Genomic DNA, 70,633 nt, shown 5'->3' on the forward strand with positions numbered 1-70,633 from the left:
ACACATTTGTATGTTGCACCACCTCGGTACTTCCTGGCTTACAGTGTACAGACTTGTAAACAAACACTCCGCCTCTTATTATATGTGAACTAAAGAGTACAAGGTTTACACAACAGCCCCCACCTGCTGTTTTATTGTATTTGTACCTGTACTATCCGCTGTCAGCTGTTTATCTCTCTTTGTGAGCTTGATTAAATAGCGTTAGCTCACGTTACCTAGCGTTAGCTCTGCGGCTAATTTGAGCTCACCCTGAACTAAATCAATGACTAGGTTCTAAAGCATTCAAGTAGTTTTCACTGCACATAGAAGTAGCCAAACAGCGGGAGCATTTTGGGAGCATATTACCAAAACCCAGGCAATTTCGAGCCCTTAAGGAATCAAATAGAATCTGCCATGGCTACATGCTAACGTTATTGCGCAACTGTAGGAAAAACCTGGCAGCGATAAGGGAATTGAAAGTCACGGGAGCCACACGGTTCCAGGCATCGGCCAATTAGGAACCGGTTCCCAACCCTAGTGCCATCTAGAGGACAGGTGGGGGGGGGGGGGGAAACATGCACCTAGAATCACCAGAAAGGCTTTCGAAATAGTGAAATGCCATGTTGACCTCAATATTTTCAAAACAAATTATATGAAAAGGTTATGAAATTAACAAGAATGTGATCAAATATGTAATAAACCCGGAGCTCAACGCATACATTTGATCAGTAGAAATCCGTTTGTTTCCCTCCAATACCAAGATGGCGGCGGTCTTGTGACGTCAGAGTGTCTTCGAGAATTGGTCTTTACGAGCAACGCGTGCGCTCACGTGACTTCCCGAGCTCTGTGATAATAACGCTGCCTTTGAACAGACGCAGACATAACATGGCGAAACTCAGCAAAGAGACCAAGCAGCGGCTGCAGCAGGTGTTCCAGTGTGGACAGTTTGTCATCCGATGGGGCTCCGTCCCCACAGTGCTTTACCTGGGTCAGTATGTTTGCTAGTTGCGCGCCGCTAACTAAGCCTCACCTCGGCTAACGTTAGCTTAGCGCACCAGTGGCACCACCACCCTAGGGCGCGGATCCACCTGCCTCATATTTATGACCGCACGCGTCTTTTTTCAATGTATCCCAATGGGGAGAGAGTGTATGCGGCCGCATGCGCCGCCTATAGGAAATGTGCTGCAGTCGGGTTCTTTTTTCAGCTTTTTTGTGCGGCCGAAAGTTGAAACTTTCTGAACTTTCAGAGCGATGCGCTGAGCTCATTTTCAGACAACCAATCACAGCCATTCATATCTACCACTCTGTTTGTAACCACTGGAGCTGCCTGCCTGTCTTGGCTGTCTCCCACAGTAGACGGGCCATTGAGATTCGCGACAAAACACAAATACACTAATAATAATAACTACACGAATACACTACTAAAAAGCTAATAAAAAGCAAAGGGCGAACTGTGGTGTCAGGCAATAACTATATAATTAATATACAATAAAGTTATTAAAATATGCTATAATATGTGCAAAACCGTGGCAGGAAAAAACGATAAAAGGATGGCTGTAGATTTCTTTCTGTCATCTACAAGATGCGCTTCAGGCCAGCACTGCCGGCGCACTGCCAGTGTTTTTGTGAGATTGGTGGACGCGGGCCCTAAGGCTTGCACTTGAATATGAGAGACAGTTCAGGGTCAGGGCAATGTCTAATAAACATGGCTGTGAGCTCACAAGATGGATCATCAATTGTCTTACTCTGTCTCTTTAGACAGTCCTCCGTCACATCCATAGCCCTGTTCAGTCTGAGCCAATAATCAAAAGGTTGCTCACCAGAGAATGGGATGGTGGAATAAAAGTCAGCTAAAGGCATGGTGGAGAAAGCAGTGTCACTAAAGTGCTGTTTTAGCATATCAAAAATAGGACCTGGGCCACTAGACAGATCAAAAGAGGGGTTACTGCATATGCTTACTCTCACCACCTCCCGTGCCCTCCCCATGAGCCTACTCATGACCTCCTCAGCCTGCTCTGCCACTGAGATCCCCCTTTTTTGCAAGTATGTCCTGACTACTGACTCCCATTCATACACTGTGCATGTATCAGAACCATCTCCTCTAAAGCACACTGGCTCCCTAATCTCAGACTTCACCACCATGTTTACCAGAGAAGGGACCATCCCACTAGAGTTTAATGTACTCGCTGCAACATTGTACCCGATCCCACTGTTCCCCTTTGACTCTAGGCATGCGGCAATACTCTCCCCTATGGAGATCCCAATCTGCTTCGCTATGCCTGCTACCATCTCCACTGAAGAATCCCCAATATTTGTGTCAGGTACTTCTGATTTAACTGCACTCAATTGTGGCAGAACAGTGTAACTGTCATTGGCATCCGATAACTTTCCAAGATCAGGCATAGGTGTAGATGTGAGAGGTGAATGCTGAAAACTGGTGCTAGCCCTCCCAACTGATGGAATCGGAGTGTACATCATTGCACCCCTCCTTCTCTCCTCCAGCACTTGATTCACCATCCCCTGCCGCTTCAAGGCCTCCAGCTCCCTCTGAAAAAACTCTGTCTCAACAAAGTCCTGGAATGGCATCCTGGGATTGGTGAGTCCTTCTGCTGCATAGGTCTGGAAGACTTTAGTGGAGCAGTAGAAGTATCTCACCGCTCCAGTCTGATAAAAAAAGTGGATGGTGGAGCCATCTCTGAGGAACCGGGACTTTGGCTGACCACAGGCGAGGCAGTTGCGTCTGTCCTCTTGGGGAGCCGCTGTTGTTGTTGCTGCTGCTGCTTCTCCAGCATCTCACTGAATGAATGAAAACTTTATTTAACAGATTGCAGAATGGGTACAATACAGTACGGCTCAATACACACACTTGTTAAGGGGATGCAGACCAGAGAAAGATGTTTGTCTTGTTTACATCAGGGTCCCCCATTTTCAATTCATAGTGACATTTATGACACACACATACATGACATCATGACATTTATGACATAGCGACATACATGACATACAGGTATATAGTACTGTTACATTTGTGACATATACGATATGCAAATATACAGTACTGTTACCCATAGATCCTAACATGGATTATATACATATGACGGTGAGGAGACTGTACATTAGGAGGGGGTGGGTTGGTGGGAGAAAAAATATATACCTCACAATCTTCTTCACTGCAGCCTGGTGTGGCTGGAGCTGGTGGATTCACCAGGGCAGGCGGCAAAGTGGTGACAGGGACACTGACCGCTTGACTGCCTGCACAAACATAAACAAATTAAATAAAAAGATTTTAAAAATCAATTGTTATTGAGAGAAAGTAAACTGGTGAAAAATAGACAACAAGTGTTGTCAAGAGTCAAGAGTCACTTTATTGTCCCATCAGCTGGGAAATTTGTCTTGGGCTTACACCCACTACAGCCACAGACACATACATACAGACATGACACAACACAACTGACTCCAAACAATACACAATATAAAAGATACAGTAAAGTACCTGCACAGCAGGATGTCTGGCAACACCACATTAGAATAGTATACACAAATAATATAATATTAATATTATAGTATACACGATAATATAACAACCAAACATCCGTTATTCGATAGTTGCCCTTTATCTGGCACTATTTTAAAGTTTAACTGAGATCGGAATAAAGGAGTTTTTAAACATATTTAGTCTAGAGCGTGGAACTCTAAACCTCCTCCCAGAGGACAGTAGCTCATACTGTCTGTGTTGGTGTTGTTGTTACTGTGAAAAAATAAATGGAAAATGCATACACTGTAATGCCGCAACAATTACCAATGTGTTTTTACACAAATGGCTTAATAAAGGAATCTGAATCTGAATACTCGGCATGTAAGACATGGGAGGGGTCCGAGACTATTCTATTGGCTTGCCTTAGAGTAGCCTGTTCAAACATAGACTGCAGGGATGGGTGACCTTTCACCCCTATGATCTTCCATGCGGTCTGCATCAGACGGACCAGTTTGGACTTTAATTGTACAGACAGGTTACCAAACCAAGCTGTAATACCATATCTGATGAGACAGATTGGTAGAAAAGTAACATACATTTTTGATCTACACCATGCACTCTAAGGCGACGTAGTCGTTGTTGTAGTCTGCTACACAGGCTATCTACATGGGTGTTCCAGGTTAGTGTGTTATCGACAAAAATCCCAAGATATTTATATGAAGAGACCTGTGAGATGAACTGTGTGTGGATGACCACAGGCCTGTGGTCCCCAACACCTCTGGGGTCAAACACCATCTCCTCAGTCTTCTTAACATTTAAAACCAGACAGTTATTGTCGCACCAGTTTACAAACCTCTGGATTTCCAAATAATAGTCAGCTAGGTCACTGTCATTCTTAATTAGAGCTAAAATGGCAGGATAGATGCTTCTGCACTCGTTTGTATATAAGGTAAAAAGCACAGGTGAACTTACTATACCCTGGGGAGCTCCAGTGCTCAGGGTTCTAGATTCTGAAAGAGTGCCGTTAACACTGACCCGCTGTGTACGGTTAGTTAAAAAGGAATGATACCATCTTATAATGAGAGGGTGGACATTAAGCCCATTCAGCTTCTCAATTAAAAGGTGCTAAAATCTACAAATAAAAGTCGGACATAAGAGGTAGGATCCTCTAAGTGCTTAGATATAAAATGAACCAAGACTGAGGCCGCATCATCAGTACCTGGGGGTCGCGGCCTGAAAAGTTTGGGAACCCCTGAGTTAGACAACAAGTGATGTGTGGGGGAGATGTCAACTACTAACTAACAGTTATTTGTAGACATATGTCTGACTTCAGTATAATTAGAATGACCTGTGTCCATAAAAGAGCCAACATCACTTTGCAGGCGAGTTTGTGCTGCTTCCGGGGAAAAAGGCAGGGGAGAGCTCACTGATGTCACAGCTCTCCTGGAAAACACACCAAATTGCTATTAGTGATTAGCTGGTAAACAGCTGGACAACACTGTTAAGACAACAGGAATGTGTAAAAATCAAGTTGAATGAAGATTACCTGTGAGGTGTCTCCCTTTCTATCATCTGATGTGTGGTGGGCATGGGGGAAGTGAAACACCACAGGAGGGATAGACCGTGGCTGGACGGAGGGCTGCTCTGCTTTTACAGCAACAGGAAGAGGAGGAGGAGGGGTTGACTTTAGGGACTTGTGTTGGTCCCAGTCCGGTGGAACTGGACCACAGCCTGGTTCAAGGTACTGCAGTCCAAACCTCTCCCCTGTGTCCCTGACAGAGAGGTGGAGCGCTGGGTATTTGATTAGCCATCACCATCTCCTCCGTCAGTGCTGCAGACTTGTCTTGCAAGGAGGGATTGTCTTTGATCCTCCTTGCCTCCTCAGAAGGGGTCCTGCTGTAGATGGCCCGGTGGACCCTTCCTGAAAGAGACATCCATCCTTCCAGGGAAGAAGTTGAACTTCTTCATTATTTCCTGTACAAAGCAAAACACTATATGACATATCTTTATATTACACAGACAAGCTGCAGCGTTCTGGAACACCATCCCATCACACATCCGCAGTACTAATACACGCAGGTCCTTCACACACACTCTAAGCATGGCCATTAGCAAGTCACGTCTCAGTCCAGCTGCCCAACCCCTGTACACTTGCCCACTAGCCTGACTGTCCTGATTATGTATATGTGTGCCTGCCTGCATATACAGTGCTTATACTGTACATGTATGGGCTTTGATTTGTCCCTGTACACTGTTTTCTTTTTTTTTATTTATTTTTTATAGATGCATGAATGCCTAGTACTGAGTACAGAATATGTTTTAAATTGTTTTTATATTAGCTTTAATGTCCTTCTATTTTTCTGTTTGTTTCTGGCTTAAACATCTAGCCCAGGGACTACAACTGAAAACTAGCAACCCTGCTAATGTTGGCATATTTACAGTTTTTAATTTGTATTAATTTATAAATGTATAACTGTTGATTGATATGCACTGTCCCTGATCAAATAAACGGAGTAAAAAATAAAAGCATAGCAGATAGTGAGATAGATAGATAGGACACAATGTATTAATGTAACAGCTAATCAAATGTAAACGTTGCAAACTCCCATCTTAACTTTATTATATGATAGATCTGCTGTGCAGAAACAAAACACGACAGTTTAACCTATTGGTAAACAAACGTATTGTTGAAAATATACACTATGACTGCTGTTGTGACATTGTTTGGGATCTTATACTGTAGTTTACATTTTAAAAAGAAAAGGAACTCAGTCACTCGGTAAATCAATTCAATTGGAGTCTCTTTAAACAGCGGCAACACAAACCCAATAACCTATTGGTAAACAAACGTATTGTTGAAAATATACACTATGACTGCTGTTGTGACAGTGTTTAGGATCTTATTTAGTAGTTTAAACTCACCTTCAAACGTTAGTTTGCTGCTATTCGAAATTTTATTTGAAATTTGATGAGTTGATGAGTTGATGAGCTGATGAGTTGAGTTGATGAGTTGATGTGATGAGTTGAGTTGATGAGTTGATGAGTTGAGTTGATGAGTTGATGAGTTGAGTTGATGAGTTGATGAGTTGAGTTGATGAGTTGAGTTGAGTTGATGAGTTGATGAGTTGAGTTGATGAGTTGAGTTGATACATGCTAAGAGTACACGATTTAAGAACAGCTTTTTCCCCCAAGCAGTTAGACTGTTAAACACTCATTGACTGTCCCCTCACGTGCACCATGCACTTACCACTGCACTTGATAATCTCTGATCACCACCCATTATGCACTTTATTATTTAAAATATTCTGTTATGTACAGTGTTATGTGTTATGTGTTCAAGTATGTATTATGTACTACGGTCTGTGGGAGCTCCCCAGAAATGTCGTTGTATACTGTGCAATGACAATTAAAAGTCTATTCTATTCTATTCTATTGATGAGTTGAGTTGATAAGTTGATGAGTTGAGTTGATGAGTTGATGAGTTGAGTTGATGAGTTGATGAGTTGAGTTGATGAGTTGAGTTGATGAGTTGATGAGTTGAGTTGATGAGTTGATGAGTTGAGTTGATGAGTTGATGAGTTGATGAGTTGAGTTGATGAGTTGATGAGTTGATGAGTTGAGTTGATGAGTTGAGTTGATGAGTTGATGAGTTGAGTTGATGAGTTGATGAGTTGATGAGTTGAGTTGATGAGTTGATGAGTTGATGAGTTGATGAGTTGATGAGTTGAGTTGATGAGTTGAGTTGATGAGTTGAGTTGAGTTGATGAGTTGAGTTGATGAGTTGATGAGTTGATGAGCTGATGAGTTGAGTTGATGATGAACTTTTTCCAAATCGCTTCCTGCATCAAAAACGTCGGGAAAGGGTCGAACGGTGCAACTTTTTCCAAATCGCTTAAATAAATAAAATTAGTTGAGTTGAGTTGATGAGTTGATGAGTTGAGTTGATGAGTTGAGTTGATGAATTGAGTTGATGAGTTGAATTGATGACTCATTGAATTGAATCAGTTGATGAGTTGAGTTGATGAGTTGATGAGTTGAGTTGAGTTGATGAGTTGATGAGTTGAGTTGATGAGTTGAGTTGATGAGTTGAGTTGATGAGTTGAGTTGAGTTGAGTTGATGAGTTGATGAGTTGAGTTGATGAGTTGAGTTGATGAATTGAGTTGATGAGTTGAGTTGATGTGTTCAAGTATGTATTATGTACTACGGTCTGTGGGAGCTCCCCTGAAATTTCGTTGTATACTGTGCAATGACAATTAAAAGTCTATTCTATTCTATTCTATTCTATTGATGAGTTGATGAGTTGAGTTGATGAGTTGAGTTGAGTTGAGTTGATGAGTTGATGAGTTGAGTTGATGAGTTGAGTTAATGAGTTGAGTTTATTTTATTTATTTTATTTATTTTATTTATTTTATTTATTTTATTTATTTTATTTATTTTATTTATTTTATTTATTTTATTTATTTTATTTATTTTATTTATTTTATTTATTTTATTTATTTTATTTATTTTATTTATTTTATTTATTTTATTTATTTTATTTATTTTATTTATTTTATTTATTTTATTTATTTTATTTATTTTATTTATTTTATTTATTTTATTTATTTTATTTATTTTATTTTATTTATTTTATTTATTTTATTTATTTTATTTATTTTATTTATTTTATTTATTTTATTTATTTTATTTATTTTATTTATTTTATTTATTTTATTTATTTTATTTATTTTATTTATTTTATTTATTTTATTTATTTTATTTATTTTATTTATTTTATTTATTTTATTTAAGCGATTCCACTTTAAGCAATTCCACTTTTTCCACTTTTCCCACCTTTTTTCACCTATTTGGAAAGTGGAAAAAAGTGGATAAAAGTGGAAAAAAAGTGGGAAAAGGTGGGCAAAAAAGTGGAAAAAAACTGGATAAACCTGGAAAAAAGTGGAAAAAGTGAAAAAACGGAAAAAAATCAAAAGGTGGAAAAAGTTGATGAGTTGAGTTGATGAGTTGAGTTGATGAGTTGAGTTGATGAGTTGAGTTGATGAGTTGATGAGTTGAGTTGATGAGTTGAGTTGATGAGTTGAGTTGATGAGTTGAGTTGATGAGTTGAGTTGATGAGTTGATGAGTTGAGTTGATGAGTTGAGTTGATGAGTTGAGTTGATGAGTTGATGAGTTGAGTTGATGAGTTGAGTTGATGAGTTGAGTTGATGCGTTGAGTTGATGAGTTGAGTTGATGAGTTGAGTTAATGAGTTGAGTTGATGAGTTGAGTTGATGAGTTGAGTTGATGAGTTGATGAGTTGAGTTGATGAGTTGAGTTGATGAGTTGAGTTGATGAGTTGATGAGTTGAGTTGATGAGTTGAGTTGATGAGTTGAGTTGATGAGTTGAGTTGATGAGTTGATGAGTTGAGTTGATGAGTTGATGAGTTGAGTTGATGAGTTGATGAGTTGAGTTGATGAGTTGATGAGTTGAGTTGATGAGTTGAGTTGATGAGTTGAGTTGATGAGTTGATGAGTTGAGTTGATGAGTTGAGTTGATGAGTTGAGTTGATGAGTTGATGAGTTGAGTTGATGAGTTGAGTTGATGAGTTGAGTTGATGAGTTGATGAGTTGAGTTGATGAGTTGAGTTGATGAGTTGAGTTGATGAGTTGATGAGTTGAGTTAATGAGTTGAGTTGATGAGTTGATGAGTTGAGTTGATGAGTTGAGTTGATGAGTTGAGTTGATGAGTTGATGAGTTGAGTTGATGAGTTGAGTTGATGAGTTGATGAGTTGAGTTGATGAGTTGATGAGTTGAGTTGATGAGTTGATGAGTTGAGTTGATGAGTTGATGAGTTGATGAGTTGATGAGTTGAGTTGATGAGTTGATGAGTTGCGTTGATGAGTTGAGTTGATGAGTTGATGAGTTGAGTTGATGAGTTGATGAGTTGAGTTGAGTTGATGAGTTGATGAGTTGAGTTGATGAGTTGAGTTGATGAGTTGAGTTGATGAGTTGAGTTGATGAGTTGATGAGTTGAGTTGATGAGTTGAGTTGATGAGTTGAGTTGATGAGTTGATGAGTTGAGTTGATGAGTTGAGTTGATGAGTTGAGTTGATGAGTTGATGAGTTGAGTTGATGAGGTGAGTTGATGAGTTGAGTTGATGAGTTGAGTTAATGAGTTGAGTTGATGAGTTGAGTTGATGAGTTGAGTTGATGAGTTGATGAGTTGAGTTGATGAGTTGAGTTGATGAGTTGAGTTGATGAGTTGATGAGTTGAGTTGATGAGTTGAGTTGATGAGTTGAGTTGATGAGTTGAGTTGATGAGTTGATGAGTTGAGTTGATGAGTTGATGAGTTGATGAGTTGAGTTGATGAGTTGAGTTGATGAGTTGAGTTGATGAGTTGATGAGTTGAGTTGATGAGTTGAGTTGATGAGTTGAGTAGATGAGTTGATGAGTTGAGTTGATGAGTTGAGTTGATGAGTTGATGAGTTGAGTTGATGAGTTGAGTTGATGAGTTGATGAGTTGAGTTGATGAGTTGAGTTGATGAGTTGATGAGTTGAGTTAATGAGTTGAGTTGATGAGTTGAGTTGATGAGTTGAGTTGATGAGTTGAGTTGATGAGTTGAGTTTATTTTATTTATTTTATTTATTTTATTTATTTTATTTATTTTATTTATTTTATTTATTTTATTTATTTTATTTATTTTATTTATTTTATTTATTTTATTTATTTTATTTATTTTATTTATTTTATTTATTTTATTTATTTTATTTATTTTATTTATTTTATTTATTTTATTTATTTTATTTATTTTATTTATTTTATTTATTTTATTTATTTTATTTATTTTATTTATTTTATTTATTTTATTTATTTTATTTATTTTATTTATTTTATTTATTTTATTTAAGCGATTCCACTTTAAGCAATTCCACTTTTTCCACTTTTCCCACCTTTTTTCACCTATTTGGAAAGTGGAAAAAGTGGATAAAAGTGGAAAAAAAGTGGGAAAAGGTGGGCAAAAAAGTGGAAAAAAAACTGGATAAACCTGGAAAAAAGTGGAAAAAGTGAAAAAACGGAAAAAAATCAAAAGGTGGAAAAAGTTGATGAGTTGAGTTGATGAGTTGAGTTGATGAGTTGAGTTGATGAGTTGATGAGTTGAGTTGATGAGTTGATGAGTTGAGTTGATGAGTTGAGTTGATGAGTTGAGTTGATGAGTTGAGTTGATGAGTTGAGTTGATGAGTTGATGAGTTGAGTTGATGAGTTGAGTTGATGAGTTGAGTTGATGAGTTGATGAGTTGAGTTGATGAGTTGAGTTGATGAGTTGAGTTGATGCGTTGAGTTGATGAGTTGAGTTGATGAGTTGAGTTAATGAGTTGAGTTGATGAGTTGAGTTGATGAGTTGAGTTGATGAGTTGATGAGTTGAGTTGATGAGTTGAGTTGATGAGTTGAGTTGATGAGTTGATGAGTTGAGTTGATGAGTTGAGTTGATGAGTTGAGTTGATGAGTTGAGTTGATGAGTTGATGAGTTGAGTTGATGAGTTGATGAGTTGAGTTGATGAGTTGATGAGTTGAGTTGATGAGTTGATGAGTTGAGTTGATGAGTTGAGTTGATGAGTTGAGTTGATGAGTTGATGAGTTGAGTTGATGAGTTGAGTTGATGAGTTGAGTTGATGAGTTGATGAGTTGAGTTGATGAGTTGAGTTGATGAGTTGAGTTGATGAGTTGATGAGTTGAGTTGATGAGTTGAGTTGATGAGTTGAGTTGATGAGTTGATGAGTTGAGTTGATGAGTTGAGTTGATGAGTTGATGAGTTGAGTTGATGAGTTGAGTTGATGAGTTGATGAGTTGAGTTGATGAGTTGAGTTGATGAGTTGATGAGTTGAGTTGATGAGTTGATGAGTTGAGTTGATGAGTTGATGAGTTGAGTTGATGAGTTGATGAGTTGATGAGTTGATGAGTTGAGTTGATGAGTTGATGAGTTGCGTTGATGAGTTGAGTTGATGAGTTGATGAGTTGAGTTGATGAGTTGATGAGTTGAGTTGAGTTGATGAGTTGATGAGTTGAGTTGATGAGTTGAGTTGATGAGTTGAGTTGATGAGTTGAGTTGATGAGTTGATGAGTTGAGTTGATGAGTTGAGTTGATGAGTTGAGTTGATGAGTTGATGAGTTGAGTTGATGAGTTGAGTTGATGAGTTGAGTTGATGAGTTGATGAGTTGAGTTGATGAGGTGAGTTGATGAGTTGAGTTGATGAGTTGAGTTAATGAGTTGAGTTGATGAGTTGAGTTGATGAGTTGAGTTGATGAGTTGATGAGTTGAGTTGATGAGTTGAGTTGATGAGTTGAGTTGATGAGTTGATGAGTTGAGTTGATGAGTTGAGTTGATGAGTTGAGTTGATGAGTTGAGTTGATGAGTTGATGAGTTGAGTTGATGAGTTGATGAGTTGATGAGTTGAGTTGATGAGTTGAGTTGATGAGTTGAGTTGATGAGTTGATGAGTTGAGTTGATGAGTTGAGTTGATGAGTTGAGTAGATGAGTTGATGAGTTGAGTTGATGAGTTGAGTTGATGAGTTGATGAGTTGAGTTGATGAGTTGAGTTGATGAGTTGATGAGTTGAGTTGATGAGTTGAGTTGATGAGTTGATGAGTTGAGTTAATGAGTTGAGTTGATGAGTTGAGTTGATGAGTTGAGTTGATGAGTTGAGTTGATGAGTTGAGTTGATGAGTTGATGAGTTGAGTTGATGAGTTGAGTTGATGAGTTGAGTTTATTTTATTTATTTTATTTATTTTATTTATTTTATTTATTTTATTTATTTTATTTATTTTATTTATTTTATTTATTTTATTTATTATTTATTTTATTTATTTTATTTATTTTATTTATTTTATTTATTTTATTTTATTTATTTATTTTATTTATTTTATTTATTTTATTTATTTTATTTATTTTATTTATTTTATTTATTTTATTTATTTTATTTATTTTATTTATTTTATTTATTTTATTTATTTTATTTATAAATAAATATTTTGAGTTGATGAGTTGAGTTGATGAGTTGATGAGTTGAGTTGATGAGTTGAGTTGATGAGTTGAGTTGATGAGTTGATGAGTTGAGTTGATGAGTTGAGTTGATGAGTTGAGTTGATGAGTTGAGTTGATGAGTTGATGAGTTGAGTTGATGAGTTGAGTTGATGAGTTGATGAGTTGAGTTGATGAGTTGAGTTGATGAGTTGAGTTGATGAGTTGATGAGTTGAGTTGATGAGTTGAGTTGATGAGTTGAGTTAATGAGTTGAGTTGATGAGTTGAGTTGATGAGTTGAGTTGATGAGTTGATGAGTTGAGTTGATGAGTTGATGAGTTGATGAGTTGATGAGTTGAGTTGATGAGTTGAGTTGATGAGTTGAGTTGATGAGTTGATGAGTTGAGTTGATGAGTTGAGTTGATGAGTTGAGTTGATGAGTTGATGAGTTGAGTTGATGAGTTGAGTTGATGAGTTGAGTTGATGCGTTGAGTTGATGAGTTGAGTTGATGAGTTGAGTTAATGAGTTGAGTTGATGAGTTGAGTTGATGAGTTGAGTTGATGAGTTGATGAGTTGAGTTGATGAGTTGAGTTGATGAGTTGAGTTGATGAGTTGATGAGTTGAGTTGATGAGTTGAGTTGATGAGTTGAGTTGATGAGTTGATGAGTTGAGTTGATGAGTTGATGAGTTGAGTTGATGAGTTGATGAGTTGAGTTGATGAGTTGATGAGTTGAGTTGATGAGTTGAGTTGATGAGTTGAGTTGATGAGTTGAGTTGATGAGTTGAGTTGATGAGTTGATGAGTTGAGTTGATGAGTTGAGTTGATGAGTTGAGTTGATGAGTTGATGAGTTGAGTTGATGAGTTGAGTTGATGAGTTGAGTTGATGAGTTGAGTTGATGAGTTGATGAGTTGAGTTGATGAGTTGAGTTGATGAGTTGAGTTGATGAGTTGATGAGTTGAGTTGATGAGTTGAGTTGATGAGTTGATGAGTTGATGAGTTGAGTTGATGAGTTGAGTTGATGAGTTGAGTTGATGAGTTGATGAGTTGAGTTGATGAGTTGATGAGTTGAGTTGATGAGTTGATGAGTTGAGTTGATGAGTTGATGAGTTGCGTTGATGAGTTGAGTTGATGAGTTGATGAGTTGAGTTGATGAGTTGATGAGTTGAGTTGAGTTGATGAGTTGATGAGTTGAGTTGATGAGTTGAGTTGATGAGTTGAGTTGATGAGTTGATGAGTTGAGTTGATGAGTTGAGTTGATGAGTTGATGAGTTGAGTTGATGAGTTGAGTTGATGAGTTGAGTTGATGAGTTGATGAGTTGAGTTGATGAGTTGAGTTGATGAGTTGAGTTAATGAGTTGAGTTGATGAGTTGAGTTGATGAGTTGAGTTGATGAGTTGATGAGTTGAGTTGATGAGTTGAGTTGATGAGTTGAGTTGATGCGTTGAGTTGATGAGTTGAGTTGATGAGTTGAGTTAATGAGTTGAGTTGATGAGTTGAGTTGATGAGTTGAGTTGATGAGTTGATGAGTTGAGTTGATGAGTTGAGTTGATGAGTTGAGTTGATGAGTTGATGAGTTGAGTTGATGAGTTGAGTTGATGAGTTGAGTTGATGAGTTGATGAGTTGAGTTGATGAGTTGATGAGTTGAGTTGATGAGTTGATGAGTTGAGTTGATGAGTTGATGAGTTGAGTTGAGTTGATGAGTTGAGTTGATGAGTTGAGTTGATGAGTTGATGAGTTGAGTTGATGAGTTGAGTTGATGAGTTGAGTTGATGAGTTGATGAGTTGAGTTGATGAGTTGAGTTGATGAGTTGAGTTGATGAGTTGAGTTGATGAGTTGATGAGTTGAGTTGATGAGTTGAGTTGATGAGTTGAGTTGATGAGTTGATGAGTTGAGTTGATGAGTTGAGTTGATGAGTTGATGAGTTGATGAGTTGAGTTGATGAGTTGAGTTGATGAGTTGAGTTGATGAGTTGATGAGTTGAGTTGATGAGTTGATGAGTTGAGTTGATGAGTTGATGAGTTGAGTTGATGAGTTGATGAGTTGCGTTGATGAGTTGAGTTGATGAGTTGATGAGTTGAGTTGATGAGTTGATGAGTTGAGTTGAGTTGATGAGTTGATGAGTTGAGTTGATGAGTTGAGTTGATGAGTTGAGTTGATGAGTTGATGAGTTGAGTTGATGAGTTGAGTTGATGAGTTGATGAGTTGAGTTGATGAGTTGAGTTGATGAGTTGAGTTGATGAGTTGATGAGTTGAGTTGATGAGTTGAGTTGATGAGTTGAGTTAATGAGTTGAGTTGATGAGTTGAGTTGATGAGTTGAGTTGATGAGTTGATGAGTTGAGTTGATGAGTTGAGTTCATGAGTTGAGTTGATGAGTTGATGAGTTGAGTTGATGAGTTGAGTTGATGAGTTGAGTTGATGAGTTGAGTTGATGAGTTGAGTTGATGAGTTGAGTTGATGAGTTGATGAGTTGAGTTGATGAGTTGAGTTGATGAGTTGATGAGTTGAGTTGATGAGTTGATGAGTTGAGTTGATGAGTTGAGTTGATGAGTTGAGTTGATGAGTTGATGAGTTGAGTTGATGAGTTGAGTTGATGAGTTGAGTTGATGAGTTGATGAGTTGAGTTGATGAGTTGAGTTGATGAGTTGAGTTGATGAGTTGATGAGTTGAGTTGATGAGTTGAGTTGATGAGTTGAGTTGATGAGTTGATGAGTTGAGTTGATGAGTTGAGTTGATGAGTTGAGTTGATGAGTTGAGTTGATGAGTTGATGAGTTGAGTTGATGAGTTGATGAGTTGAGTTGATGAGTTGATGAGTTGAGTTGATGAGTTGATGAGTTGCGTTGATGAGTTGAGTTGATGAGTTGATGAGTTGAGTTGATGAGTTGATGAGTTGAGTTGAGTTGATGAGTTGATGAGTTGAGTTGATGAGTTGAGTTGATGAGTTGAGTTGATGAGTTGAGTTGATGAGTTGAGTTGATGAGTTGAGTTGATGAGTTGATGAGTTGAGTTGATGAGTTGAGTTGATGAGTTGAGTTGATGAGTTGAGTTAATGAGTTGAGTTGATGAGTTGAGTTGATGAGTTGAGTTGATGAGTTGATGAGTTGAGTTGATGAGTTGATGAGTTGAGTTGATGAGTTGATGAGTTGAGTTGATGAGTTGATGAGTTGCGTTGATGAGTTGAGTTGATGAGTTGATGAGTTGAGTTGATGAGTTGATGAGTTGAGTTGAGTTGATGAGTTGATGAGTTGAGTTGATGAGTTGAGTTGATGAGTTGGGTTGATGAGTTGAGTTGATGAGTTGATGAGTTGAGTTGATGAGTTGCGTTGATGAGTTGAGTTGATGAGTTGAGTTGATGAGTTGATGAGTTGAGTTGATGAGTTGAGTTGATGAGTTGAGTTGATGAGTTGAGTTAATGAGTTGAGTTGATGAGTTGAGTTGATGAGTTGAGTTGATGAGTTGATGAGTTGAGTTGATGAGTTGAGTTGATGAGTTGAGTTGATGAGTTGAGTTGATGAGTTGATGAGTTGAGTTGATGAGTTGATGAGTTGAGTTGATGAGTTGATGAGTTGAGTTGATGAGTTGATGAGTTGAGTTGATGAGTTGAGTTGATGAGTTGAGTTGATGAGTTGATGAGTTGAGTTGATGAGTTGAGTTGATGAGTTGAGTAGATGAGTTGATGAGTTGAGTTGATGAGTTGAGTTGATGAGTTGATGAGTTGAGTTGATGAGTTGAGTTGATGAGTTGATGAGTTGAGTTGATGAGTTGAGTTGATGAGTTGAGTTGATGAGTTGATGAGTTGAGTTGATGAGTTGAGTTGATGAGTTGAGTTGATGAGTTGAGTTGATGAGTTGATGAGTTGAGTTGATGAGTTGAGTTGATGAGTTGATGAGTTGAGTTGATGAGTTGAGTTGATGAGTTGAGTTGATGAGTTGATGAGTTGAGTTGATGAGTTGAGTTGATGAGTTGATGAGTTGAGTTGATGAGTTGATGAGTTGAGTTGATGAGTTGATGAGTTGATGAGTTGAGTTGATGAGTTGATGAGTTGCGTTGATGAGTTGAGTTGATGAGTTGATGAGTTGAGTTGATGAGTTGATGAGTTGAGTTGAGTTGATGAGTTGATGAGTTGAGTTGATGAGTTGAGTTGATGAGTTGAGTTGATGAGTTGAGTTGATGAGTTGATGAGTTGAGTTGATGAGTTGAGTTGATGAGTTGAGTTGATGAGTTGATGAGTTGAGTTGATGAGTTGAGTTGATGAGTTGAGTTGATGAGTTGATGAGTTGAGTTGATGAGGTGAGTTGATGAGTTGAGTTGATGAGTTGAGTTAATGAGTTGAGTTGATGAGTTGAGTTGATGAGTTGAGTTGATGAGTTGATGAGTTGAGTTGATGAGTTGAGTTGATGAGTTGAGTTGATGAGTTGATGAGTTGAGTTGATGAGTTGAGTTGATGAGTTGAGTTGATGAGTTGAGTTGATGAGTTGAGTTGATGAGTTGATGAGTTGAGTTGATGAGTTGATGAGTTGATGAGTTGAGTTGATGAGTTGAGTTGATGAGTTGAGTTGATGAGTTGATGAGTTGAGTTGATGAGTTGAGTTGATGAGTTGAGTAGATGAGTTGATGAGTTGAGTTGATGAGTTGAGTTGATGAGTTGATGAGTTGAGTTGATGAGTTGAGTTGATGAGTTGATGAGTTGAGTTGATGAGTTGAGTTGATGAGTTGATGAGTTGAGTTAATGAGTTGAGTTGATGAGTTGAGTTGATGAGTTGAGTTGATGAGTTGAGTTGATGAGTTGAGTTGATGAGTTGATGAGTTGAGTTGATGAGTTGAGTTGATGAGTTGAGTTTATTTTATTTATTTTATTTATTTTATTTATTTTATTTATTTTATTTATTTTATTTATTTTATTTATTTTATTTATTTTATTTATTTTATTTATTTTATTTATTTTATTTATTTTATTTATTTTATTTATTTTATTTATTTTATTTATTTTATTTATTTTATTTATTTATTTTATTTATTTTATTTATTTTATTTATTTTATTTATTTTATTTATTTTATTTATTTTATTTATTTTATTTATTTTATTTATTTTATTTATTTTATTTATTTTATTTATAAATAAATATTTTGAGTTGATGAGTTGAGTTGATGAGTTGATGAGTTGAGTTGATGAGTTGAGTTGATGAGTTGAGTTGATGAGTTGATGAGTTGAGTTGATGAGTTGAGTTGATGAGTTGAGTTGATGAGTTGAGTTGATGAGTTGATGAATGAGTTGAGTTGATGAGTTGATGAGTTGAGTTGATGAGTTGAGTTGATGAGTTGAGTTGATGAGTTGATGAGTTGAGTTGATGAGTTGAGTTGATGAGTTGAGTTAATGAGTTGAGTTGATGAGTTGAGTTGATGAGTTGAGTTGATGAGTTGATGAGTTGAGTTGATGAGTTGATGAGTTGATGAGTTGATGAGTTGATGAGTTGAGTTGATGAGTTGAGTTGATGAGTTGAGTTGATGAGTTGATGAGTTGAGTTGATGAGTTGAGTTGATGAGTTGAGTTGATGAGTTGATGAGTTGAGTTGATGAGTTGAGTTGATGAGTTGAGTTGATGCGTTGAGTTGATGAGTTGAGTTGATGAGTTGAGTTAATGAGTTGAGTTGATGAGTTGAGTTGATGAGTTGAGTTGATGAGTTGATGAGTTGAGTTGATGAGTTGAGTTGATGAGTTGAGTTGATGAGTTGATGAGTTGAGTTGATGAGTTGAGTTGATGAGTTGAGTTGATGAGTTGATGAGTTGAGTTGATGAGTTGATGAGTTGAGTTGATGAGTTGATGAGTTGAGTTGATGAGTTGATGAGTTGAGTTGATGAGTTGAGTTGATGAGTTGAGTTGATGAGTTGAGTTGATGAGTTGATGAGTTGAGTTGATGAGTTGAGTTGATGAGTTGAGTTGATGAGTTGATGAGTTGAGTTGATGAGTTGAGTTGATGAGTTGAGTTGATGAGTTGAGTTGATGAGTTGATGAGTTGAGTTGATGAGTTGAGTTGATGAGTTGAGTTGATGAGTTGATGAGTTGAGTTGATGAGTTGAGTTGATGAGTTGATGAGTTGATGAGTTGAGTTGATGAGTTGAGTTGATGAGTTGAGTTGATGAGTTGATGAGTTGAGTTGATGAGTTGATGAGTTGAGTTGATGAGTTGATGAGTTGAGTTGATGAGTTGATGAGTTGCGTTGATGAGTTGAGTTGATGAGTTGATGAGTTGAGTTGATGAGTTGATGAGTTGAGTTGATGAGTTGATGAGTTGAGTTGATGAGTTGAGTTGATGAGTTGAGTTGATGAGTTGATGAGTTGAGTTGATGAGTTGAGTTGATGAGTTGATGAGTTGAGTTGATGAGTTGAGTTGATGAGTTGAGTTGATGAGTTGATGAGTTGAGTTGATGAGTTGAGTTGATGAGTTGAGTTAATGAGTTGAGTTGATGAGTTGAGTTGATGAGTTGAGTTGATGAGTTGATGAGTTGAGTTGATGAGTTGAGTTCATGAGTTGAGTTGATGAGTTGATGAGTTGAGTTGATGAGTTGAGTTGATGAGTTGAGTTGATGAGTTGAGTTGATGAGTTGAGTTGATGAGTTGAGTTGATGAGTTGATGAGTTGAGTTGATGAGTTGAGTTGATGAGTTGATGAGTTGAGTTGATGAGTTGATGAGTTGAGTTGATGAGTTGAGTTGATGAGTTGAGTTGATGAGTTGATGAGTTGAGTTGATGAGTTGAGTTGATGAGTTGAGTTGATGAGTTGATGAGTTGAGTTGATGAGTTGAGTTGATGAGTTGAGTTGATGAGTTGATGAGTTGAGTTGATGAGTTGAGTTGATGAGTTGAGTTGATGAGTTGATGAGTTGAGTTGATGAGTTGAGTTGATGAGTTGAGTTGATGAGTTGATGAGTTGATGAGTTGAGTTGATGAGTTGAGTTGATGAGTTGAGTTGATGAGTTGATGAGTTGAGTTGATGAGTTGATGAGTTGAGTTGATGAGTTGATGAGTTGAGTTGATGAGTTGATGAGTTGCGTTGATGAGTTGAGTTGATGAGTTGATGAGTTGAGTTGATGAGTTGATGAGTTGAGTTGAGTTGATGAGTTGATGAGTTGAGTTGATGAGTTGAGTTGATGAGTTGAGTTGATGAGTTGATGAGTTGAGTTGATGAGTTGAGTTGATGAGTTGAGTTGATGAGTTGAGTTGATGAGTTGATGAGTTGAGTTGATGAGTTGAGTTGATGAGTTGAGTTAATGAGTTGAGTTGATGAGTTGAGTTGATGAGTTGAGTTGATGAGTTGATGAGTTGAGTTGATGAGTTGATGAGTTGAGTTGATGAGTTGATGAGTTGAGTTGATGAGTTGATGAGTTGCGTTGATGAGTTGAGTTGATGAGTTGATGAGTTGAGTTGATGAGTTGATGAGTTGAGTTGAGTTGATGAGTTGATGAGTTGAGTTGATGAGTTGAGTTGATGAGTTGAGTTGATGAGTTGAGTTGATGAGTTGATGAGTTGAGTTGATGAGTTGCGTTGATGAGTTGAGTTGATGAGTTGAGTTGATGAGTTGATGAGTTGAGTTGATGAGTTGAGTTGATGAGTTGAGTTGATGAGTTGAGTTAATGAGTTGAGTTGATGAGTTGAGTTGATGAGTTGAGTTGATGAGTTGATGAGTTGAGTTGATGAGTTGATGAGTTGCGTTGATGAGTTGAGTTGATGAGTTGATGAGTTGAGTTGATGAGTTGATGAGTTGAGTTGATGAGTTGATGAGTTGAGTTGATGAGTTGAGTTGATGAGTTGAGTTGATGAGTTGAGTTGATGAGTTGAGTTGATGAGTTGAGTTGATGAGTTGAGTAGATGAGTTGATGAGTTGAGTTGATGAGTTGAGTTGATGAGTTGATGAGTTGAGTTGATGAGTTGAGTTGATGAGTTGATGAGTTGAGTTGATGAGTTGAGTTGATGAGTTGAGTTGATGAGTTGATGAGTTGAGTTGATGAGTTGAGTCGATGAGTTGAGTTGTTGAGTTGATGAGTTGATGAGTTGATGAGTTGAGTTGATGAGTTGAGTTGATGAGTTGAGTTGATGAGTTGAGTTGATGAGTTGATGAGTTGAGTTCATGAGTTGAGTTGATGAGTTGAGTTGATGAGTTGAGTTGATGAGTTGAGTTGATGAGTTGAGTTGATGAGTTGATGAGTTGAGTTGATGAGTTGAGTTGATGAGTTGAGTTTATTTTATTTATTTTATTTATTTTATTTATTTTATTTATTTTATTTATTTTATTTATTTTATTTATTTTATTTATTTTATTTATTTTATTTATTTTATTTATTTTATTTATTTTATTTATTTTATTTATTTTATTTATTTTATTTATTTTATTTATTTTATTTATTTTATTTATTTTATTTATTTATTTTATTTATTTTATTTATTTTATTTATTTTATTTATTTTATTTATTTTATTTATTTTATTTATAAATACATATTTTGAGTTGATGAGTTGAGTTGATGAGTTGATGAGTTGAGTTGATGAGTTGAGTTGATGAGTTGAGTTGATGAGTTGATGAGTTGAGTTGATGAGTTGATGAGTTGAGTTGATGAGTTGATGAGTTGAGTTGATGAGTTGATGAGTTGAGTTGATGAGTTGAGTTGATGAGTTGAGTTGATGAGTTGAGTTGATGAGTTGAGTTGATGAGTTGATGAGTTGAGTTGATGAGTTGAGTTGATGAGTTGATGAGTTGAGTTGATGAGTTGATGAGTTGAGTTGAGTTTTATCCAGTTTTATCCAGTTTTTTCCACTTTTTTCCACTCCTTTTTCCACTTTTTTTCCCACCTTTTTCCCATATTTTCCCACATTTTTCCACTTTTTCCACTTTTTCCAATTTCTTCCACGTTTTTCCACCTTTTTCCACCATAAAACTGGATAAAAGTGGAAAAAAGTGGAAAAAACTGGAAAGGTTTAGAAGCCATGGAGCAGAATTCGGTGGACGGCAGAGGGCCGGTGAAAGGTTTAGAAGCCATGGAGCAGAATTCGGTGGACGGCAGAGGGCCGGTGAAAGGTTTAGAAGCCATGGAGCAGAATTCGGTGGACGGCAGAGGGCCGTGAGTTGAGGAGTTGAGTTGATGAGTTGAGTTGATGAGTTGATGAGTTGAGTTGATGAGTTGATGAGTTGAGTTGAGTTTTATCCAGTTTTATCCAGTTTTTTCCAGTTTTTTCCACTCCTTTTTCCACTTTTTTTCCCACATTTTTCCCACATTTTCCCACATTTTCCCACTTTTTCCACTTTTTCCAATTTCTTCCACGTTTTTCCACCTTTTCCCACCTTTTTCCACCATAAAACTGGATAAAAGTGGAAAAAAGTGGAAAAAACTGGAAAGGTTTAGAAGCCATGGAGCAGAATTCGGTGGACGGCAGAGGGCCGGTGAAAGGTTTAGAAGCCATGGAGCAGAATTCGGTGGACGGCAGAGGGCCGTGAGTTGAGGAGTTGAGTTGATGAGTTGAGTTGATGAGTTGATGAGTTGAGTTGATGAGTTGATGAGTTGAGTTGAGTTTTATCCAGTTTTATCCAGTTTTTTCCAGTTTTTTCCACTCCTTTTTCCACTTTTTTTCCCACATTTTTCCCACATTTTCCCACATTTTTCCACTTTTTCCACTTTTTCCAATTTCTTCCACGTTTTTCCACCTTTTCCCACCTTTTTCCACCATAAAACTGGATAAAAGTGGAAAAAAGTGGAAAAAACTGGAAAGGTTTAGAAGCCATGGAGCAGAATTCGGTGGACGGCAGAGGGCCGGTGAAAGGTTTAGAAGCCATGGAGCAGAATTCGGTGGACGGCAGAGGGCCGGTGAAAGGTTTAGAAGCCATGGAGCAGAATTCGGTGGACGGCAGAGGGCCGGTGAAAGGTTTAGAAGCCATGGAGCAGAATTCGGTGGACGGCAGAGGGCCGGTGAAAGGTTTAGAAGCCATGGAGCAGAATTCGGTGGACGGCAGAGGGCCGTGAGTTGAGGAGTTGAGTTGATGAGTTGAGTTGATGAGTTGATGAGTTGAGTTGATGAGTTGATGAGTTGAGTTGAGTTTTATCCAGTTTTATCCAGTTTTTTCCACTTTTTTCCACTCCTTTTTCCACTTTTTTTCCCACCTTTTTCCCACATTTTCCCAAATTTTTCCACTTTTTCCACTTTTTCCAATTTCTTCCACGTTTTTCCACCTTTTCCCACCTTTTTCCACCATAAAACTGGATAAAAGTGGAAAAAAGTGGAAAAAACTGGAAAGGTTTAGAAGCCATGGAGCAGAATTCGGTGGACGGCAGAGGGCCGGTGAAAGGTTTAGAAGCCATGGAGCAGAATTCGGTGGACGGCAGAGGGCCGGTGAAAGGTTTAGAAGCCATGGAGCAGAATTCGGTGGACGGCAGAGGGCCGGTGAAAGGTTTAGAAGCCATGGAGCAGAATTCGGTGGACGGCAGAGGGCCGGTGAAAGGTTTAGAAGCCATGGAGCAGAATTCGGTGGACGGCAAGAGGGCCGGTGAAAGGTTTAGAAGCCATGGAGCAGAATTCGGTGGACGGCAGAGGGCCGGTGAAAGGTTTAGAAGCCATGGAGCAGAATTCGGTGGATGGCAGAGGGCCGGTGAAAGGTTTAGAAGCCATGGAGCAGAATTCGGTGGACGGCAGAGGGCCGTGAGTTGAGGAGTTGAGTTGATGAGTTGAGTTGATGAGTTGATGAGTTGAGTTGATGAGTTGATGAGTTGAGTTGAGTTTTATCCAGTTTTATCCAGTTTTTTCCACTTTTTTCCACTCCTTTTTCCACTTTTTTTCCCACCTTTTTCCCATATTTTCCCACATTTTTCCACTTTTTCCACTTTTTCCAATTTCTTCCACGTTTTTCCACCTTTTTCCACCATAAAACTGGATAAAAGTGGAAAAAAGTGGAAAAAACTGGAAAGGTTTAGAAGCCATGGAGCAGAATTCGGTGGACGGCAGAGGGCCGGTGAAAGGTTTAGAAGCCATGGAGCAGAATTCGGTGGACGGCAGAGGGCCAGTGAAAGGTTTAGAAGCCATGGAGCAGAATTCGGTGGACGGCAGAGGGCCGTGAGTTGAGGAGTTGAGTTGATGAGTTGAGTTGATGAGTTGATGAGTTGAGTTGATGAGTTGATGAGTTGAGTTGAGTTTTATCCAGTTTTATCCAGTTTTTTCCAGTTTTTTCCACTCCTTTTTCCACTTTTTTTCCCACATTTTTCCCACATTTTCCCACATTTTCCCACTTTTTCCACTTTTTCCAATTTCTTCCACGTTTTTCCACCTTTTCCCACCTTTTTCCACCATAAAACTGGATAAAAGTGGAAAAAAGTGGAAAAAACTGGAAAGGTTTAGAAGCCATGGAGCAGAATTCGGTGGACGGCAGAGGGCCGGTGAAAGGTTTAGAAGCCATGGAGCAGAATTCGGTGGACGGCAGAGGGCCGTGAGTTGAGGAGTTGAGTTGATGAGTTGAGTTGATGAGTTGATGAGTTGAGTTGATGAGTTGATGAGTTGAGTTGAGTTTTATCCAGTTTTATCCAGTTTTTTCCAGTTTTTTCCACTCCTTTTTCCACTTTTTTTCCCACATTTTTCCCACATTTTCCCACATTTTTCCACTTTTTCCACTTTTTCCAATTTCTTCCACGTTTTTCCACCTTTTCCCACCTTTTTCCACCATAAAACTGGATAAAAGTGGAAAAAAGTGGAAAAAACTGGAAAGGTTTAGAAGCCATGGAGCAGAATTCGGTGGACGGCAGAGGGCCGGTGAAAGGTTTAGAAGCCATGGAGCAGAATTCGGTGGACGGCAGAGGGCCGTGAGTTGAGGAGTTGAGTTGATGAGTTGAGTTGATGAGTTGATGAGTTGAGTTGATGAGTTGATGAGTTGAGTTGAGTTATATCCAGTTTTATCCAGTTTTTTCCAGTTTTTTCCACTCCTTTTTCCACTTTTTTCCCACCTTTTTCCCATATTTTCCCACATTTTTCCACTTTTTCCACTTTTTCCAATTTCTTCCACGTTTTTCCACCTTTTTCCACCATAAAACTGGATAAAAGTGGAAAAAAGTGGAAAAAACTGGAAAAGTTTAGAAGCCATGGAGCAGAATTCGGTGGACGGCAGAGGGCCGGTCAAAGGTTTAGAAGCCATGGAGCAGAATTCGGTGGACGGCAGAGGGCCGGTGAAAGGTTTAGAAGCCATGGAGCAGAATTCGGTGGACGGCAGAGGGCCGGTGAAAGGTTTAGAAGCCATGGAGCAGAATTCGGTGGACGGCAGAGGGCCGGTGAAAGGTTTAGAAGCCATGGAGCAGAATTCGGTGGACGGCAGAGGGCCGTGAGTTGAGGAGTTGAGTTGATGAGTTGAGTTGATGAGTTGATGAGTTGAGTTGATGAGTTGATGAGTTGAGTTGAGTTTTATCCAGTTTTATCCAGTTTTTTCCAGTTTTTTCCACTCCTTTTTCCACTTTTTTCCCCACCTTTTTCCCACATTTTCCCAAATTTTTCCACTTTTTCCACTTTTTCCAATTTCTTCCACGTTTTTCCACCTTTTCCCACCTTTTTCCACCATAAAACTGGATAAAAGTGGAAAAAACTGGAAAAAACTGGAAAGGTTTAGAAGCCATGGAGCAGAATTCGGTGGACGGCAGAGGGCCGGTGAAAGGTTTAGAAGCCATGGAGCAGAATTCGGTGGACGGCAGAGGGCCGGTGAAAGGTTTAGAAGCCATGGAGCAGAATTCGGTGGACGGCAGAGGGCCGGTGAAAGGTTTAGAAGCCATGGAGCAGAATTAGGTGGACGGCAGAGGGCCGGTGAAAGGTTTAGAAGCCATGGAGCAGAATTCGGTGGACGGCAGAGGGCCGGTGAAAGGTTTAGAAGCCATGGAGCAGAATTCGGTGGACGGCAGAGGGCCGGTGAAAGGTTTAGAAGCCATGGAGCAGAATTCGGTGGACGGCAGAGGGCCGGTGAAAGGTTTAGAAGCCATGGAGCAGAATTCGGTGGACGGCAGAGGGCCGGTGAAAGGTTTAGAAGCCATGGAGCAGAATTCGGTGGACGGCAGAGGGCCGGTGAAAGGTTTAGAAGCCATGGAGCAGAATTCGGTGGACGGCAGAGGGCCGGTGAAAGGTTTAGAAGCCATGGAGCAGAATTCGGTGGATGGCAGAGGGCCGTGAGTTGAGGAGTTGAGTTGATGAGTTGATGAGTTGATGAGTTGAGTTGATGAGTTGATGAGTTGAGTTGAGTTTTATCCAGTTTTATCCAGTTTTTTCCACTTTTTTCCACTCCTTTTTCCACTTTTTTTCCCACCTTTTTCCCACATTTTCCCACATTTTTCCACTTTTTCCACTTTTTCCAATTTCTTCCACGTTTTTCCACCTTTTCCCACCTTTTTCCACCATAAAACTGGATAAAAGTGGAAAAAAGTGGAAAAAACTGGAAAGGTTTAGAAGCCATGGAGCAGAATTCGGTGGACGGCAGAGGGCCGGTGAAAGGTTTAGAAGCCATGGAGCAGAATTCGGTGGACGGCAGAGGGCCGGTGAAAGGTTTAGAAGCCATGGAGCAGAATTCGGTGGACGGCAGAGGGCCGGTGAAAGGTTTAGAAGCCATGGAGCAGAATTCGGTGGACGGCAGAGGGCCGGTGAAAGGTTTAGAAGCCATGGAGCAGAATTCGGTGGACGGCAGAGGGCCGGTGAAAGGTTTAGAAGCCATGGAGCAGAATTCGGTGGATGGCAGAGGGCCGTGAGTTGAGGAGTTGAGTTGATGAGTTGATGAGTTGATGAGTTGAGTTGATGAGTTGATGAGTTGAGTTGAGTTTTATCCAGTTTTATCCAGTTTTTTCCACTTTTTTCCACTCCTTTTTCCACTTTTTTTCCCACCTTTTTCCCACATTTTCCCACATTTTTCCACTTTTTCCACTTTTTCCAATTTCTTCCACGTTTTTCCACCTTTTCCCACCTTTTTCCACCATAAAACTGGATAAAAGTGGAAAAAAGTGGAAAAAACTGGAAAGGTTTAGAAGCCATGGAGCAGAATTCGGTGGACGGCAGAGGGCCGGTGAAAGGTTTAGAAGCCATGGAGCAGAATTCGGTGGACGGCAGAGGGCCGGTGAAAGGTTTAGAAGCCATGGAGCAGAATTCGGTGGACGGCAGAGGGCCGGTGAAAGGTTTAGAAGCCATGGAGCAGAATTCGGTGGACGGCAGAGGGCCGGTGAAAGGTTTAGAAGCCATGGAGCAGAATTCGGTGGACGGCAGAGGGCCGGTGAAAGGTTTAGAAGCCATGGAGCAGAATTCGGTGGACGGCAGAGGGCCGGTGAAAGGTTTAGAAGCCATGGAGCAGAATTCGGTGGACGGCAGAGGGCCGGTGAAAGGTTTAGAAGCCATGGAGCAGAATTCGGTGGACGGCAGAGGGCCGGTGAAAGGTTTAGAAGCCATGGAGCAGAATTCGGTGGACGGCAGAGGGCCGGTGAAAGGTTTAGAAGCCATGGAGCAGAATTCGGTGGACGGCAGAGGGCCGGTGAAAGGTTTAGAAGCCATGGAGCAGAATTCGGTGGACGGCAGAGGGCCGGTGAAAGGTTTAGAAGCCATGGAGCAGAATTCGGTGGACGGCAGAGGGCCAGTGAAAGGTTTAGAAGCCATGGAGCAGAATTCGGTGGACGGCAGAGGGCCGGTGAAAGGTTTAGAAGCCATGGAGCAGAATTCGGTGGACGGCAGAGGGCCGGTGAAAGGTTTAGAAGCCATGGAGCAGAATTCGGTGGACGGCAGAGGGCCGGTGAAAGGTTTAGAAGCCATGGAGCAGAATTCGGTGGATGGCAGAGGGCCGTGAGTTGAGGAGTTGAGTTGATGAGTTGATGAGTTGATGAGTTGAGTTGATGAGTTGATGAGTTGAGTTGAGTTTTATCCAGTTTTATCCAGTTTTTTCCACTTTTTTCCACTCCTTTTTCCACTTTTTTCCCCACCTTTTTCCCACATTTTCCCAAATTTTTCCACTTTTTCCACTTTTTCCAATTTCTTCCACGTTTTTCCACCTTTTCCCACCTTTTTCCACCATAAAACTGGATAAAAGTGGAAAAAACTGGAAAAAACTGGAAAGGTTTAGAAGCCATGGAGCAGAATTCGGTGGACGGCAGAGGGCCGGTGAAAGGTTTAGAAGCCATGGAGCAGAATTCGGTGGACGGCAGAGGGCCGGTGAAAGGTTTAGAACCCATGGAGCAGAATTCGGTGGATGGCAGAGGGCCGTGAGTTGAGGAGTTGAGTTGATGAGTTGATGAGTTGATGAGTTGAGTTGATGAGTTGATGAGTTGAGTTGAGTTTTATCCAGTTTTATCCAGTTTTTTCCACTTTTTTCCACTCCTTTTTCCACTTTTTTCCCCACCTTTTTCCCACATTTTCCCAAATTTTTCCACTTTTTCCACTTTTTCCAATTTCTTCCACGTTTTTCCACCTTTTCCCACCTTTTTCCACCATAAAACTGGATAAAAGTGGAAAAAACTGGAAAAAACTGGAAAGGTTTAGAAGCCATGGAGCAGAATTCGGTGGACGGCAGAGGGCCGGTGAAAGGTTTAGAAGCCATGGAGCAGAATTCGGTGGACGGCAGAGGGCCGGTGAAAGGTTTAGAACCCATGGAGCAGAATTCGGTGGACGGCAGAGGGCCGGTGAAAGGTTTAGAAGCCATGGAGCAGAATTCGGTGGACGGCAGAGGGCCGGTGAAAGGTTTAGAAGCCATGGAGCAGAATTCGGTGGACGGCAGAGGGCCGGTGAAAGGTTTAGAAGCCATGGAGCAGAATTCGGTGGACGGCAGAGGGCCGGTGAAAGGTTTAGAAGCCATGGAGCAGAATTCGGTGGACGGCAGAGGGCCGGTGAAAGGTTTAGAAGCCATGGAGCAGAATTCGGTGGACGGCAGAGGGCCGGTGAAAGGTTTAGAAGCCATGGAGCAGAATTCGGTGGACGGCAGAGGGCCGGTGAAAGGTTTAGAAGCCATGGAGCAGAATTCGGTGGACGGCAGAGGGCCAGTGAAAGGTTTAGAAGCCATGGAGCAGAATTCGGTGGACGGCAGAGGGCCGGTGAAAGGTTTAGAAGCCATGGAGCAGAATTCGGTGGACGGCAGAGGGCCGGTGAAAGGTTTAGAAGCCATGGAGCAGAATTCGGTGGACGGCAGAGGGCCGGTGAAAGGTTTAGAAGCCATGGAGCAGAATTCGGTGGACGGCAGAGGGCCGGTGAAAGGTTTAGAAGCCATGGAGCAGAATTCGGTGGACGGCAGAGGGCCGTGAGTTGAGGAGTTGAGTTGATGAGTTGAGTTGATGAGTTGATGAGTTGAGTTGATGAGTTGATGAGTTGAGTTGAGTTTTATACAGTTTTATCCACTTTTTTCCACTTTTTTCCACTCCTTTTTCCACTTTTTTTCCCACATTTTTCCCACATTTTCCCAAATTTTTCCACTTTTTCCACTTTTTCCAATTTCTTCCACGTTTTTCCACCTTTTCCCACCTTTTTCCACCATAAAACTGGATAAAAGTGGAAAAAAGTGGAAAAAACTGGAAAGGTTTAGAAGCCATGGAGCAGAATTCGGTGGACGGCAGAGGGCCGGTGAAAGGTTTAGAAGCCATGGAGCAGAATTCGGTGGACGGCAGAGGGCCGGTGAAAGGTTTAGAAGCCATGGAGCAGAATTCGGTGGACGGCAGAGGGCCGGTGAAAGGTTTAGAAGCCATGGAGCAGAATTCGGTGGACGGCAGAGGGCCGGTGAAAGGTTTAGAAGCCATGGAGCAGAATTCGGTGGACGGCAGAGGGCCGTGAGTTGAGGAGTTGAGTTGATGAGTTGAGTTGATGAGTTGATGAGTTGAGTTGATGAGTTGATGAGTTGAGTTGAGTTTTATCCAGTTTTATCCAGTTTTTTCCACTTTTTTCCACTCCTTTTTCCACTTTTTTTCCCACCTTTTTCCCATATTTTCCCACATTTTTCCACTTTTTCCACTTTTTCCAATTTCTTCCACGTTTTTCCACCTTTTTCCACCATAAAACTGGATAAAAGTGGAAAAAAGTGGAAAAAACTGGAAAGGTTTAGAAGCCTTGGAGCAGAATTCGGTGGACGGCAGAGGGCCGGTGAAAGGTTTAGAAGCCATGGAGCAGAATTCGGTGGACGGCAGAGGGCCGGTGAAAGGTTTAGAAGCCATGGAGCAGAATTCGGTGGACGGCAGAGGGCCGTGAGTTGAGGAGTTGAGTTGATGAGTTGAGTTGATGAGTTGATGAGATGAGTTGATGAGTTGATGAGTTGAGTTGAGTTTTATCCAGTTTTATCCAGTTTTTTCCAGTTTTTTCCACTCCTTTTTCCACTTTTTTTCCCACATTTTTCCCACATTTTCCCACATTTTTCCACTTTTTCCACTTTTTCCAATTTCTTCCACGTTTTTCCACCTTTTCCCACCTTTTTCCACCATAAAACTGGATAAAAGTGGAAAAAAGTGGAAAAAACTGGAAAGGTTTAGAAGCCATGGAGCAGAATTCGGTGGACGGCAGAGGGCCGGTGAAAGGTTTAGAAGCCATGGAGCAGAATTCGGTGGACGGCAGAGGGCCGTGAGTTGAGGAGTTGAGTTGATGAGTTGAGTTGATGAGTTGATGAGTTGAGTTGATGAGTTGATGAGTTGAGTTGAGTTATATCCAGTTTTATCCAGTTTTTTCCAGTTTTTTCCACTCCTTTTTCCACTTTTTTCCCACCTTTTTCCCATATTTTCCCACATTTTTCCACTTTTTCCACTTTTTCCAATTTCTTCCACGTTTTTCCACCTTTTTCCACCATAAAACTGGATAAAAGTGGAAAAAAGTGGAAAAAACTGGAAAGGTTTAGAAGCCATGGAGCAGAATTCGGTGGACGGCAGAGGGCCGGTCAAAGGTTTAGAAGCCATGGAGCAGAATTCGGTGGACGGCAGAGGGCCGGTGAAAGGTTTAGAAGCCATGGAGCAGAATTCGGTGGACGGCAGAGGGCCGGTGAAAGGTTTAGAAGCCATGGAGCAGAATTCGGTGGACGGCAGAGGGCCGGTGAAAGGTTTAGAAGCCATGGAGCAGAATTCGGTGGACGGCAGAGGGCCGTGAGTTGAGGAGTTGAGTTGATGAGTTGAGTTGATGAGTTGATGAGTTGAGTTGATGAGTTGATGAGTTGAGTTGAGTTTTATCCAGTTTTATCCAGTTTTTTCCAGTTTTTTCCACTCCTTTTTCCACTTTTTTCCCCACCTTTTTCCCACATTTTCCCACATTTTTCCACTTTTTCCACTTTTTCCAATTTCTTCCACGTTTTTCCACCTTTTCCCACCTTTTTCCACCATAAAACTGGATAAAAGTGGAAAAAACTGGAAAAAACTGGAAAGGTTTAGAAGCCATGGAGCAGAATTCGGTGGACGGCAGAGGGCCGGTGAAAGGTTTAGAAGCCATGGAGCAGAATTCGGTGGACGGCAGAGGGCCGGTGAAAGGTTTAGAAGCCATGGAGCAGAATTCGGTGGACGGCAGAGGGCCGGTGAAAGGTTTAGAAGCCATGGAGCAGAATTAGGTGGACGGCAGAGGGCCGGTGAAAGGTTTAGAAGCCATGGAGCAGAATTCGGTGGACGGCAGAGGGCCGGTGAAAGGTTTAGAAGCCATGGAGCAGAATTCGGTGGACGGCAGAGGGCCGGTGAAAGGTTTAGAAGCCATGGAGCAGAATTCGGTGGACGGCAGAGGGCCGGTGAAAGGTTTAGAAGCCATGGAGCAGAATTCGGTGGACGGCAGAGGGCCAGTGAAAGGTTTAGAAGCCATGGAGCAGAATTCGGTGGACGGCAGAGGGCCGGTGAAAGGTTTAGAAGCCATGGAGCAGAATTCGGTGGATGGCAGAGGGCCGTGAGTTGAGGAGTTGAGTTGATGAGTTGATGAGTTGATGAGTTGAGTTGATGAGTTGATGAGTTGAGTTGAGTTTTATCCAGTTTTATCCACTTTTTTCCACTTTTTTCCACTCCTTTTTCCACTTTTTTTCCCACCTTTTTCCCACATTTTCCCACATTTTTCCACTTTTTCCACTTTTTCCAATTTCTTCCACGTTTTTCCACCTTTTCCCACCTTTTTCCACCATAAAACTGGATAAAAGTGGAAAAAAGTGGAAAAAACTGGAAAGGTTTAGAAGCCATGGAGCAGAATTCGGTGGACGGCAGAGAAAGGTTTAGAAGCCATGGAGCAGAATTCGGTGGACGGCAGAGGGCCGGTGAAAGGTTTAGAAGCCATGGAGCAGAATTCGGTGGACGGCAGAGGGCCGGTGAAAGGTTTAGAAGCCATGGAGCAGAATTCGGTGGACGGCAGAGGGCCGGTGAAAGGTTTAGAAGCCATGGAGCAGAATTCGGTGGACGGCAGAGGGCCGGTGAAAGGTTTAGAAGCCATGGAGCAGAATTCGGTGGACGGCAGAGGGCCGGTGAAAGGTTTAGAAGCCATGGAGCAGAATTCGGTGGACGGCAGAGGGCCGGTGAAAGGTTTAGAAGCCATGGAGCAGAATTCGGTGGATGGCAGAGGGCCGTGAGTTGAGTTGATGAGTTGATGAGTTGATGAGTTGAGTTGATGAGTTGATGAGTTGAGTTGAGTTTTATCCAGTTTTATCCAGTTTTTTCCACTTTTTTCCACTCCTTTTTCCACTTTTTTCCCCACCTTTTTCCCACATTTTCCCAAATTTTTCCACTTTTTCCACTTTTTCCAATTTCTTCCACGTTTTTCCACCTTTTCCCACCTTTTTCCACCATAAAACTGGATAAAAGTGGATAAAACTGGAAAAAACTGGAAAGGTTTAGAAGCCATGGAGCAGAATTCGGTGGACGGCAGAGGGCCGGTGAAAGGTTTAGAAGCCATGGAGCAGAATTCGGTGGACGGCAGAGGGCCGGTGAAAGGTTTAGAAGCCATGGAGCAGAATTCGGTGGACGGCAGAGGGCCGGTGAAAGGTTTAGAAGCCATGGAGCAGAATTCGGTGGACGGCAGAGGGCCGTGAGTTGAGGAGTTGAGTTGATGAGTTGAGTTGATGAGTTGATGAGTTGAGTTGATGAGTTGATGAGTTGAGTTGAGTTTTATCCAGTTTTATCCAGTTTTTTCCAGTTTTTTCCACTCCTTTTTCCACTTTTTTTCCCACCTCTTTCCCACATTTTCCCACATTTTTCCACTTTTTCCACTTTTTCCAATTTCTTCCATGTTTTTCCACCTTTTCCCACCTTTTTCCACCATAAAACTGGATAAAAGTGGAAAAAAGTGGAAAAAACTGGAAAGGTTTAGAAGCCATGGAGCAGAATTCGGTGGACGGCAGAGGGCCGGTGAAAGGTTTAGAAGCCATGGAGCAGAATTCGGTGGACGGCAGAGGGCCGGTGAAAGGTTTAGAAGCCATGGAGCAGAATTCGGTGGACGGCAGAGGGCCGGTGAAAGGTTTAGAAGCCATGGAGCAGAATTCGGTGGACGGCAGAGGGCCGGTGAAAGGTTTAGAAGCCATGGAGCAGAATTAGGTGGACGGCAGAGGGCCGGTGAAAGGTTTAGAAGCCATGGAGCAGAATTCGGTGGACGGCAGAGGGCCGGTGAAAGGTTTAGAAGCCATGGAGCAGAATTCGGTGGACGGCAGAGGGCCGGTGAAAGGTTTAGAAGCCATGGAGCAGAATTCGGTGGACGGCAGAGGGCCGGTGAAAGGTTTAGAAGCCATGGAGCAGAATTCGGTGGACGGCAGAGGGCCGGTGAAAGGTTTAGAAGCCATGGAGCAGAATTCGGTGGACGGCAGAGGGCCGGTGAAAGGTTTAGAAGCCATGGAGCAGAATTCGGTGGACGGCAGAGGGCCGGTGAAAGGTTTAGAAGCCATGGAGCAGAATTCGGTGGATGGCAGAGGGCCGTGAGTTGAGGAGTTGAGTTGATGAGTTGATGAGTTGATGAGTTGAGTTGATGAGTTGATGAGTTGAGTTGAGTTTTATCCAGTTTTATCCACTTTTTTCCACTTTTTTCCACTCCTTTTTCCACTTTTTTTCCCACCTTTTTCCCACATTTTCCCACATTTTTCCACTTTTTCCACTTTTTCCAATTTCTTCCACGTTTTTCCACCTTTTCCCACCTTTTTCCACCATAAAACTGGATAAAAGTGGAAAAAAGTGGAAAAAACTGGAAAGGTTTAGAAGCCATGGAGCAGAATTCGGTGGACGGCAGAGGGCCGGTGAAAGGTTTAGAAGCCATGGAGCAGAATTCGGTGGACGGCAGAGGGCCGGTGAAAGGTTTAGAAGCCATGGAGCAGAATTCGGTGGACGGCAGAGGGCCGGTGAAAGGTTTAGAAGCCATGGAGCAGAATTCGGTGGACGGCAGAGGGCCGGTGAAAGGTTTAGAAGCCATGGAGCAGAATTCGGTGGACGGCAGAGGGCCGGTGAAAGGTTTAGAAGCCATGGAGCAGAATTCGGTGGACGGCAGAGGGCCGGTGAAAAGTTTAGAAGCCATGGAGCAGAATTCGGTGGACGGCAGAGGGCCGGTGAAAGGTTTAGAAGCCATGGAGCAGAATTCGGTGGACGGCAGAGGGCCGGTGAAAGGTTTAGAAGCCATGGAGCAGAATTCGGTGGACGGCAGAGGGCCGGTGAAAGGTTTAGAAGCCATGGAGCAGAATTCGGTGGACGGCAGAGGGCCGGTGAAAGGTTTAGAACCCATGGAGCAGAATTCGGTGGACGGCAGAGGGCCGGTGAAAGGTTTAGAAGCCATGGAGCAGAATTCGGTGGACGGCAGAGGGCCGGTGAAAGGTTTAGAAGCCATGGAGCAGAATTCGGTGGACGGCAGAGGGCCGGTGAAAGGTTTAGAAGCCATGGAGCAGAATTCGGTGGACGGCAGAGGGCCGGTGAAAGGTTTAGAAGCCATGGAGCAGAATTCGGTGGACGGCAGAGGGCCGTGAGTTGAGGAGTTGAGTTGATGAGTTGAGTTGATGAGTTGATGAGTTGAGTTGATGAGTTGATGAGTTGAGTTGAGTTTTATCCAGTTTTATCCAGTTTTTTCCAGTTTTTTCCACTCCTTTTTCCACTTTTTTTCCCACCTCTTTCCCACATTTTCCCACATTTTTCCACTTTTTCCACTTTTTCCAATTTCTTCCATGTTTTTCCACCTTTTCCCACCTTTTTCCACCATAAAACTGGATAAAAGTGGAAAAAAGTGGAAAAAACTGGAAAGGTTTAGAAGCCATGGAGCAGAATTCGGTGGACGGCAGAGGGCCGGTGAAAGGTTTAGAAGCCATGGAGCAGAATTCGGTGGACGGCAGAGGGCCGGTGAAAGGTTTAGAAGCCATGGAGCAGAATTCGGTGGACGGCAGAGGGCCGGTGAAAGGTTTAGAAGCCATGGAGCAGAATTCGGTGGACGGCAGAGGGCCGGTGAAAGGTTTAGAAGCCATGGAGCAGAATTCGGTGGACGGCAGAGGGCCGGTGAAAGGTTTAGAAGCCATGGAGCAGAATTCGGTGGACGGCAGAGGGCCGGTGAAAGGTTTAGAAGCCATGGAGCAGAATTCGGTGGACGGCAGAGGGCCGTGAGTTGAGGAGTTGAGTTGATGAGTTGAGTTGATGAGTTGATGAGTTGAGTTGATGAGTTGATGAGTTGAGTTGAGTTTTATCCAGTTTTATCCAGTTTTTTCCAGTTTTTTCCACTCCTTTTTCCACTTTTTTTCCCACCTTTTTCCCACATTTTCCCACATTTTCCCACTTTTTCCACTTTTTCCAATTTCTTCCACGTTTTTCCACCTTTTCCCACCTTTTCCACCATAAAACTGGATAAAAGTGGAAAAAACTGGAAAAAACTGGAAAAAACTGGAAAGGTTTAGAAGCCATGGAGCAGAATTCGGTGGACGGCAGAGGGCCGGTGAAAGGTTTAGAAGCCATGGAGCAGAATTCGGTGGACGGCAGAGGGCCGTGAGTTGAGGAGTTGAGTTGATGAGTTGAGTTGATGAGTTGATGAGTTGAGTTGATGAGTTGATGAGTTGAGTTGAGTTTTATCCAGTTTTATCCAGTTTTTTCCAGTTTTTTCCACTCCTTTTTCCACTTTTTTTCCCACCTTTTTCCCACATTTTCCCACTTTTTCCACTTTTTCCAATTTCTTCCACGTTTTTCCACCTTTTCCCACCTTTTCCACCATAAAACTGGATAAAAGTGGAAAAAACTGGAAAAAACTGGAAAGGTTTAGAAGCCATGGAGCAGAATTCGGTGGACGGCAGAGGGCCGGTGAAAGGTTTAGAAGCCATGGAGCAGAATTCGGTGGACGGCAGAGGGCCGTGAATTGAGGAGTTGAGTTGATGAGTTGAGTTGATGAGTTGATGAGTTGAGTTGATGAGTTGATGAGTTGAGTTGAGTTATATCCAGTTTTATCCAGTTTTTTCCACTTTTTTCCACTCCTTTTTCCACTTTTTTTCCCACCTTTTCCCCATATTTTCCCACATTTTTCCACTTTTTCCACCTTTTCCAATTTCTTCCACGTTTTTCCACCTTTTTCCACCATAAAACTGGATAAAAGTGGATAAAAGTGGAAAAAAGTGGAAAAAAGTGGAAAGGTTTAGAAGCCATGGAGCAGAATTCGGTGGACGGCAGAGGGCCGGTGAAAGGTTTAGAAGCCATGGAGCAGAATTCGGTGGACGGCAGAGGGCCGGTGAAAGGTTTAGAAGCCATGGAGCAGAATTCGGTGGACGGCAGAGGGCCGTGAGTTGAGGAGTTGAGTTGATGAGTTGAGTTGATGAGTTGATGAGTTGAGTTGATGAGTTGATGAGTTGAGTTGAGTTTTATCCAGTTTTATCCAGTTTTTTCCAGTTTTTTCCACTCCTTTTTCCACTTTTTTTCCCACCTTTTTCCCACATTTTCCCAAATATTTCCACTTTTTCCACTTTTTCCAATTTATTCCACGTTTTTCCACCTTTTCCCACCTTTTTCCACTATAAAACTGGATAAAAGTGGAAAAAAGTGGAAAAAACTGGAAAGGTTTAGAAGCCATGGAGCAGAATTCGGTGGACGGCAGAGGGCCGGTGAAAGGTTTAGAAGCCATGGAGCAGAATTCGGTGGACGGCAGAGGGCCGGTGAAAGGTTTAGAAGCCATGGAGCAGAATTAGGTGGACGGCAGAGGGCCGGTGAAAGGTTTAGAAGCCATGGAGCAGAATTCGGTGGACGGCAGAGGGCCGGTGAAAGGTTTAGAAGCCATGGAGCAGAATTCGGTGGACGGCAGAGGGCCGGTGAAAGGTTTAGAAGCCATGGAGCAGAATTCGGTGGACGGCAGAGGGCCGGTGAAAGGTTTAGAAGCCATGGAGCAGAATTCGGTGGACGGCAGAGGGCCGGTGAAAGGTTTAGAAGCCATGGAGCAGAATTCGGTGGACGGCAGAGGGCCGGTGAAAGGTTTAGAAGCCATGGAGCAGAATTCGGTGGACGGCAGAGGGCCGGTGAAAGGTTTAGAAGCCATGGAGCAGAATTCGGTGGACGGCAGAGGGCCGGTGAAAGGTTTAGAAGCCATGGCGCAGAATTCGGTGGACGGCAGAGGGCCGGTGAAAGGTTTAGAAGCCATGGAGCAGAATTCGGTGGACGGCAGAGGGCCGGTGAAAGGTTTAGAAGCCATGGAGCAGAATTCGGTGGACGGCAGAGGGCCGGTGAAAGGTTTAGAAGCCATGGAGCAGAATTCGGTGGACGGCAGAGGGCCGGTGAAAGGTTTAGAAGCCATGGAGCAGAATTAGGTGGACGGCAGAGGGCCGGTGAAAGGTTTAGAAGCCATGGAGCAGAATTCGGTGGACGGCAGAGGGCCGGTGAAAGGTTTAGAAGCCATGGAGCAGAATTCGGTGGACGGCAGAGGGCCGGTGAAAGGTTTAGAAGCCATGGAGCAGAATTCGGTGGACGGCAGAGGGCCGGTGAAAGGTTTAGAAGCCATGGAGCAGAATTCGGTGGACGGCAGAGGGCCGGTGAAAGGTTTAGAAGCCATGGAGCAGAATTCGGTGGACGGCAGAGGGCCGGTGAAAGGTTTAGAAGCCATGGAGCAGAATTCGGTGGACGGCAGAGGGCCGGTGAAAGGTTTAGAAGCCATGGAGCAGAATTCGGTGGACGGCAGAGGGCCGGTGAAAGGTTTAGAAGCCATGGCGCAGAATTCGGTGGACGGCAGAGGGCCGGTGAAAGGTTTAGAAGCCATGGAGCAGAATTCGGTGGACGGCAGAGGGCCGGTGAAAGGTTTAGAAGCCATGGAGCAGAATTCGGTGGACGGCAGAGGGCCGGTGAAAGGTTTAGAAGCCATGGAGCAGAATTCGGTGGACGGCAGAGGGCCGGTGAAAGGTTTAGAAGCCATGGAGCAGAATTCGGTGGACGGCAGAGGGCCGGTGAAAGGTTTAGAAGCCATGGAGCAGAATTCGGTGGATGGCAGAGGGCCGTGAGTTGAGGAGTTGAGTTGATGAGTTGATGAGTTGATGAGTTGAGTTGATGAGTTGATGAGTTGAGTTGAGTTTTATCCAGTTTTATCCAGTTTTTTCCACTTTTTTCCACTCCTTTTTCCACTTTTTTCCCCACCTTTTTCCCACATTTTCCCACATTTTTCCACTTTTTCCACTTTTTCCAATTTCTTCCACGTTTTTCCACCTTTTCCCACCTTTTTCCACCATAAAACTGGATAAAAGTGGAAAAAAGTGGAAAAAACTGGAAAGGTTTAGAAGCCATGGAGCAGAATTCGGTGGACGACAGAGGGCCGGTGAAAGGTTTAGAAGCCATGGAGCAGAATTCGGTGGACGGCAGAGGGCCGGTGAAAGGTTTAGAACCCATGGAGCAGAATTCGGTGGACGGCAGAGGGCCGGTGAAAGGTTTAGAAGCCATGGAGCAGAATTCGGTGGACGGCAGAGGGCCGGTGAAAGGTTTAGAAGCCATGGAGCAGAATTCGGTGGACGGCAGAGGGCCGTGAGTTGAGGAGTTGAGTTGATGAGTTGAGTTGATGAGTTGATGAGTTGAGTTGATGAGTTGATGAGTTGAGTTGAGTTTTATCCAGTTTTATCCAGTTTTTTCCACTTTTTTCCACTCCTTGTTCCACTTTTTTTCCCACCTTTTTCCCACATTTTCCCACATTTTTCCACTTTTTCCACTTTTTCCAATTTCTTCCACGTTTTTCCACCTTTTCCCACCTTTTTCCACCATAAAACTGGATAAAAGTGGAAAAAAGTGGAAAAAAGTGGAAAGGTTTAGAAGCCATGGAGCAGAATTCGGTGGACGGCAGAGGGCCGGTGAAAGGTTTAGAAGCCATGGAGCAGAATTCGGTGGACGGCAGAGGGCCGGTGAAAGGTTTAGAAGCCATGGAGCAGAATTCGGTGGACGGCAGAGGGCCGGTGAAAGGTTTAGAAGCCATGGAGCAGAATTCGGTGGACGGCAGAGGGCCGGTGAAAGGTTTAGAAGCCATGGAGCAGAATTCGGTGGACGGCAGAGGGCCGGTGAAAGGTTTAGAAGCCATGGAGCAGAATTCGGTGGACGGCAGAGGGCCGGTGAAAGGTTTAGAAGCCATGGAGCAGAATTCGGTGGACGGCAGAGGGCCGGTGAAAGGTTTAGAAGCCATGGAGCAGAATTCGGTGGACGGCAGAGGGCCGGTGAAAGGTTTAGAAGCCATGGAGCAGAATTCGGTGGACGGCAGAGGGCCGGTGAAAGGTTTAGAAGCCATGGAGCAGAATTCGGTGGACGGCAGAGGGCCGGTGAAAGGTTTAGAAGCCATGGAGCAGAATTCGGTGGACGGCAGAGGGCCGGTGAAAGGTTTAGAAGCCATGGAGCAGAATTCGGTGGATGGCAGAGGGCCGTGAGTTGAGGAGTTGAGTTGATGAGTTGATGAGTTGATGAGTTGAGTTGATGAGTTGATGAGTTGAGTTGAGTTTTATCCAGTTTTATCCAGTTTTTTCCACTTTTTTCCACTCCTTTTTCCACTTTTTTCCCCACCTTTTTCCCACATTTTCCCACATTTTTCCACTTTTTCCACTTTTTCCAATTTCTTCCACGTTTTTCCACCTTTTCCCACCTTTTTCCACCATAAAACTGGATAAAAGTGGAAAAAAGTGGAAAAAACTGGAAAGGTTTAGAAGCCATGGAGCAGAATTCGGTGGACGGCAGAGGGCCGGTGAAAGGTTTAGAAGCCATGGAGCAGAATTCGGTGGACGGCAGAGGGCCGGTGAAAGGTTTAGAAGCCATGGAGCAGAATTCGGTGGACGGCAGAGGGCCGGTGAAAGGTTTAGAAGCCATGGAGCAGAATTCGGTGGACGGCAGAGGGCCGGTGAAAGGTTTAGAAGCCATGGAGCAGAATTCGGTGGACGGCAGAGGGCCGGTGAAAGGTTTAGAAGCCATGGAGCAGAATTCGGTGGACGGCAGAGGGCCGGTGAAAGGTTTAGAAGCCATGGAGCAGAATTCGGTGGACGGCAGAGGGCCGTGAGTTGAGGAGTTGAGTTGATGAGTTGAGTTGATGAGTTGATGAGTTGATGAGTTGAGTTGAGTTTTATCCAGTTTTATCCAGTTTTTTCCAGTTTTTTCCACTCCTTTTTCCACTTTTTTTCCCACCTTTTTCCCACATTTTCCCACATTTTTCCACTTTTTCCAATTTCTTCCACGTTTTTCCACCTTTTCCCACCTTTTCCACCATAAAACTGGATAAAAGTGGAAAAAACTGGAAAAAACTGGAAAGGTTTAGAAGCCATGGAGCAGAATTCGGTGGACGGCAGAGGGCCGGTGAAAGGTTTAGAAGCCATGGAGCAGAATTCGGTGGACGGCAGAGGGCCGTGAATTGAGGAGTTGAGTTGATGAGTTGAGTTGATGAGTTGATGAGTTGAGTTGATGAGTTGATGAGTTGAGTTGATGAGTTGATGAGTTGAGTTGAGTTATATCCAGTTTTATCCAGTTTTTTTCCACTTTTTTCCACTCCTTTTTCCACTTTTTTTCCCACCTTTTTCCCATATTTTCCCACATTTTTCCACTTTTTCCACCTTTTCCAATTTCTTCCACGTTTTTCCACCTTTTTCCACCATAAAACTGGATAAAAGTGGAAAAAAGTGGAAAAAAGTGGAAAGGTTTAGAAGCCATGGAGCAGAATTCGGTGGACGGCAGAGGGCCGGTGAAAGGTTTAGAAGCCATGGAGCAGAATTCGGTGGACGGCAGAGGGCCGGTGAAAGGTTTAGAAGCCATGGAGCAGAATTCGGTGGACGGCAGAGGGCCGGTGAAAGGTTTAGAAGCCATGGAGCAGAATTCGGTGGACGGCAGAGGGCCGGTGAAAAGTTTAGAAGCCATGGAGCAGAATTCGGTGGACGGCAGAGGGCCGGTGAAAGGTTTAGAAGCCATGGAGCAGAATTCGGTGGACGGCAGAGGGCCGGTGAAAGGTTTAGAAGCCATGGAGCAGAATTCGGTGGACGGCAGAGGGCCGGTGAAAAATTTAGAAGCCATGGAGCAGAATTCGGTGGACGGCCGAGGGCCGGTGAAAGGTTTAGAAGCCATGGAGCATAATTCGGTGGACGGCAGAGGGCCGGTGAAAGGTTTAGAAGCCATGGAGCAGAATTCGGTGGACGGCAGAGGGCCGGTGAAAGGTTTAGAAGCCATGGAGCAGAATTCGGTGGACGGCAGAGGGCCGGTGAAAGGTTTAGAAGCCATGGAGCAGAATTCGGTGGACGGCAGAGGGCCGGTGAAAAATTTAGAAGCCATGGAGCAGAATTCGGTGGACGGCCGAGGGCCGGTGAAAGGTTTAGAAGCCATGGAGCATAATTCGGTGGACGGCAGAGGGCCGGTGAAAGGTTTAGAAGCCATGGAGCAGAATTCGGTGGACGGCAGAGGGCCGGTGAAAGGTTTAGAAGCCATGGAGCAGAATTCGGTGGACGGCAGAGGGCCGTGAGTTGAGGAGTTGAGTTGATGAGTTGAGTTGATGAGTTGATGAGTTGAGTTGATGAGTTGATGAGTTGAGTTGAGTTTTATCCAGTTTTATCCAGTTTTTTCCAGTTTTTTCCACTCCTTTTTCCACTTTTTTTCCCACCTCTTTCCCACATTTTCCCACATTTTTCCACTTTTTCCACTTTTTCCAATTTCTTCCATGTTTTTCCACCTTTTCCCACCTTTTTCCACCATAAAACTGGATAAAAGTGGAAAAAAGTGGAAAAAACTGGAAAGGTTTAGAAGCCATGGAGCAGAATTCGGTGGACGGCAGAGGGCCGGTGAAAGGTTTAGAAGCCATGGAGCAGAATTTGGTGGACGGCAGAGGGCCGGTGAAAGGTTTAGAAGCCATGGAGCAGAATTCGGTGGACGGCAGAGGGCCGGTGAAAGGTTTAGAAGCCATGGAGCAGAATTCGGTGGACGGCAGAGGGCCGGTGAAAGGTTTAGAAGCCATGGAGCAGAATTCGGTGGACGGCAGAGGGCCGGTGAAAGGTTTAGAAGCCATGGAGCAGAATTCGGTGGACGGCAGAGGGCCGGTGAAAGGTTTAGAAGCCATGGAGCAGAATTCGGTGGACGGCAGAGGGCCGGTGAAAGGTTTAGAAGCCATGGAGCAGAATTCGGTGGACGGCAGAGGGCCGTGAGTTGAGGAGTTGAGTTGATGAGTTGAGTTGATGAGTTGATGAGTTGAGTTGATGAGTTGATGAGTTGAGTTGAGTTTTATCCAGTTTTATCCAGTTTTTTCCAGTTTTTTCCACTCCTTTTTCCACTTTTTTTCCCACCTTTTTCCCACATTTTCCCACATTTTCCCACTTTTTCCACTTTTTCCAATTTCTTCCACGTTTTTCCACCTTTTCCCACCTTTTCCACCATAAAACTGGATAAAAGTGGAAAAAACTGGAAAAAACTGGAAAGGTTTAGAAGCCATGGAGCAGAATTCGGTGGACGGCAGAGGGCCGGTGAAAGGTTTAGAAGCCATGGAGCAGAATTCGGTGGACGGCAGAGGGCCGTGAATTGAGGAGTTGAGTTGATGAGTTGAGTTGATGAGTTGATGAGTTGAGTTGATGAGTTGATGAGTTGAGTTGAGTTATATCCAGTTTTATCCAGTTTTTTCCACTTTTTTCCACTCCTTTTTCCACTTTTTTTCCCACCTTTTCCCCATATTTTCCCACATTTTTCCACTTTTTCCACCTTTTCCAATTTCTTCCACGTTTTTCCACCTTTTTCCACCATAAAACTGGATAAAAGTGGAAAAAAGTGGAAAAAAGTGGAAAGGTTTAGAAGCCATGGAGCAGAATTCGGTGGACGGCAGAGGGCCGGTGAAAGGTTTAGAAGCCATGGAGCAGAATTCGGTGGACGGCAGAGGGCCGGTGAAAGGTTTAGAAGCCATGGAGCAGAATTCGGTGGACGGCAGAGGGCCGTGAGTTGAGGAGTTGAGTTGATGAGTTGAGTTGATGAGTTGATGAGTTGAGTTGATGAGTTGATGAGTTGAGTTGAGTTTTATCCAGTTTTATCCAGTTTTTTCCAGTTTTTTCCACTCCTTTTTCCACTTTTTTTCCCACCTTTTTCCCACATTTTCCCAAATATTTCCACTTTTTCCACTTTTTCCAATTTCTTCCACGTTTTTCCACCTTTTCCCACCTTTTTCCACTATAAAACTGGATAAAAGTGGAAAAAACTGGAAAAAACTGGAAAGGTTTAGAAGCCATGGAGCAGAATTTGGTGGACGGCAGAGGGCCGGTGAAAGGTTTAGAAGCCATGGAGCAGAATTCGGTGGACGGCAGAGGGCCGGTGAAAGGTTTAGAAGCCATGGAGCAGAATTCGGTGGACGGCAGAGGGCCGGTGAAAGGTTTAGAAGCCATGGAGCAGAATTAGGTGGACGGCAGAGGGCCGGTGAAAGGTTTAGAAGCCATGGAGCAGAATTCGGTGGACGGCAGAGGGCCGGTGAAAGGTTTAGAAGCCATGGAGCAGAATTCGGTGGACGGCAGAGGGCCGGTGAAAGGTTTAGAAGCCATGGAGCAGAATTCGGTGGACGGCAGAGGGCCGGTGAAAGGTTTAGAAGCCATGGAGCAGAATTCGGTGGACGGCAGAGGGCCGGTGAAAGGTTTAGAAGCCATGGAGCAGAATTCGGTGGACGGCAGAGGGCCGGTGAAAGGTTTAGAAGCCATGGAGCAGAATTCGGTGGACGGCAGAGGGCCGGTGAAAGGTTTAGAAGCCATGGCGCAGAATTCGGTGGACGGCAGAGGGCCGGTGAAAGGTTTAGAAGCCATGGAGCAGAATTCGGTGGACGGCAGAGGGCCGGTGAAAGGTTTAGAAGCCATGGAGCAGAATTCGGTGGACGGCAGAGGGCCGGTGAAAGGTTTAGAAGCCATGGAGCAGAATTCGGTGGACGGCAGAGGGCCGGTGAAAGGTTTAGAAGCCATGGAGCAGAATTAGGTGGACGGCAGAGGGCCGGTGAAAGGTTTAGAAGCCATGGAGCAGAATTCGGTGGACGGCAGAGGGCCGGTGAAAGGTTTAGAAGCCATGGAGCAGAATTCGGTGGACGGCAGAGGGCCGGTGAAAGGTTTAGAAGCCATGGAGCGGAATTCGGTGGACGGCAGAGGGCCGGTGAAAGGTTTAGAAGCCATGGAGCAGAATTCGGTGGACGGCAGAGGGCCGGTGAAAGGTTTAGAAGCCATGGAGCAGAATTCGGTGGACGGCAGAGGGCCGGTGAAAGGTTTAGAAGCCATGGAGCAGAATTCGGTGGACGGCAGAGGGCCGGTGAAAGGTTTAGAAGCCATGGAGCAGAATTCGGTGGACGGCAGAGGGCCGGTGAAAGGTTTAGAAGCCATGGTGCAGAATTCGGTGGACGGCAGAGGGCCGGTGAAAGGTTTAGAAGCCATGGAGCAGAATTCGGTGGACGGCAGAGGGCCGGTGAAAGGTTTAGAAGCCATGGAGCAGAATTCGGTGGACGGCAGAGGGCCGGTGAAAGGTTTAGAAGCCATGGAGCAGAATTCGGTGGACGGCAGAGGGCCGGTGAAAGGTTTAGAAGCCATGGAGCAGAATTCGGTGGACGGCAGAGGGCCGGTGAAAGGTTTAGAAGCCATGGAGCAGAATTCGGTGGATGGCAGAGGGCCGTGAGTTGAGGAGTTGAGTTGATGAGTTGATGAGTTGATGAGTTGAGTTGATGAGTTGATGAGTTGAGTTGAGTTTTATCCAGTTTTATCCAGTTTTTTCCACTTTTTTCCACTCCTTTTTCCACTTTTTTCCCCACCTTTTTCCCACATTTTCCCACATTTTTCCACTTTTTCCACTTTTTCCAATTTCTTCCACGTTTTTCCACCTTTTCCCACCTTTTTCCACCATAAAACTGGATAAAAGTGGAAAAAAGTGGAAAAAACTGGAAAGGTTTAGAAGCCATGGAGCAGAATTCGGTGGACGACAGAGGGCCGGTGAAAGGTTTAGAAGCCATGGAGCAGAATTCGGTGGACGGCAGAGGGCCGGTGAAAGGTTTAGAACCCATGGAGCAGAATTCGGTGGACGGCAGAGGGCCGGTGAAAGGTTTAGAAGCCATGGAGCAGAATTCGGTGGACGGCAGAGGGCCGGTGAAAGGTTTAGAAGCCATGGAGCAGAATTCGGTGGACGGCAGAGGGCCGTGAGTTGAGGAGTTGAGTTGATGAGTTGAGTTGATGAGTTGATGAGTTGAGTTGATGAGTTGATGAGTTGAGTTGAGTTTTATCCAGTTTTATCCAGTTTTTTCCACTTTTTTCCACTCCTTGTTCCACTTTTTTTCCCACCTTTTTCCCACATTTTCCCACATTTTTCCACTTTTTCCACTTTTTCCAATTTCTTCCACGTTTTTCCACCTTTTCCCACCTTTTTCCACCATAAAACTGGATAAAAGTGGAAAAAAGTGGAAAAAAGTGGAAAGGTTTAGAAGCCATGGAGCAGAATTCGGTGGACGGCAGAGGGCCGGTGAAAGGTTTAGAAGCCATGGAGCAGAATTCGGTGGACGGCAGAGGGCCGGTGAAAGGTTTAGAAGCCATGGAGCAGAATTCGGTGGACGGCAGAGGGCCGGTGAAAGGTTTAGAAGCCATGGAGCAGAATTCGGTGGACGGCAGAGGGCCGGTGAAAGGTTTAGAAGCCATGGAGCAGAATTCGGTGGACGGCAGAGGGCCGGTGAAAGGTTTAGAAGCCATGGAGCAGAATTCGGTGGACGGCAGAGGGCCGGTGAAAGGTTTAGAAGCCATGGAGCAGAATTCGGTGGACGGCAGAGGGCCGGTGAAAGGTTTAGAAGCCATGGAGCAGAATTCGGTGGACGGCAGAGGGCCGGTGAAAGGTTTAGAAGCCATGGAGCAGAATTCGGTGGACGGCAGAGGGCCGGTGAAAGGTTTAGAAGCCATGGAGCAGAATTCGGTGGACGGCAGAGGGCCGGTGAAAGGTTTAGAAGCCATGGAGCAGAATTCGGTGGATGGCAGAGGGCCGTGAGTTGAGGAGTTGAGTTGATGAGTTGATGAGTTGATGAGTTGAGTTGATGAGTTGATGAGTTGAGTTGAGTTTTATCCAGTTTTATCCAGTTTTTTCCACTTTTTTCCACTCCTTTTTCCACTTTTTTCCCCACCTTTTTCCCACATTTTCCCACATTTTTCCACTTTTTCCACTTTTTCCAATTTCTTCCACGTTTTTCCACCTTTTCCCACCTTTTTCCACCATAAAACTGGATAAAAGTGGAAAAAAGTGGAAAAAACTGGAAAGGTTTAGAAGCCATGGAGCAGAATTCGGTGGACGGCAGAGGGCCGGTGAAAGGTTTAGAAGCCATGGAGCAGAATTCGGTGGACGGCAGAGGGCCGGTGAAAGGTTTAGAACCCATGGAGCAGAATTCGGTGGACGGCAGAGGGCCGGTGAAAGGTTTAGAAGCCATGGAGCAGAATTCGGTGGACGGCAGAGGGCCGGTGAAAGGTTTAGAAGCCATGGAGCAGAATTCGGTGGACGGCAGAGGGCCGGTGAAAGGTTTAGAAGCCATGGAGCAGAATTCGGTGGACGGCAGAGGGCCGGTGAAAGGTTTAGAAGCCATGGAGCAGAATTCGGTGGATGGCAGAGGGCCGTGAGTTGAGGAGTTGAGTTGATGAGTTGATGAGTTGATGAGTTGAGTTGATGAGTTGATGAGTTGAGTTGAGTTTTATCCAGTTTTATCCAGTTTTTTCCACTTTTTTCCACTCCTTTTTCCACTTTTTTCCCCACCTTTTTCCCACATTTTCCCACATTTTTCCACTTTTTCCACTTTTTCCAATTTCTTCCACGTTTTTCCACCTTTTCCCACCTTTTTCCACCATAAAACTGGATAAAAGTGGAAAAAAGTGGAAAAAACTGGAAAGGTTTAGAAGCCATGGAGCAGAATTCGGTGGACGACAGAGGGCCGGTGAAAGGTTTAGAAGCCATGGAGCAGAATTCGGTGGACGGCAGAGGGCCGGTGAAAGGTTTAGAACCCATGGAGCAGAATTCGGTGGACGGCAGAGGGCCGGTGAAAGGTTTAGAAGCCATGGAGCAGAATTCGGTGGACGGCAGAGGGCCGGTGAAAGGTTTAGAAGCCATGGAGCAGAATTCGGTGGACGGCAGAGGGCCGTGAGTTGAGGAGTTGAGTTGATGAGTTGAGTTGATGAGTTGATGAGTTGAGTTGATGAGTTGATGAGTTGAGTTGAGTTTTATCCAGTTTTATCCAGTTTTTTCCACTTTTTTCCACTCCTTGTTCCACTTTTTTTCCCACCTTTTTCCCACATTTTCCCACATTTTTCCACTTTTTCCACTTTTTCCAATTTCTTCCACGTTTTTCCACCTTTTCCCACCTTTTTCCACCATAAAACTGGATAAAAGTGGAAAAAAGTGGAAAAAAGTGGAAAGGTTTAGAAGCCATGGAGCAGAATTCGGTGGACGGCAGAGGGCCGGTGAAAGGTTTAGAAGCCATGGAGCAGAATTCGGTGGACGGCAGAGGGCCGGTGAAAGGTTTAGAAGCCATGGAGCAGAATTCGGTGGACGGCAGAGGGCCGGTGAAAGGTTTAGAAGCCATGGAGCAGAATTCGGTGGACGGCAGAGGGCCGGTGAAAGGTTTAGAAGCCATGGAGCAGAATTCGGTGGACGGCAGAGGGCCGGTGAAAGGTTTAAGCCATGGAGCAGAATTCGGTGGACGGCAGAGGGCCGGTGAAAGGTTTAGAAGCCATGGAGCAGAATTCGGTGGACGGCAGAGGGCCGGTGAAAGGTTTAGAAGCCATGGAGCAGAATTCGGTGGACGGCAGAGGGCCGGTGAAAGGTTTAGAAGCCATGGAGCAGAATTCGGTGGACGGCAGAGGGCCGGTGAAAGGTTTAGAAGCCATGGAGCAGAATTCGGTGGACGGCAGAGGGCCGGTGAAAGGTTTAGAAGCCATGGAGCAGAATTCGGTGGACGGCAGAGGGCCGGTGAAAGGTTTAGAAGCCATGGAGCAGAATTCGGTGGATGGCAGAGGGCCGTGAGTTGAGGAGTTGAGTTGATGAGTTGATGAGTTGATGAGTTGAGTTGATGAGTTGATGAGTTGAGTTGAGTTTTATCCAGTTTTATCCAGTTTTTTCCACTTTTTTCCACTCCTTTTTCCACTTTTTTCCCCACCTTTTTCCCACATTTTCCCACATTTTTCCACTTTTTCCACTTTTTCCAATTTCTTCCACGTTTTTCCACCTTTTCCCACCTTTTTCCACCATAAAACTGGATAAAAGTGGAAAAAAGTGGAAAAAACTGGAAAGGTTTAGAAGCCATGGAGCAGAATTCGGTGGACGGCAGAGGGCCGGTGAAAGGTTTAGAAGCCATGGAGCAGAATTCGGTGGACGGCAGAGGGCCGGTGAAAGGTTTAGAACCCATGGAGCAGAATTCGGTGGACGGCAGAGGGCCGGTGAAAGGTTTAGAAGCCATGGAGCAGAATTCGGTGGACGGCAGAGGGCCGGTGAAAGGTTTAGAAGCCATGGAGCAGAATTCGGTGGACGGCAGAGGGCCGGTGAAAGGTTTAGAAGCCATGGAGCAGAATTCGGTGGACGGCAGAGGGCCGGTGAAAGGTTTAGAAGCCATGGAGCAGAATTCGGTGGACGGCAGAGGGCCGTGAGTTGAGGAGTTGAGTTGATGAGTTGAGTTGATGAGTTGATGAGTTGAGTTGATGAGTTGATGAGTTGAGTTGAGTTTTATCCAGTTTTATCCAGTTTTTTCCACTTTTTTCCACTCCTTTTTCCACTTTTTTTCCCACCTCTTTCCCACATTTTCCCACATTTTTCCACTTTTTCCACTTTTTCCAATTTCTTCCATGTTTTTCCACCTTTTCCCACCTTTTTCCACCATAAAACTGGATAAAAGTGGAAAAAAGTGGAAAAAACTGGAAAGGTTTAGAAGCCATGGAGCAGAATTCGGTGGACGGCAGAGGGCCGGTGAAAGGTTTAGAAGCCATGGAGCAGAATTCGGTGGACGGCAGAGGGCCGGTGAAAGGTTTAGAAGCCATGGAGCAGAATTCGGTGGACGGCAGAGGGCCGGTGAAAGGTTTAGAAGCCATGGAGCAGAATTCGGTGGACGGCAGAGGGCCGGTGAAAGGTTTAGAAGCCATGGAGCAGAATTCGGTGGACGGCAGAGGGCCGGTGAAAGGTTTAGAAGCCATGGAGCAGAATTCGGTGGACGGCAGAGGGCCGGTGAAAGGTTTAGAAGCCATGGAGCAGAATTCGGTGGACGGCAGAGGGCCGGTGAAAGGTTTAGAAGCCATGGAGCAGAATTCGGTGGACGGCAGAGGGCCGGTGAAAGGTTTAGAAGCCATGGAGCAGAATTCGGTGGACGGCAGAGGGCCGTGAGTTGAGGAGTTGAGTTGATGAGTTGAGTTGATGAGTTGATGAGTTGATGAGTTGATGAGTTGAGTTGAGTTTTATCCAGTTTTATCCAGTTTTTTCCAGTTTTTTCCACTCCTTTTTCCACTTTTTTTCCCACCTTTTTCCCACATTTTCCCACATTTTTCCACTTTTTCCACTTTTTCCAATTTCTTCCACGTTTTTCCACCTTTTCCCACCTTTTCCACCATAAAACTGGATAAAAGTGGAAAAAAGTGGAAAAAAGTGGAAAGGTTTAGAAGCCATGGAGCAGAATTCGGTGGACGGCAGAGGGCCGGTGAAAGGTTTAGAAGCCATGGAGCAGAATTCGGTGGACGGCAGAGGGCCGGTGAAAGGTTTAGAAGCCATGGAGCAGAATTCGGTGGACGGCAGAGGGCCGGTGAAAGGTTTAGAAGCCATGGAGCAGAATTCGGTGGACGGCAGAGGGCCGGTGAAAGGTTTAGAAGCCATGGAGCAGAATTCGGTGGACGGCAGAGGGCCGGTGAAAGGTTTAGAAGCCATGGAGCAGAATTCGGTGGACGGCAGAGGGCCGGTGAAAGGTTTAGAAGCCATGGAGCAGAATTCGGTGGACGGCAGAGGGCCGTGAGTTGAGGAGTTGAGTTGATGAGTTGATGAGTTGATGAGTTGAGTTGATGAGTTGATGAGTTGAGTTGAGTTTTATCCAGTTTTATCCAGTTTTTTGCACTTTTTTCCACTCCTTTTTCCACTTTTTTCCCCACCTTTTTCCCACATTTTCCCACATTTTTCCACTTTTTCCACTTTTTCCAATTTCTTCCACGTTTTTACACCTTTTCCCACCTTTTTCCACCATAAAACTGGATAAAAGTGGAAAAAAGTGGAAAAAACTGGAAAGGTTTAGAAGCCATGGAGCAGAATTCGGTGGACGGCAGAGGGCCGGTGAAAGGTTTAGAAGCCATGGAGCAGAATTCGGTGGACGGCAGAGGGCCGGTGAAAGGTTTAGAACCCATGGAGCAGAATTCGGTGGACGGCAGAGGGCCGGTGAAAGGTTTAGAAGCCATGGAGCAGAATTCGGTGGACGGCAGAGGGCCGGTGAAAGGTTTAGAAGCCATGGAGCAGAATTCGGTGGACGGCAGAGGGCCGGTGAAAGGTTTAGAAGCCATGGAGCAGAATTCGGTGGACGGCAGAGGGCCGGTGAAAGGTTTAGAAGCCATGGAGCAGAATTCGGTGGACGGCAGAGGGCCGTGAGTTGAGGAGTTGAGTTGATGAGTTGAGTTGATGAGTTGATGAGTTGAGTTGATGAGTTGATGAGTTGAGTTGAGTTTTATCCAGTTTTTTCCACTTTTTTCCACTTTTTTCCACTCCTTTTTCCACTTTTTTTCCCACCTCTTTCCCACATTTTCCCACATTTTTCCACTTTTTCCACTTTTTCCAATTTCTTCCATGTTTTTCCACCTTTTCCCACCTTTTTCCACCATAAAACTGGATAAAAGTGGAAAAAAGTGGAAAAAACTGGAAAGGTTTAGAAGCCATGGAGCAGAATTCGGTGGACGGCAGAGGGCCGGTGAAAGGTTTAGAAGCCATGGAGCAGAATTCGGTGGACGGCAGAGGGCCGGTGAAAGGTTTAGAAGCCATGGAGCAGAATTCGGTGGACGGCAGAGGGCCGGTGAAAGGTTTAGAAGCCATGGAGCAGAATTCGGTGGACGGCAGAGGGCCGGTGAAAGGTTTAGAAGCCATGGAGCAGAATTCGGTGGACGGCAGAGGGCCGGTGAAAGGTTTAGAAGCCATGGAGCAGAATTCGGTGGACGGCAGAGGGCCGGTGAAAGGTTTAGAAGCCATGGAGCAGAATTCGGTGGACGGCAGAGGGCCGGTGAAAGGTTTAGAAGCCATGGAGCAGAATTCGGTGGACGGCAGAGGGCCGGTGAAAGGTTTAGAAGCCATGGAGCAGAATTCGGTGGACGGCAGAGGGCCGGTGAAAGGTTTAGAAGCCATGGAGCAGAATTCGGTGGACGGCAGAGGGCCGGTGAAAGGTTTAGAAGCCATGGAGCAGAATTCGGTGGACGGCAGAGGGCCGGTGAAAGGTTTAGAAGCCATGGAGCAGAATTCGGTGGACGGCAGAGGGCCGTGAGTTGAGGAGTTGAGTTGATGAGTTGAGTTGATGAGTTGATGAGTTGAGTTGATGAGTTGATGAGTTGAGTTGAGTTTTATCCAGTTTTTTCCACTTTTTTCCACTTTTTTCCACTCCTTTTTCCACTTTTTTTCCCACCTCTTTCCCACATTTTCCCACATTTTTCCACTTTTTCCACTTTTTCCAATTTCTTCCATGTTTTTCCACCTTTTCCCACCTTTTTCCACCATAAAACTGGATAAAAGTGGAAAAAAGTGGAAAAAACTGGAAAGGTTTAGAAGCCATGGAGCAGAATTCGGTGGACGGCAGAGGGCCGGTGAAAGGTTTAGAAGCCATGGAGCAGAATTCGGTGGACGGCAGAGGGCCGGTGAAAGGTTTAGAAGCCATGGAGCAGAATTCGGTGGACGGCAGAGGGCCGGTGAAAGGTTTAGAAGCCATGGAGCAGAATTCGGTGGACGGCAGAGGGCCGGTGAAAGGTTTAGAAGCCATGGAGCAGAATTCGGTGGACGGCAGAGGGCCGGTGAAAGGTTTAGAAGCCATGGAGCAGAATTCGGTGGACGGCAGAGGGCCGGTGAAAGGTTTAGAAGCCATGGAGCAGAATTCGGTGGACGGCAGAGGGCCGGTGAAAGGTTTAGAAGCCATGGAGCAGAATTCGGTGGACGGCAGAGGGCCGGTGAAAGGTTTAGAAGCCATGGAGCAGAATTCGGTGGACGGCAGAGGGCCGGTGAAAGGTTTAGAAGCCATGGAGCAGAATTCGGTGGACGGCAGAGGGCCGGTGAAAGGTTTAGAAGCCATGGAGCAGAATTCGGTGGACGGCAGAGGGCCGTGAGTTGAGGAGTTGAGTTGATGAGTTGAGTTGATGAGTTGATGAGTTGAGTTGATGAGTTGATGAGTTGAGTTGAGTTTTATCCAGTTTTATCCAGTTTTTTCCAGTTTTTTCCACTCCTTTTTCCACTTTTTTTCCCACCTTTTTCCCACATTTTCCCACATTTTCCCACTTTTTCCACTTTTTCCAATTTCTTCCACGTTTTTCCACCTTTTCCCACCTTTTCCACCATAAAACTGGATAAAAGTGGAAAAAACTGGAAAAAACTGGAAAGGTTTAGAAGCCATGGAGCAGAATTCGGTGGACGGCAGAGGGCCGGTGAAAGGTTTAGAAGCCATGGAGCAGAATTCGGTGGACGGCAGAGGGCCGTGAATTGAGGAGTTGAGTTGATGAGTTGAGTTGATGAGTTGATGAGTTGAGTTGATGAGTTGATGAGTTGAGTTGAGTTATATCCAGTTTTATCCAGTTTTTTCCACTTTTTTCCACTCCTTTTTCCACTTTTTTTCCCACCTTTTCCCCATATTTTCCCACATTTTTCCACTTTTTCCACCTTTTCCAATTTCTTCCACGTTTTTCCACCTTTTTCCACCATAAAACTGGATAAAAGTGGAAAAAAGTGGAAAAAAGTGGAAAGGTTTAGAAGCCATGGAGCAGAATTCGGTGGACGGCAGAGGGCCGGTGAAAGGTTTAGAAGCCATGGAGCAGAATTCGGTGGACGGCAGAGGGCCGGTGAAAGGTTTAGAAGCCATGGAGCAGAATTCGGTGGACGGCAGAGGGCCGTGAGTTGAGGAGTTGAGTTGATGAGTTGAGTTGATGAGTTGATGAGTTGAGTTGATGAGTTGATGAGTTGAGTTGAGTTTTATCCAGTTTTATCCAGTTTTTTCCAGTTTTTTCCACTCCTTTTTCCACTTTTTTTCCCACCTTTTTCCCACATTTTCCCAAATATTTCCACTTTTTCCACTTTTTCCAATTTCTTCCACGTTTTTCCACCTTTTCCCACCTTTTTCCACTATAAAACTGGATAAAAGTGGAAAAAAGTGGAAAAAGCTGGAAAGGTTTAGAAGCCATGGAGCAGAATTTGGTGGACGGCAGAGGGCCGGTGAAAGGTTTAGAAGCCATGGAGCAGAATTCGGTGGACGGCAGAGGGCCGGTGAAAGGTTTAGAAGCCATGGAGCAGAATTCGGTGGACGGCAGAGGGCCGGTGAAAGGTTTAGAAGCCATGGAGCAGAATTAGGTGGACGGCAGAGGGCCGGTGAAAGGTTTAGAAGCCATGGAGCAGAATTCGGTGGACGGCAGAGGGCCGGTGAAAGGTTTAGAAGCCATGGAGCAGAATTCGGTGGACGGCAGAGGGCCGGTGAAAGGTTTAGAAGCCATGGAGCAGAATTCGGTGGACGGCAGAGGGCCGGTGAAAGGTTTAGAAGCCATGGAGCAGAATTCGGTGGACGGCAGAGGGCCGGTGAAAGGTTTAGAAGCCATGGAGCAGAATTCGGTGGACGGCAGAGGGCCGGTGAAAGGTTTAGAAGCCATGGAGCAGAATTCGGTGGACGGCAGAGGGCCGGTGAAAGGTTTAGAAGCCATGGCGCAGAATTCGGTGGACGGCAGAGGGCCGGTGAAAGGTTTAGAAGCCATGGAGCAGAATTCGGTGGACGGCAGAGGGCCGGTGAAAGGTTTAGAAGCCATGGAGCAGAATTCGGTGGACGGCAGAGGGCCGGTGAAAGGTTTAGAAGCCATGGAGCAGAATTCGGTGGACGGCAGAGGGCCGGTGAAAGGTTTAGAAGCCATGGAGCAGAATTAGGTGGACGGCAGAGGGCCGGTGAAAGGTTTAGAAGCCATGGAGCAGAATTCGGTGGACGGCAGAGGGCCGGTGAAAGGTTTAGAAGCCATGGAGCAGAATTCGGTGGACGGCAGAGGGCCGGTGAAAGGTTTAGAAGCCATGGAGCAGAATTCGGTGGACGGCAGAGGGCCGGTGAAAGGTTTAGAAGCCATGGAGCAGAATTCGGTGGACGGCAGAGGGCCGGTGAAAGGTTTAGAAGCCATGGAGCAGAATTCGGTGGACGGCAGAGGGCCGGTGAAAGGTTTAGAAGCCATGGAGCAGAATTCGGTGGACGGCAGAGGGCCGGTGAAAGGTTTAGAAGCCATGGAGCAGAATTCGGTGGACGGCAGAGGGCCGGTGAAAGGTTTAGAAGCCATGGTGCAGAATTCGGTGGACGGCAGAGGGCCGGTGAAAGGTTTAGAAGCCATGGAGCAGAATTCGGTGGACGGCAGAGGGCCGGTGAAAGGTTTAGAAGCCATGGAGCAGAATTCGGTGGACGGCAGAGGGCCGGTGAAAGGTTTAGAAGCCATGGAGCAGAATTCGGTGGACGGCAGAGGGCCGGTGAAAGGTTTAGAAGCCATGGAGCAGAATTCGGTGGATGGCAGAGGGCCGTGAGTTGAGGAGTTGAGTTGATGAGTTGATGAGTTGATGAGTTGAGTTGATGAGTTGATGAGTTGAGTTGAGTTTTATCCAGTTTTATCCAGTTTTTTCCACTTTTTTCCACTCCTTTTTCCACTTTTTTCCCCACCTTTTTCCCACATTTTCCCACATTTTTCCACTTTTTCCACTTTTTCCAATTTCTTCCACGTTTTTCCACCTTTTCCCACCTTTTTCCACCATAAAACTGGATAAAAGTGGAAAAAAGTGGAAAAAACTGGAAAGGTTTAGAAGCCATGGAGCAGAATTCGGTGGACGACAGAGGGCCGGTGAAAGGTTTAGAAGCCATGGAGCAGAATTCGGTGGACGGCAGAGGGCCGGTGAAAGGTTTAGAACCCATGGAGCAGAATTCGGTGGACGGCAGAGGGCCGGTGAAAGGTTTAGAAGCCATGGAGCAGAATTCGGTGGACGGCAGAGGGCCGGTGAAAGGTTTAGAAGCCATGGAGCAGAATTCGGTGGACGGCAGAGGGCCGTGAGTTGAGGAGTTGAGTTGATGAGTTGAGTTGATGAGTTGATGAGTTGAGTTGATGAGTTGATGAGTTGAGTTGAGTTTTATCCAGTTTTATCCAGTTTTTTCCACTTTTTTCCACTCCTTGTTCCACTTTTTTTCCCACCTTTTTCCCACATTTTCCCACATTTTTCCACTTTTTCCACTTTTTCCAATTTCTTCCACGTTTTTCCACCTTTTCCCACCTTTTTCCACCATAAAACTGGATAAAAGTGGAAAAAAGTGGAAAAAAGTGGAAAGGTTTAGAAGCCATGGAGCAGAATTCGGTGGACGGCAGAGGGCCGGTGAAAGGTTTAGAAGCCATGGAGCAGAATTCGGTGGACGGCAGAGGGCCGGTGAAAGGTTTAGAAGCCATGGAGCAGAATTCGGTGGACGGCAGAGGGCCGGTGAAAGGTTTAGAAGCCATGGAGCAGAATTCGGTGGACGGCAGAGGGCCGGTGAAAGGTTTAGAAGCCATGGAGCAGAATTCGGTGGACGGCAGAGGGCCGGTGAAAGGTTTAGAAGCCATGGAGCAGAATTCGGTGGACGGCAGAGGGCCGGTGAAAGGTTTAGAAGCCATGGAGCAGAATTCGGTGGACGGCAGAGGGCCGGTGAAAGGTTTAGAAGCCATGGAGCAGAATTCGGTGGACGGCAGAGGGCCGGTGAAAGGTTTAGAAGCCATGGAGCAGAATTCGGTGGACGGCAGAGGGCCGTGAGTTGAGGAGTTGAGTTGATGAGTTGAGTTGATGAGTTGATGAGTTGAGTTGATGAGTTGATGAGTTGAGTTGAGTTATATCCAGTTTTATCCAGTTTTTTCCACTTTTTTCCACTCCTTTTTCCACTTTTTTTCCCACCTTTTTCCCATATTTTCCCACATTTTTCCACGTTTTCCACTTTTTCCAATTTCTTCCACGTTTTTCCACCTTTTTCCACCATAAAACTGGATAAAAGTGGAAAAAAGTGGAAAAAACTGGAAAGGTTTAGAAGCCATGGAGCAGAATTCGGTGGACGGCAGAGGGCCGGTGAAAGGTTTAGAAGCCATGGAGCAGAATTCGGTGGACGGCAGAGGGCCGGTGAAAGGTTTAGAAGCCATGGAGCAGAATTCGGTGGACGGCAGAGGGCCGGTGAAAGGTTTAGAAGCCATGGAGCAGAATTCGGTGGACGGCAGAGGGCCGGTGAAAGGTTTAGAAGCCATGGAGCAGAATTCGGTGGACGGCAGAGGGCCGGTGAAAGGTTTAGAAGCCATGGAGCAGAATTCGGTGGACGGCAGAGGGCCGGTGAAAGGTTTAGAAGCCATGGAGCAGAATTCGGTGGATGGCAGAGGGCCGTGAGTTGAGGAGTTGAGTTGATGAGTTGATGAGTTGATGAGTTGAGTTGATGAGTTGATGAGTTGAGTTGAGTTTTATCCAGTTTTATCCAGTTTTTTCCACTTTTTTCCACTCCTTTTTCCACTTTTTTCCCCACCTTTTTCCCACATTTTCCCACATTTTTCCACTTTTTCCACTTTTTCCAATTTCTTCCACGTTTTTCCACCTTTTCCCACCTTTTTCCACCATAAAACTGGATAAAAGTGGAAAAAAGTGGAAAAAACTGGAAAGGTTTAGAAGCCATGGAGCAGAATTCGGTGGACGGCAGAGGGCCGGTGAAAGGTTTAGAAGCCATGGAGCAGAATTCGGTGGACGGCAGAGGGCCGGTGAAAGGTTTAGAACCCATGGAGCAGAATTCGGTGGACGGCAGAGGGCCGGTGAAAGGTTTAGAAGCCATGGAGCAGAATTCGGTGGACGGCAGAGGGCCGGTGAAAGGTTTAGAAGCCATGGAGCAGAATTCGGTGGACGGCAGAGGGCCGGTGAAAGGTTTAGAAGCCATGGAGCAGAATTCGGTGGACGGCAGAGGGCCGGTGAAAGGTTTAGAAGCCATGGAGCAGAATTCGGTGGACGGCAGAGGGCCGTGAGTTGAGGAGTTGAGTTGATGAGTTGAGTTGATGAGTTGATGAGTTGAGTTGATGAGTTGATGAGTTGAGTTGAGTTTTATCCAGTTTTATCCAGTTTTTTCCACTTTTTTCCACTCCTTTTTCCACTTTTTTTCCCACCTCTTTCCCACATTTTCCCACATTTTTCCACTTTTTCCACTTTTTCCAATTTCTTCCATGTTTTTCCACCTTTTCCCACCTTTTTCCACCATAAAACTGGATAAAAGTGGAAAAAAGTGGAAAAAACTGGAAAGGTTTAGAAGCCATGGAGCAGAATTCGGTGGACGGCAGAGGGCCGGTGAAAGGTTTAGAAGCCATGGAGCAGAATTCGGTGGACGGCAGAGGGCCGGTGAAAGGTTTAGAAGCCATGGAGCAGAATTCGGTGGACGGCAGAGGGCCGGTGAAAGGTTTAGAAGCCATGGAGCAGAATTCGGTGGACGGCAGAGGGCCGGTGAAAGGTTTAGAAGCCATGGAGCAGAATTCGGTGGACGGCAGAGGGCCGGTGAAAGGTTTAGAAGCCATGGAGCAGAATTCGGTGGACGGCAGAGGGCCGGTGAAAGGTTTAGAAGCCATGGAGCAGAATTCGGTGGACGGCAGAGGGCCGTGAGTTGAGGAGTTGAGTTGATGAGTTGAGTTGATGAGTTGATGAGTTGATGAGTTGATGAGTTGAGTTGAGTTTTATCCAGTTTTATCCAGTTTTTTCCAGTTTTTTCCACTCCTTTTTCCACTTTTTTTCCCACCTTTTTCCCACATTTTCCCACATTTTTCCACTTTTTCCACTTTTTCCAATTTCTTCCACGTTTTTCCACCTTTTCCCACCTTTTCCACCATAAAACTGGAAAAAAGTGGAAAAAAGTGGAAAAAAGTGGAAAGGTTTAGAAGCCATGGAGCAGAATTCGGTGGACGGCAGAGGGCCGGTGAAAGGTTTAGAAGCCATGGAGCAGAATTCGGTGGACGGCAGAGGGCCGGTGAAAGGTTTAGAAGCCATGGAGCAGAATTCGGTGGACGGCAGAGGGCCGGTGAAAGGTTTAGAAGCCATGGAGCAGAATTCGGTGGACGGCAGAGGGCCGGTGAAAGGTTTAGAAGCCATGGAGCAGAATTCGGTGGACGGCAGAGGGCCGGTGAAAGGTTTAGAAGCCATGGAGCAGAATTCGGTGGACGGCAGAGGGCCGGTGAAAGGTTTAGAAGCCATGGAGCAGAATTCGGTGGACGGCAGAGGGCCGGTGAAAGGTTTAGAAGCCATGGAGCAGAATTCGGTGGACGGCAGAGGGCCGTGAGTTGAGGAGTTGAGTTGATGAGTTGATGAGTTGATGAGTTGAGTTGATGAGTTGATGAGTTGAGTTGAGTTTTATCCAGTTTTATCCAGTTTTTTCCACTTTTTTCCACTCCTTTTTCCACTTTTTTCCCCACCTTTTTCCCACATTTTCCCACATTTTTCCACTTTTTCCACTTTTTCCAATTTCTTCCACGTTTTTCCACCTTTTCCCACCTTTTTCCACCATAAAACTGGATAAAAGTGGAAAAAAGTGGAAAAAACTGGAAAGGTTTAGAAGCCATGGAGCAGAATTCGGTGGACGGCAGAGGGCCGGTGAAAGGTTTAGAAGCCATGGAGCAGAATTCGGTGGACGGCAGAGGGCCGGTGAAAGGTTTAGAACCCATGGAGCAGAATTCGGTGGACGGCAGAGGGCCGGTGAAAGGTTTAGAAGCCATGGAGCAGAATTCGGTGGACGGCAGAGGGCCGGTGAAAGGTTTAGAAGCCATGGAGCAGAATTCGGTGGACGGCAGAGGGCCGGTGAAAGGTTTAGAAGCCATGGAGCAGAATTCGGTGGACGGCAGAGGGCCGGTGAAAGGTTTAGAAGCCATGGAGCAGAATTCGGTGGACGGCAGAGGGCCGTGAGTTGAGGAGTTGAGTTGATGAGTTGAGTTGATGAGTTGATGAGTTGAGTTGATGAGTTGATGAGTTGAGTTGAGTTTTATCCAGTTTTATCCAGTTTTTTCCACTTTTTTCCACTCCTTTTTCCACTTTTTTTCCCACCTCTTTCCCACATTTTCCCACATTTTTCCACTTTTTCCACTTTTTCCAATTTCTTCCATGTTTTTCCACCTTTTCCCACCTTTTTCCACCATAAAACTGGATAAAAGTGGAAAAAAGTGGAAAAAACTGGAAAGGTTTAGAAGCCATGGAGCAGAATTCGGTGGACGGCAGAGGGCCGGTGAAAGGTTTAGAAGCCATGGAGCAGAATTCGGTGGACGGCAGAGGGCCGGTGAAAGGTTTAGAAGCCATGGAGCAGAATTCGGTGGACGGCAGAGGGCCGGTGAAAGGTTTAGAAGCCATGGAGCAGAATTCGGTGGACGGCAGAGGGCCGGTGAAAGGTTTAGAAGCCATGGAGCAGAATTCGGTGGACGGCAGAGGGCCGGTGAAAGGTTTAGAAGCCATGGAGCAGAATTCGGTGGACGGCAGAGGGCCGGTGAAAGGTTTAGAAGCCATGGAGCAGAATTCGGTGGACGGCAGAGGGCCGTGAGTTGAGGAGTTGAGTTGATGAGTTGAGTTGATGAGTTGATGAGTTGATGAGTTGATGAGTTGAGTTGAGTTTTATCCAGTTTTATCCAGTTTTTTCCAGTTTTTTCCACTCCTTTTTCCACTTTTTTTCCCACCTTTTTCCCACATTTTCCCACATTTTTCCACTTTTTCCACTTTTTCCAATTTCTTCCACGTTTTTCCACCTTTTCCCACCTTTTCCACCATAAAACTGGATAAAAGTGGAAAAAACTGGAAAAAACTGGAAAGGTTTAGAAGCCATGGAGCAGAATTCGGTGGACGGCAGAGGGCCGGTGAAAGGTTTAGAAGCCATGGAGCAGAATTCGGTGGACGGCAGAGGGCCGTGAATTGAGGAGTTGAGTTGATGAGTTGAGTTGATGAGTTGATGAGTTGAGTTGATGAGTTGATGAGTTGAGTTGATGAGTTGATGAGTTGAGTTGAGTTATATCCAGTTTTATCCAGTTTTTTTCCATTTTTTTCCACTCCTTTTTCCACTTTTTTTCCCACCTTTTTCCCATATTTTCCCACATTTTTCCACTTTTTCCACTTTTTCCAATTTCTTCCACGTTTTTCCACCTTTTCCCACCTTTTCCACCATAAAACTGGAAAAAAGTGGAAAAAAGTGGAAAAAAGTGGAAAGGTTTAGAAGCCATGGAGCAGAATTCGGTGGACGGCAGAGGGCCGGTGAAAGGTTTAGAAGCCATGGAGCAGAATTCGGTGGACGGCAGAGGGCCGGTGAAAGGTTTAGAAGCCATGGAGCAGAATTCGGTGGACGGCAGAGGGCCGGTGAAAGGTTTAGAAGCCATGGAGCAGAATTCGGTGGACGGCAGAGGGCCGGTGAAAGGTTTAGAAGCCATGGAGCAGAATTCGGTGGACGGCAGAGGGCCGGTGAAAGGTTTAGAAGCCATGGAGCAGAATTCGGTGGACGGCAGAGGGCCGGTGAAAGGTTTAGAAGCCATGGAGCAGAATTCGGTGGACGGCAGAGGGCCGGTGAAAGGTTTAGAAGCCATGGAGCAGAATTCGGTGGACGGCAGAGGGCCGTGAGTTGAGGAGTTGAGTTGATGAGTTGATGAGTTGATGAGTTGATGAGTTGAGTTGAGTTTTATCCAGTTTTATCCAGTTTTTTCCAGTTTTTTCCACTCCTTTTTCCACTTTTTTCCCCACCTTTTTCCCACATTTTCCCACATTTTTCCACTTTTTCCACTTTTTCCAATTTCTTCCACGTTTTTACACCTTTTCCCACCTTTTTCCACCATAAAACTGGATAAAAGTGGAAAAAAGTGGAAAAAACTGGAAAGGTTTAGAAGCCATGGAGCAGAATTCGGTGGACGGCAGAGGGCCGGTGAAAGGTTTAGAAGCCATGGAGCAGAATTCGGTGGACGGCAGAGGGCCGGTGAAAGGTTTAGAACCCATGGAGCAGAATTCGGTGGACGGCAGAGGGCCGGTGAAAGGTTTAGAAGCCATGGAGCAGAATTCGGTGGACGGCAGAGGGCCGGTGAAAGGTTTAGAAGCCATGGAGCAGAATTCGGTGGACGGCAGAGGGCCGGTGAAAGGTTTAGAAGCCATGGAGCAGAATTCGGTGGACGGCAGAGGGCCGGTGAAAGGTTTAGAAGCCATGGAGCAGAATTCGGTGGACGGCAGAGGGCCGTGAGTTGAGGAGTTGAGTTGATGAGTTGAGTTGATGAGTTGATGAGTTGAGTTGATGAGTTGATGAGTTGAGTTGAGTTTTATCCAGTTTTATCCAGTTTTTTCCACTTTTTTCCACTCCTTTTTCCACTTTTTTTCCCACCTCTTTCCCACATTTTCCCACATTTTTCCACTTTTTCCACTTTTTCCAATTTCTTCCATGTTTTTCCACCTTTTCCCACCTTTTTCCACCATAAAACTGGATAAAAGTGGAAAAAAGTGGAAAAAACTGGAAAGGTTTAGAAGCCATGGAGCAGAATTCGGTGGACGGCAGAGGGCCGGTGAAAGGTTTAGAAGCCATGGAGCAGAATTCGGTGGACGGCAGAGGGCCGGTGAAAGGTTTAGAAGCCATGGAGCAGAATTCGGTGGACGGCAGAGGGCCGGTGAAAGGTTTAGAAGCCATGGAGCAGAATTCGGTGGACGGCAGAGGGCCGGTGAAAGGTTTAGAAGCCATGGAGCAGAATTCGGTGGACGGCAGAGGGCCGGTGAAAGGTTTAGAAGCCATGGAGCAGAATTCGGTGGACGGCAGAGGGCCGTGAGTTGAGGAGTTGAGTTGATGAGTTGAGTTGATGAGTTGATGAGTTGATGAGTTGATGAGTTGAGTTGAGTTTTATCCAGTTTTATCCAGTTTTTTCCAGTTTTTTCCACTCCTTTTTCCACTTTTTTCCCCACCTTTTTCCCACATTTTCCCACATTTTTCCACTTTTTCCACTTTTTCCAATTTCTTCCACGTTTTTCCACCTTTTCCCACCTTTTCCACCATAAAACTGGATAAAAGTGGAAAAAACTGGAAAAAACTGGAAAGGTTTAGAAGCCATGGAGCAGAATTCGGTGGACGGCAGAGGGCCGGTGAAAGGTTTAGAAGCCATGGAGCAGAATTCGGTGGACGGCAGAGGGCCGTGAATTGAGGAGTTGAGTTGATGAGTTGAGTTGATGAGTTGATGAGTTGAGTTGATGAGTTGATGAGTTGAGTTGATGAGTTGATGAGTTGAGTTGAGTTATATCCAGTTTTATCCAGTTTTTTTCCATTTTTTTCCACTCCTTTTTCCACTTTTTTTCCCACCTTTTTCCCATATTTTCCCACATTTTTCCACTTTTTCCACCTTTTCCAATTTCTTCCACGTTTTTCCACCTTTTTCCACCATAAAACTGGATAAAAGTGGAAAAAAGTGGAAAAAAGTGGAAAGGTTTAGAAGCCATGGAGCAGAATTCGGTGGACGGCAGAGGGCCGGTGAAAGGTTTAGAAGCCATGGAGCAGAATTCGGTGGACGGCAGAGGGCCGGTGAAAGGTTTAGAAGCCATGGAGCAGAATTCGGTGGACGGCAGAGGGCCGGTGAAAGGTTTAGAAGCCATGGAGCAGAATTCGGTGGACGGCAGAGGGCCGGTGAAAAGTTTAGAAGCCATGGAGCAGAATTCGGTGGACGGCAGAGGGCCGGTGAAAGGTTTAGAAGCCATGGAGCAGAATTCGGTGGACGGCAGAGGGCCGGTGAAAGGTTTAGAAGCCATGGAGCAGAATTCGGTGGACGGCAGAGGGCCGGTGAAAAATTTAGAAGCCATGGAGCAGAATTCGGTGGACGGCCGAGGGCCGGTGAAAGGTTTAGAAGCCATGGAGCATAATTCGGTGGACGGCAGAGGGCCGGTGAAAGGTTTAGAAGCCATGGAGCAGAATTCGGTGGACGGCAGAGGGCCGGTGAAAGGTTTAGAAGCCATGGAGCAGAATTCGGTGGACGGCAGAGGGCCGGTGAAAGGTTTAGAAGCCATGGAGCAGAATTCGGTGGACGGCAGAGGGCCGGTGAAAGGTTTAGAAGCCATGGAGCAGAATTCGGTGGGCGGCAGAGGGCCGGTGAAAGGTTTAGAAGCCATGGAGCAGAATTCGGTGGACGGCAGAGGGCCGGTGAAAGGTTTAGAAGCCATGGAGCAGAATTCGGTGGACGGCAGAGGGCCGGTGAAAGGTTTAGAAGCCATGGAGCAGAATTCGGTGGACGGCAGAGGGCCGGTGAAAAGTTTAGAAGCCATGGAGCAGAATTCGGTGGACGGCAGAGTGCCGGTGAAAGGTTTAGAAGCCATGGAGCAGAATTCGGTGGATGGCAGAGGGCCGTGAGTTGAGGAGTTGAGTTGATGAGTTGATGAGTTGAGTTGATGAGTTGATGAGTTGAGTTGAGTTTTATCCAGTTTTATCCACTTTTTTCCACTTTTTTCCACTCCTTTTTCCACTTTTTTCCCCACCTTTTCCCCACATTTTCCCACATTTTTCCACTTTTTCCACTTTTTCCAATTTCTTCCACGTTTTTCCACCTTTTCCCACCTTTTTCCACCATAAAACTGGATAAAAGTGGAAAAAAGTGGAAAAAACTGGAAAGGTTTAGAAGCCATGGAGCAGAATTCGGTGGACGGCAGAGGGCCGGTGAAAGGTTTAGAAGCCATGGAGCAGAATTCGGTGGACGGCAGAGGGCCGGTGAAAGGTTTAGAACCCATGGAGCAGAATTCGGTGGACGGCAGAGGGCCGGTGAAAGGTTTAGAAGCCATGGAGCAGAATTCGGTGGACGGCAGAGGGCCGGTGAAAGGTTTAGAAGCCATGGAGCAGAATTCGGTGGACGGCAGAGGGCCGGTGAAAGGTTTAGAAGCCATGGAGCAGAATTCGGTGGACGGCAGAGGGCCGGTGAAAGGTTTAGAAGCCATGGAGCAGAATTCGGTGGACGGCAGAGGGCCGTGAGTTGAGGAGTTGAGTTGATGAGTTGAGTTGATGAGTTGATGAGTTGAGTTGATGAGTTGATGAGTTGAGTTGAGTTTTATCCAGTTTTATCCAGTTTTTTCCACTTTTTTCCACTCCTTTTTCCACTTTTTTTCCCACCTCTTTCCCACATTTTCCCACATTTTTCCACTTTTTCCACTTTTTCCAATTTCTTCCATGTTTTTCCACCTTTTCCCACCTTTTTCCACCATAAAACTGGATAAAAGTGGAAAAAAGTGGAAAAAACTGGAAAGGTTTAGAAGCCATGGAGCAGAATTCGGTGGACGGCAGAGGGCCGGTGAAAGGTTTAGAAGCCATGGAGCAGAATTCGGTGGACGGCAGAGGGCCGGTGAAAGGTTTAGAAGCCATGGAGCAGAATTCGGTGGACGGCAGAGGGCCGTGAGTTGAGGAGTTGAGTTGATGAGTTGAGTTGATGAGTTGATGAGTTGAGTTGATGAGTTGATGAGTTGAGTTGAGTTTTATCCAGTTTTATCCAGTTTTTTCCAGTTTTTTCCACTCCTTTTTCCACTTTTTTCCCCACCTTTTTCCCACATTTTCCCAAATTTTTTCACTTTTTCCACTTTTTCCAATTTCTTCCACGTTTTTCCACCTTTTCCCACCTTTTCCACCATAAAACTGGATAAAAGTGGAAAAAACTGGAAAAAACTGGAAAGGTTTAGAAGCCATGGAGCAGAATTCGGTGGACGGCAGAGGGCCGGTGAAAGGTTTAGAAGCCATGGAGCAGAATTCGGTGGACGGCAGAGGGCCGTGAATTGAGGAGTTGAGTTGATGAGTTGAGTTGATGAGTTGATGAGTTGAGTTGATGAGTTGATGAGTTGAGTTGAGTTATATCCAGTTTTATCCAGTTTTTTTCCACTTTTTTCCACTCCTTTTTCCACTTTTTTTCCCACCTTTTTCCCATATTTTCCCACATTTTTCCACTTTTTCCACCTTTTCCAATTTCTTCCACGTTTTTCCACCTTTTTCCACCATAAAACTGGATAAAAGTGGAAAAAAGTGGAAAAAAGTGGAAAAAAGTGGAAAGGTTTAGAAGCCATGGAGCAGAATTCGGTGGACGGCAGAGGGCCGGTGAAAGGTTTAGAAGCCATGGAGCAGAATTCGGTGGACGGCAGAGGGCCGGTGAAAGGTTTAGAAGCCATGGAGCAGAATTCGGTGGACGGCAGAGAGCCGGTGAAAGGTTTAGAAGCCATGGAGCAGAATTCGGTGGACGGCAGAGGGCCGGTGAAAAGTTTAGAAGCCATGGAGCAGAATTCGGTGGACGGCAGAGGGCCGGTGAAAGGTTTAGAAGCCATGGAGCAGAATTCGGTGGACGGCAGAGGGCCGGTGAAAGGTTTAGAAGCCATGGAGCAGAATTCGGTGGACGGCAGAGGGCCGGTGAAAAATTTAGAAGCCATGGAGCAGAATTCGGTGGACGGCCGAGGGCCGGTGAAAGGTTTAGAAGCCATGGAGCATAATTCGGTGGACGGCAGAGGGCCGGTGAAAGGTTTAGAAGCCATGGAGCAGAATTCGGTGGACGGCAGAGGGCCGGTGAAAGGTTTAGAAGCCATGGAGCAGAATTCGGTGGACGGCAGAGGGCCGGTGAAAGGTTTAGAAGCCATGGAGCAGAATTCGGTGGACGGCAGAGGGCCGGTGAAAGGTTTAGAAGCCATGGAGCAGAATTCGGTGGACGGCAGAGGGCCGGTGAAAGGTTTAGAAGCCATGGAGCAGAATTCGGTGGACGGCAGAGGGCCGGTGAAAGGTTTAGAAGCCATGGAGCAGAATTCGGTGGACGGCAGAGGGCCGTGAGTTGAGGAGTTGAGTTGATGAGTTGAGTTGATGAGTTGATGAGTTGAGTTGATGAGTTGATGAGTTGAGTTGAGTTATATCCAGTTTTATCCAGTTTTTTCCACTTTTTTCCACTCCTTTTTCCACTTTTTCCCCCACCTTTTTCCCATATTTTCCCACATTTTTCCACTTTTTCCACTTTTTCCAATTTCTTCCACGTTTTTCCACCTTTTTCCACCATAAAACTGGATAAAAGTGGAAAAAAGTGGAAAAAAGTGGAAAGGTTTAGAAGCCATGGAGCAGAATTCGGTGGACGGCAGAGGGCCGGTGAAAGGTTTAGAAGCCATGGAGCAGAATTCGGTGGACGGCAGAGGGCCGGTGAAAGGTTTAGAAGCCATGGAGCAGAATTCGGTGGACGGCAGAGGGCCGGTGAAAGGTTTAGAAGCCATGGAGCAGAATTCGGTGGACGGCAGAGGGCCGGTGAAAGGTTTAGAAGCCATGGAGCAGAATTCGGTGGACGGCAGAGGGCCGGTGAAAGGTTTAGAAGCCATGGAGCAGAATTCGGTGGACGGCAGAGGGCCGGTGAAAGGTTTAGAAGCCATGGAGCAGAATTCGGTGGACGGCAGAGGGCCGGTGAAAGGTTTAGAAGCCATGGAGCAGAATTCGGTGGACGGCAGAGGGCCGGTGAAAGGTTTAGAAGCCATGGAGCAGAATTCGGTGGACGGCAGAGGGCCGTGAGTTGAGGAGTTGAGTTGATGAGTTGAGTTGATGAGTTGATGAGTTGAGTTGATGAGTTGATGAGTTGAGTTGAGTTATATCCAGTTTTATCCAGTTTTTTCCAGTTTTTTCCACTCCTTTTTCCACTTTTTTCCCCACCTTTTTCCCATATTTTCCCACATTTTTCCACTTTTTCCACTTTTTCCAATTTCTTCCACGTTTTTCCACCTTTTTCCACCATAAAACTGGATAAAAGTGGAAAAAAGTGGAAAAAAGTGGAAAGGTTTAGAAGCCATGGAGCAGAATTCGGTGGACGGCAGAGGGCCGGTGAAAGGTTTAGAAGCCATGGAGCAGAATTCGGTGGACGGCAGAGGGCCGGTGAAAGGTTTAGAAGCCATGGAGCAGAATTCGGTGGACGGCAGAGGGCCGGTGAAAGGTCTAGAAGCCATGGAGCAGAATTCGGTGGACGGCAGAGGGCCGGTGAAAGGTTTAGAAGCCATGGAGCAGAATTCGGTGGACGGCAGAGGGCCGGTGAAAGGTTTAGAAGCCATGGAGCAGAATTCGGTGGACGGCAGAGGGCCGGTGAAAGGTTTAGAAGCCATGGAGCAGAATTCGGTGGACGGCAGAGGGCCGTGAGTTGAGGAGTTGAGTTGATGAGTTGAGTTGATGAGTTGATGAGTTGAGTTGATGAGTTGATGAGTTGAGTTGAGTTTTATCCAGTTTTATCCAGTTTTTTCCACTTTTTTCCACTCCTTTTTCCACTTTTTTTCCCACCTTTTTCCCACATTTTCCCACATTTTTCCACTTTTTCCACTTTTTCCAATTTCTTCCACGTTTTTCCACCTTTTCCCACCTTTTTCCACCATAAAACTGGATAAAAGTGGAAAAAAGTGGAAAAAACTGGAAAGGTTTAGAAGCCATGGAGCAGAATTCGGTGGACGGCAGAGGGCCGGTGAAAGGTTTAGAAGCCATGGAGCAGAATTCGGTGGACGGCAGAGGGCCGGTGAAAGGTTTAGAAGCCATGGAGCAGAATTCGGTGGACGGCAGAGGGCCGTGAGTTGAGGAGTTGAGTTGATGAGTTGAGTTGATGAGTTGATGAGTTGAGTTGATGAGTTGATGAGTTGAGTTGAGTTTTATCCAGTTTTATCCAGTTTTTTCCACTTTTTTCCACTTTTTTTCCCACCTTTTTCCCACATTTTCCCACATTTTTCCACTTTTTCCACTTTTTCCAATTTCTTCCACGTTTTCCACCTTTTCCCACCTTTTTCCACCATAAAACTGGATAAAAGTGGAAAAAACTGGAAAAAACTGGAAAGGTTTAGAAGCCATGGAGCAGAATTCGGTGGACGGCAGAGGGCCGGTGAAAGGTTTAGAAGCCATGGAGCAGAATTCGGTGGACGGCAGAGGGCCGGTGAAAGGTTTAGAAGCCATGGAGCAGAATTCGGTGGACGGCAGAGGGCCGGTGAAAGGTTTAGAAGCCATGGAGCAGAATTCGGTGGACGGCAGAGGGCCGGTGAAAGGTTTAGAAGCCATGGAGCAGAATTCGGTGGACGGCAGAGGGCCGTGAGTTGAGGAGTTGAGTTGATGAGTTGAGTTGATGAGTTGATGAGTTGAGTTGATGAGTTGATGAGTTGAGTTGAGTTATATCCAGTTTTATCCACTTTTTTCCACTTTTTTCCACTCCTTTTTCCACTTTTTTTCCCACCTTTTTCCCATATTTTCCCACATTTTTCCACTTTTTCCAATTTCTTCCACGTTTTTCCACCTTTTTCCACCATAAAACTGGATAAAAGTGGAAAAAAGTGGAAAAAAGTGGAAAGGTTTAGAAGCCATGGAGCAGAATTCGGTGGACGGCAGAGGGCCGGTGAAAGGTTTAGAAGCCATGGAGCAGAATTCGGTGGACGGCAGAGGGCCGGTGAAAGGTTTAGAAGCCATGGAGCAGAATTCGGTGGACGGCAGAGGGCCGGTGAAAGGTTTAGAAGCCATGGAGCAGAATTCGGTGGACGGCAGAGGGCCGGTGAAAGGTTTAGAAGCCATGGAGCAGAATTCGGTGGACGGCAGAGGGCCGGTGAAAGGTTTAGAAGCCATGGAGCAGAATTCGGTGGACGGCAGAGGGCCGGTGAAAGGTTTAGAAGCCATGGAGCAGAATTCGGTGGACGGCAGAGGGCCGGTGAAAGGTTTAGAAGCCATGGAGCAGAATTCGGTGGACGGCAGAGGGCCGTGAGTTGAGGAGTTGAGTTGATGAGTTGAGTTGATGAGTTGATGAGTTGAGTTGATGAGTTGATGAGTTGAGTTGAGTTTTATCCAGTTTTATCCACTTTTTTCCAGTTTTTTCCACTCCTTTTTCCACTTTTTTTCCCACCTTTTTCCCACATTTTCCCACCTTTTTCCACTTTTTCCACTTTTTCCAATTTCTTCCACGTTTTTCCACCTTTTCCCACCTTTTTCCACCATAAAACTGGATAAAAGTGGAAAAAAGTGGAAAAAAGTGGAAAGGTTTAGAAGCCATGGAGCAGAATTCGGTGGACGGCAGAGGGCCGGTGAAAGGTTTAGAAGCCATGGAGCAGAATTCGGTGGACGGCAGAGGGCCGGTGAAAGGTTTAGAAGCCATGGAGCAGAATTCGGTGGACGACAGAGGGCTGGTGAAAGGTTTAGAAGCCATGGAGCAGAATTCGGTGGACGGCAGAGGGCCGGTGAAAGGTTTAGAAGCCATGGAGCAGAATTCGGTGGACGGCAGAGGGCCGGTGAAAGGTTTAGAAGCCATGGAGCAGAATTCGGTGGACGGCAGAGGGCCGTGAGTTGAGGAGTTGAGTTGATGAGTTGAGTTGATGAGTTGATGAGTTGAGTTGATGAGTTGATGAGTTGAGTTGAGTTATATCCAGTTTTATCCAGTTTTTTCCACTTTTTTCCACTCCTTTTTCCACTTTTTTTCCCACCTTTTTCCCATATTTTCCCACATTTTTCCACTTTTTCCACTTTTTCCAATTTCTTCCACGTTTTTCCACCTTTTTCCACCATAAAACTGGATAAAAGTGGAAAAAAGTGGAAAAAACTGGAAAGGTTTAGAAGCCATGGAGCAGAATTCGGTGGACGGCAGAGGGCCGGTGAAAGGTTTAGAAGCCATGGAGCAGAATTCGGTGGACGGCAGAGGGCCGGTGAAAGGTTTAGAAGCCATGGAGCAGAATTCGGTGGACGGCAGAGGGCCGTGAGTTGAGGAGTTGAGTTGATGAGTTGAGTTGATGAGTTGATGAGTTGAGTTGATGAGTTGATGAGTTGAGTTGAGTTTTATCCAGTTTTATCCAGTTTTTTCCACTTTTTTCCACTTTTTTTCCCACCTTTTTCCCACATTTTCCCACATTTTTCCACTTTTTCCACTTTTTCCAATTTCTTCCACGTTTTCCACCTTTTCCCACCTTTTTCCACCATAAAACTGGATAAAAGTGGAAAAAAGTGGAAAAAACTGGAAAGGTTTAGAAGCCATGGAGCAGAATTCGGTGGACGGCAGAGGGCCGGTGAAAGGTTTAGAAGCCATGGAGCAGAATTCGGTGGACGGCAGAGGGCCGGTGAAAGGTTTAGAAGCCATGGAGCAGAATTCGGTGGACGGCAGAGGGCCGGTGAAAGGTTTAGAAGCCATGGAGCAGAATTCGGTGGACGGCAGAGGGCCGGTGAAAGGTTTAGAAGCCATGGAGCAGAATTCGGTGGACGGCAGAGGGCCGTGAGTTGAGGAGTTGAGTTGATGAGTTGAGTTGATGAGTTGAGTTGATGAGTTGATGAGTTGAGTTGAGTTATATCCAGTTTTATCCACTTTTTTCCACTTTTTTCCACTCCTTTTTCCACTTTTTTTCCCACCTTTTTCCCATATTTTCCCACATTTTTCCACTTTTTCCACTTTTTCCAATTTCTTCCACGTTTTTCCACCTTTTTCCACCATAAAACTGGATAAAAGTGGAAAAAAGTGGAAAAAAGTGGAAAGGTTTAGAAGCCATGGAGCAGAATTCGGTGGACGGCAGAGGGCCGGTGAAAGGTTTAGAAGCCATGGAGCAGAATTCGGTGGACGGCAGAGGGCCGGTGAAAGGTTTAGAAGCCATGGAGCAGAATTCGGTGGACGGCAGAGGGCCGGTGAAAGGTTTAGAAGCCATGGAGCAGA

The sequence above is a fragment of the Notolepis coatsorum genome, assembly GCF_963971535.1.
Source record: "Notolepis coatsorum genome assembly, contig: SCAFFOLD_113, whole genome shotgun sequence".
Classification (NCBI taxonomy): Eukaryota; Metazoa; Chordata; class Actinopteri; order Aulopiformes; family Paralepididae; genus Notolepis; species Notolepis coatsorum.